The sequence below is a fragment of the Myotis yumanensis genome, unplaced genomic scaffold, assembly GCF_028538775.1.
Source record: "Myotis yumanensis isolate MYYU_CA2020_CCGP unplaced genomic scaffold, mMyoYum1.0.hap1 SCAF_11, whole genome shotgun sequence".
Lineage (NCBI taxonomy): Eukaryota > Metazoa > Chordata > Mammalia > Chiroptera > Vespertilionidae > Myotis > Myotis yumanensis.
This window is the reverse complement of record NW_027223762.1, coordinates 45,701,162-45,773,250: the sequence shown is the minus strand read 5'-3', so window position 1 is coordinate 45,773,250 and position 72,089 is coordinate 45,701,162. Positions and strand designations below refer to the sequence as shown.

Sequence of the window (72,089 nt, the reverse complement as noted above, 5' to 3'; positions counted from 1 at the left end):
GTGCATGTCATAGCAACCGGTTGTTCCACTGTTCAGTTGCTTTGCATATTAGCCTTTTATTATATAAGATGACATGCGTAAAAAGGCAGGAATGGAGCGCATGAGAATATGCATGGGAACACATTGCATTAGTGCTTTGTCCCCAGAAGAAAGTAAGCCCATTCTGTTGAAAACCATCTGTATACAATCGATTTGAAGCACTTCGAAATTATAGGAAGGCCTATGTTTTATCATAACAATACAATAAATACTAAAAAAATATGACCTCTAATAGAGTTGAGATTTCAGAGAGGCCTCTAAATTTTTCTCTCTAACAAGTACCAGGGTAAACTGTTGTTAACCCAAAGGAGAGAAATATTCTAAATTTGAAAAAAAAAAAAAAAAAGTTCCAGGGTCCTTGTATTCTGTGACTATTCTTTGGGCCCTAATTTTATACCTTGTGCTCAACTTTTTTAAATCCACATTTTAAAAATCCATGAATATTTTATGAGCTCAGCCTAAATGTCCCATCATCACCGATTTCTTAGACAATTCTGCTCCAGAACTGATCATTAGTGAATTCATTTTGTATTCTAGTGGTTGTCAAAGGCAGTTCTGAAGGTGTTACATTGAAGGGTTTTTAATGAATTTATTGGGGTGACATTGGTTAATAAAATTATGTAGGTTTCAGGTGTACAATTCCATAATACATCATCCGTAAATTGCATTGTGTTTTCACCACCCCAAGTCAGAGTTTTGACATTAATTGATGATCGCTTAAACTCATCATAACTCTGCTGGGATTCAGAACAGCAGGAATTAGAAAGATGAATTTCAGGAGATGAGTCCATTGAAAAGAAATGGAACTTCAGAATCATTACTGTTGAATGCTCAGTGTTCCGTGACATCCACAGAGAAGGTAATAAGGGCTCCTGGCTGCAGTCAAGCACGGGGCTCTGGTGGAAAAAGGGTTTATTCTGCATGTGTCAAGCAAAGCTGGACCGAATCAGCAGTCCAACTTCACAGTCCTATGTCCTGGGCACACATGAGAAATAGGTTTGCCTTATCCTGTTAACTCGTTAAAGATGAGCGTCTCCACAGGGTGGGGAGGAAACTATTTAGGTAGAAAAAAATGAAGAATTCTTATTTCAATTACTACCAAAGGATTTGTAGAAATGGAAAATGTCACTCTGAAGCTAGCAGACAGGAATCAGGGCCGTGGAATTCCATCAGCTTTGACAAGCAAGTATTAAATGAAATTATGGAGCTAAGAAGGAAATAGAGCAGTTTTCCTTGGAGACCATGGGCACTTGCCTGGCTGTGCCTTTTGAATAGCTCATTGGGAGCTGGATAAGTTTCTTGATATTACAGAGCTTTCTGAAAACAGGACAAGATAATGAAATGATGATGAGATGTGTTAAAATCAATAAGTACTCAAAATCCATAAATGCCATCTCAGTGTGTGTCCAAACTTCTCTGGGCTCGCATCCTCAGAATCAAAACCCAATGAACACATTGGCTTTCCTTTAGTTTGCTTCACTCTTCAAAACATAGGAGTTTGTTTTGTTTTGTTTTCATTTGTACTCTAACCTAACAGGCTTTTCTGATCATGAGAAAGACCATGTGCTAAAAGGTCATGGAAAAATATGGAGGAAAAATATGGAGGAGCGTTGAAGGTTTTATGAAGACCCTACGCTAAGCTTTTAGGAAATACTGAATTTATTAAAAGAGTTAAAAGCCACACCTCCTCTAGCCCTCTCTATACTTTTACTTCTCACAGCCTCTGCATGAGGAAAGGGATACATTTATGTCTAATTTACAAATGAGTAAGCTTCAGGACTAAAAAAAGACTATTGAATATTTTAAGTCACAAAATGGGTGAATTTTGTACCTGAGTGTCAATCCCAGACACCTTCATTCCAGAACCCAATATACCATTTTATCTCCCAACTCCTGGATCAGTTGACTTGTTCATGAAGGATATACAATCAGCTCTTCCAGCTGCAGGCAGAAAAGAACTGTTCTCGCTACGACTAGTGTCCCATGCCGCCAATCAACTGAGGGAGGTCATGTATCTGAGATGCAATAGTAAGTTTTGAAATAGATTGACATCCTCATAGATTCCAATGGTGTTACCAGTGACCCTAGTAATGTAAAACACAGAGTTGTCAAATAGCTTTCTTGTGAACATTGCATTTCACCTTGCCCCTCAAACCATTTATAAAATTGGAAGCTAATATATAAACCATCACAGTGATTATATTTTCATGAATCTAGCATGTACCTCACATTCCTGTGAGTTTCTTGCCTCTTTTAAACATTTTTTCTGGTAGTGAAAATAATATGAGCTAACACAAAGGATCATATTGTCAAGTTAGGTTCACAAGCACAGAGATCTGATCTGGTTTTGACTCTCAATAACTTTAAGAATTCAAATAATTATAAGGCAGAGATCATGTGAAAGAGTCCCAAATTGCCAACACCATGGCTGAGGTTCATTTTGCTACATTAGGACATGCTCTGGCCCAGATTAAATATTTAAGGTCTTTGTGAGATTGGTACAGGTAGCATTTATACAAAAGGGAGCTAATTTAGTCAGGAAGCATGTCTATGTATTTCGGTAAGTACATAATTTATGTGATATCTTCCCATGACTTATCCTCCAGAAACCCATAGATTACAGGTGTATTTTACTATAAGCAATTCTAAACAGACCAGACATCTATTGCTGGAAGTATCTCTCACTATTAAATATCATTAATCTGTTTGCCAGAAGGTTTGTCATTTACAAAGCACATTTACAAAGGAACTGGACCAGGTCATCTTTCTCTCTTTCCCCAGATACCCCTTTATAAAATACTAAGAGAATAAAAGCTATAATTACAAAGCATCCTCTGTCAGAAATATTTACTATTAAGAATAGTTTGCTTTGCTTCACTCTCATCATTTTGCTATGCAGATTATATTTCTATGCAAATTGTTATTGAGAATTATATACTGTCTATGTGATGCATTCAAAACAGCTTATTACTCTTGAAAATACATTGAAACTATATTCCTACTTTTCTAAATATTCTTTCAAAATACTATTTTTAGTGGTGTTATACTATTATGGCATTTGAATAGGTTATTCATATTTAATAAATAACCATCTGTATATATAAAAGGTTAATATGAAAAGTGTCCCCTCAGGAGTTCGACCTGAAGACTGGGAGTTCGATTGCTCACTATGATGTGCACTGACCACCAGGGGGCGGCACGGAACATGTCAGATGACCAGTGGTGGTGGCAGGGTGCTAAGGGAGTGAAGGAAGGAGGAGGTGGGAGGTGTGGAACCTGATCAGCCCTGATCACTGGCCAGGCCTAGAGACCCTACCCGTGCACAAATTTTGTGCACCAGGCCTCTAGTTATTGTATATTTAGATTATTTTATGCTGGTGGAGTTTTCCTCCCATAAAATTTTCAATGTATTCTAAACTCCCAGTGAGGTATTTCAATAGTAGGACTGAACTGTTTCCCAATGCTAGATGTTATCACTTTTTTATTTTATTACTCACATAGGAACCTATACCAGCCTAGATCTCTGAGTGGCTACCACAAGTGGGTCCCTTGTTTAGTTCCACACTGGCCATGTCACAGGAACAAGGGATAAACTATTGTGTTAAGTTTTTGATATTTAGGGGCTGTTTGTTACTTCAGCATAACCTAGTCTGTTCCTACTATTACATTTACAATTTTTTCCAGTGTTTTAAATTTAAATTTAATTAATAGTGCTTTTGCTATATAAAAATTATGATGGCAAATATCTTGAGCTTTTTCAAAAATTGTGGGTTCCCTCTTTGCTTTTACTAGTTAAAAGCTTTTTGCTAAGTAAAGATGAGATAACCATCACCTATGTTTCTTCCTAATTCTTTTATGGCTTTGGTTTTTACATTTAATTATTCTTTTCTACATAGCATTGTTTTTCCTAATCATTGGATTAACATATACTTGAAGCAAATAAACTGTGAAAAATGTAACAATGAACAAATGAAATAAAGACAAAAATCATGTTATTTGACATCCAAAGATAACCAGTGTTAAATATTAAATTAGTATGTTGTCAGTAAATCTTTTTCCTGTACAGAGACATACATTTAAGTGAATAAATGGAATAATACTTTATGTGAATTTTTGAAGCCCACTTTTCAACTACATAAAACACAAATATGTTTTCAGGTAAATACTTTTCAAAAAATTTCTGCTTAGTATTTTGTTAAGCGCATATACCTAACATATTTTTTATTTAAAAAGATTTTTTTCCAGATTGTCAGTCTTTTGCACTGCAGTCTCAGTTTAAAAAAAAAAAAAACACACACACATAAAAAACTGTAAAACCAAAACTAATAAACATTTAAAAATGTAATTTTTAATTCATTAATCAGGGGTCTTAAAATTGTTCCAATGTTTCACTATTATAAATAACAGTGTAAAGACTATCCTTATTACATATGCCAGGTAGCAATGAGGAGGACAATGGGGCACCCACTGGATCCTGGCATTAGCAATGGAGTGCTGCTCCTTTGAAGATTCACCACAATCTTCAGATCTTATGTTCTTCTGTCTTCATATCCCTGCCCTACTCCCCTTCCCTTGCCCGTGGTGTCATTGTCTAGCCCACATGTAGAAAACGTAGGATCTCTATCCACCTGATTGATTTCATTCTCTTTGGTCTAGTTTTTAACTTATTCCAGAAATATTATTATGACTTGTGTTCATCATTTCAGAAAGCCTCGTTTGTGTACATTTTTATTGTCCCAATCTTATTCTGGTAACATACCTCAGCCTAATTAGTTCCATATATTTCAATAGCAGATGATAGTCTGGCTCAGCTTAATTACAGCTATTGATTCAAGATAATGATATAGTGGTGATAAAAAGACCACATCTTTTTTTTCCCTTCATATTTTGGAATTTACTAAAAGCTTCTCTGTAACTCAAAGAGGATCCTGTTTTCGTTGCTCAGTTCTGATGTGTCAAAAATCACATTTCAGTATTATTTTTTTGCCCAGCTAGCTGTGTGGGTTTTTAGATTGCGATCTAATCTGTTTTATAAACTTTTTTTTTTTTACCTAATTCTTGGCTTTATTCCAAGATTAGATATTGAATACAGTTTTAGTTGCTAATTCCCTTGAACAGAACATGAGTACAACAAAATAGAGGCAGTGTTTCTCTTTGTAGTCTCTTCTCAAGTTCCCGAGATAACTGGTATGGTTTGCAATAAAGCCAGGAAAATACATTGATTAATATCTCACTGTTCATAGATTTCTTAAACATCATCCAGTAAAGTAAAAACTAAAGGGATGGACAACTGCCCTATAAGAAGAGCCAAAAATGATTGGGAATCCTATATAATAAAAGGCTAATATGCAAATTGTCCCTTTGACTGGGAGTTCGACCAGGGGGCAGGGCTGGCCAGCCAACCACCCATTGCCCCTCTCCCTGGCAGGACCCCACTCATGCACAAATTCGTGCACCAGGCCTCTAGTATATGCATAAAATATATGTACAAAATAATATACATATAATATTGAAATGTCTCCAAAAATAAAAAGATTCCATTTAAATTCAACTGGTGGATTCTGCCCAATATTCCTCTAGTTTTAAAAGAGTGTTTTTGGTTTTGTTTTTTGTCTTCTATCCCATGTGCTAAAGCAGTGGTTGGCAAACTCATTAGTCAACAGAGCCAAATATCAACAGTACGACGATTGAAATTTCTTTTGAGAGCCAAATTTTTAAAACTTAAACTATATAGGTAGGTACATTGTTATTAACTTAATTAGGGTACTCCTAAGGCTTAGGAAGAGCCACACTCAAGGGGCCAAAGAGCCGCATGTGGCTCGCGAGCCACAGTTTGCCGACCACAGTCAGCAGCTAAAGGACACCTATCTAGGTTATACTACACATAATTTGTGTCTAAATCACTGAAAGTGAGCAAGGCTTACTCTGGTCTCCCTGACTCATATTCAAAGGGTATCTATAGAATTGCATTTGTGAACTGATGAATACTGGCTACATTAGCTTTAGTTTGAACATAGTTTACCTGATAAAAAATATATAAACAAAGTTAAACAAAGGAAACCGTGCAGTTAAGGGCAGATCTGCACATATCTTTCTCTATGGCAATGGTTGGTGCAGTCCCTTCTTTTCCATCTCTCAGAGGAATAATTACACAAGTTCTGCTTTCTGCTCACCTGCCTCCTCATGTCAAATTTGGCATCTCTATTGCAAGATAATTGCTTCCTAGAATATTCAATTAGCTTTTAATTAAATATTGCTCATTATAACTGCAAGACAATAAAACATATGTCATTTGATTAGCCAAAAATTCAAATATAAATTACATTCATTTTTATGCCAACATGCACTTTACCTAATGAGACATTTGTCGTCCTGTTATTAAAAAAAAAAGAGTGTATGTCATCTTATTTTCTTTTAGGATTTTTCTAATGCCTGCAAGCAAAGTTTAAATACTATATGCAACAATTCATATTCTTTTCTTTATCTCTGTATTAACTATGTAGGACAGAAAGTTATATACAGTTACATACAATGAAACTTCTTCATAACAGCAGGTGTTTAGATATTAGCTTAATCCCTAATTTTTGACTGTCACTTTATATATCAAAATTTATTATCTGTTAGAAGAGAGATGTCTTTTAACTTAACAATGTATTTTTTTCTGATTGCAAGTCATATGTAATTATATAAAAAACTTTTGAAAATAGAAAAGAGAAACCTATTAATAAATGGATGTATTTTCTTTAGTTCGTTCTAAAAACTTTTTCTATGTTTTTTACTCTGCTTTTTAAAATTAAAGTTATAGCATATATTGTAGCATTTAATTCTCTTTTTAAAATTTAATATTATACTGTGACCATGTACCATGTCACTAACTACCCTGAAAAGAAAAGCTACATAATATTCCATCATACAAATCAAGTATGATTTTTGGACATTAGGGTTTTTCCATTGAATGTTCACTAATAGAGGTACAAATTAGACAAATATATTTATGCCTAGATCTTGACCAGATCTCTGCTGATTTCCTTAGAATTGACTTCCAGAAATGAAATTATTGGGTCAGAAGTATTAAAGGAATATTGTAGTCTCAACTCCTTGTGTCTTTACAGGATTTGGACAGACCAGGTACAAACACTTTCAGCCCCTGTGTAGACCTTGAATTTGATCTTCCCATGGGAAGGTTGATTGACAGGGTTGGAGAATTGGAGGGAGCTGATATCCTCTGACATAGGTATGGTTTCTGTGATGAGCACTCCACCACACTGCCACCACCACAACCCCAGCAAGGAGAGACTACTATTTAAAGCGTCAGAACCTGTAAGAGATATGGAAAGGATGTCAGCAGTAGGGAGTCAGAGCTAGTAGAGCCCAAGGTCTAGGACTGGAAAGAGGAAAAAAAGCCCCAAGTTCTCTGATACATTTTACTTGATGAGCCTCAACTTTAGAATACTTTGTGCTCCTTGATTCAGTTTGGGACTCTATCCACAAACCCAAGTGGACAACAGGGGCAATTAGCAGGATTCAGGCAACAAACTCTTCACTAAACCTCCAACAAAATGTTATAAAGCAGGAGCTCAGGGAATATAGGTCAATAAATTCACACTCTGAAACACTCTTTCTTATAATGCATAACAGTGATAGAGAAAATATGAAAGCAAACAACAAAACAAGTGAAAACTGTTCAAAAACAGCAGAGAAATGTACTCAGACAATACAAAGAAATGCAAAATGGGAGCTGGGCTCCGTCTAGATCAAGAAATAAACAGGAGTAATTAGAAATTCAGTTTCCTATGAATTAATGGGGAATAAAAATGATATATTAGTATGGGCAGAAAATCTGAGCAAAACCCACTGCCTAAGGCAGGGTTTGGTGAAAGATCTCCAATTCATGAAAGCAAGCTAACGCTATCTACTATCTGTCTAGGACTGCAGATTATGGAATCCATGGGAGGACAAAAGAATAGGTGAAACAAATTCCAAACAATGCTTAGAGAGACATTTAATAAACTTAGTATGAGCATGAATTTATCCCAAGTGGAACTAATTTAATAAAAGAGTCTGAATTACTTTTAAATAAATGGGTCCTTCAATGACAAAAGTAAAGGAAATATAGTCATAAAAGAGAAAATGAAATTATAAAATAAAAGTAAAAAGAAATTTTAAAAGGACCAGTGAACATAGAAAATAGAAATCTCAAAAATAAAAATATGAGCATAAAAACCTTTTAAAATCAATGAATAAGATAAATTCTAGAAAGGACAGATAGAGTTGAAGAGTGAATTAACTAATCAAAAAATAGTCTAAGGATTCACCAAAAGCACAGCAGTGAAGACTGAAAAAATTGTACACACATACACATATGTGCATGTTCATATATACCTGCACATGCACATGCATGCATATGCATAGAGCAGTAAGAGACATGGAGGAAAATTTTGAGAAATATCAACTTTTGTCTAATAGGACTCCCGCAGACTAGAGAAAGAATAGAGGAGCATTTTTTTGTAGGTTAATGCCTGGAATTTTTCCAGAATTGAAAGCATATGTCCTCAGATAAAACATGGACTTCAACTGCTTAGATAAATTAAAAATGAATTCATATTTAACTACAGAGTAGAATTATGAAACATCAAAAAAAATCTTAAAAGCTACTAGAGAGAAAAGATATATTATTTGAAAGAAACACTAAGATTGACAGCAGATTTATCATTTTGAAAAGAAGATTTCAGAAGATAATAAAATCTTACAAGCATTGAGGGATAATAACTGTCAGTCTTGTTCTTATTTTTATTTATTTATTGACTTATTTATTTATTTTGGTTTGTTCTTCTATAATCTCTGCAACATTTAAATGTTGAAACATTTCAGGGCCCAATTCTTGGATCTCTTCTTTCTTTATCTCTTCTTTATCATCTGTGTGTCCAAGAATTCTGTTTCAGTTACCTATTGTTGCATAACAACAACCTGGACAAAATGGATAAATTCCTAGAAACACAATCTTCCAAAACTCAATAAAAAAGAAGCAGATCTAAATAGGCCAATTACAACTAATGAAATTTAAGCAGTAATAAAAAAAAAAAAAAACCAACGAACAAAAGTCCTGGACCAGGTAACTTCACAGGTGAATTCTACTAAACATTCAAAGAACTAACGCCTATCCTTCTCAAACTATTCCAAAAAATTCAAGAGGAGGCGAGACTCCCAAGCTCATTTTACAAGGCCAGCATTATCCTAATTCCAAAACCAGATAGACACTACAGAGAAAGAAAATTATAGGCCAATATCCCTGATGAATATAGATGCTAAATCCTCAACAAATATTAGCAAATTGAATCTAGCAATACATTAAAAAGATTATACACCACAATCAAGTTGGATTTATTTTGATGATGCGAGGTAGATACAATATCTGCTAAACAATAACTGTGATACAGCACATAAACAAATTGAAGGATAGAAATCACATGATCATATCAATATATGTAGAGAAAGTATCTGATAAAATCCAGCACCCATTTGTGATAAAAACTCAGCAAAGTAGGACAAGAGGGAACATAGTAAAGGCCATATAAGACAAACCACAGCCAACATCATACTCAATGGGCAATAACTAAAAGCATTTCCCTTACAATCAGATGTCTGCTTTCATTACCCCTATTCAATGTAGTACTAGTTAGAGCAAGAGACAAGCAGAAGAAATAAAACACATCCAAACTGGCAAAGAAGCAAAACTGTCATTATTTGCAAATGACATGATACTGTATATAGAGAACCCTAAAGATACCACCAAAAAACTACTAGAACTGATAAATAAATTCAGTAAAGTAGCAGGATACAAAACAAATCCCCAGGAATCAGTTGCATTTTTATACACCAACTAGTGGCCCAGTGCATGAAATTCGTGCACAGGGGAGGGGGTGTTCCTCAGCCCAGCCTGCACCCTCTCCAATCTGGAACCCCTCGAAGGATGTCCTACTGCTGGTTTACAAGGATTGGGTCTAAACCGGCAGTCAGACATCCCTCTCGCAATCTGGGACTGCTGGCTCCTAACCAGTCACCTGCCTGCCTTCCTGCCTGATTGCCCCTAACCACTCTGCATGCCGGCCTGCTCACCCCCAACTGCCCCCTGCCACTGGCCTGCTTGCCCCCAAATGCCCCCCCACCAGCCTAATTACCCCCAACTGCCCCCCCTGCTGGCCTGCTCACCCCCAACTGCCCCCCTGCTGGCCTGCTCACTCCAAACTGTCCCCTCCTGCTGTTCTTATCACCTCCAACTGACCCCCACTGATGGCCTGCTTGCCCCCAACTGGCCCCCCTGCTGGTCTGCTTACCTCTAATGGTCCCACCCCCCACCAGCCTGGTCACCCACAACTGCCCTCCCCTCTTGGCCTCTAACCACCTCTACCTCGGCCCCGCCACCATGGCTTTGCCCAGAAGAACGTCCAGAAGGTCTCCAGGAAGATCTAATGAAATAATACCCTTTCATTAGTATGGATAGAGGACTGGTACATGGATGGGGGCTGGCTGGTTTGCCCTGAAGGGTGTCCTGGATCAGGGTGGGGGTTCCCTTGGGGCATGGGGTGGCCTGGTCGAAGGGCCTGTGGTGGTTTTCAGGCCAGCCACACCCCTATGGGTGAGGGTCCCCACTGGGGGGGGCATGGCCAGCCTGGATGAAGGGCTGATTGCTGTTTTCAGGCTGGCCAAGCCCCCCAGTGGGGACCCTCAACCCATGAGGGTGTGGCCAGCCTGGCCACACCCCCTTCAGGGTGGGGGTCCCCACTGGGGTGCCTGGCCAGCCTGGGTGAGGGGCTGAGGGCTGTTTGCCAGATGGCCACAGTCCCAGGAAACCCAGGCTCCCAGACCCTCCTTGAGTAGAGGCCACAGTGGCTGGAAGCAGGTATCTGGGATTTATTTGTCTTCTATAATTGAAACTTTGTAGCCTTGAGCAGAGCCCACTGCCGGCCAGAGCAGGCAGGAAGCTTGGCTTCCTCCAATGCCAGGGGCAACCTAAGCTTCCTATTTGCTCCAGCTCTGTGGCCGCCGCCATCTTGGTTGGGTTTATTTGCATACTCGCTCCTGATTGGCTGGTGAGCATGGCTGGTGGGCGTGGCTTGCGAGTGTAGTGGAGGTATGGTCAATTTGCATGTTTCTCTTTTATTAGATAAGATAATGAATTACCAGAAAGGGAAAGTAAGAAGACAATCCTGTTTACAATTGCATTTTTTTTAAAAAACAAACACAAAAACCTAGAAATAGCCCAGGCAATCAATGATTGGCAGCCAATCAATGATTCTCATCATTGATGTTTCTATCTCTCTCTTCCTTCCTCTCTGAAATCAATAAAAATATATTTTTTAAAATTCTAGAAGAAAACATAGGCAGTAAAATCTCAGACATTTCTCTTAGCAATATTTTTTTTCTGATATATCTCTTACGCAAGGGAAACAAACAAACAAAATAAACACATGGCCCTATATCAAACTAAAAAGGTTTTTCACAGGAATAAAAAGCACCAGCAAAATGAAAAGACAACCCACTGAATGGAATAACATGTACCAATGATACACCTGATAAGGAGTTAATATCTAAAATTTATTAAAAAATTATGCTCATCAGTAGATGAGTGGATTAAAAAACTGTGGTACATCTACACAATGGAATACTATGCTGCAGTAAAAAAGAAGGCGTTCTTACTATTTGCAACAGGATAGATGGAACTGGAGAGCATTATGCTAAGTGAAATAAGCCAGTCAGAGAAAGATAAATATCACATGATCTCACTCATTTATGGAATATAATGAACAACATAATCTGATGAACAAAAACAGATATTTCTCTGTTGATCAGACCATCAAACCTCAGAGGGAAGGTAGGGGAAGGTGGGGGCAAGGGGGAGAGATAAACCAAAGGACTTATATGCATGCATATAGGCCTAACCAATGGACATAGACAACAGGGGGTGAGGCTATGTGTGGGGGGGATAGGAGGGTAATGTGGGGAAAAGGACACATATGTAATAACTTAATCAATAAAGAAATTATAAAACTCAACACACACACACACACGCACACACACACAATCCCATTAAAAGTGGACAAAAGTCCTGAATAGACATATAGTTGGCCAATAGACATATGAAAAGATGCTCAACATCACTAATCATCAAAGAGATGCGAATTAAAACCACAATGAGATGTCAGAATGGCTATCATCAGTAAATTAACAAACAACAAGTGTTGTCCAGGATGTGGAGGAAAGGGAACCCTCACGCACTGTTGGTGGTAATCCAGATTGGTGCAGCTACTGTGGAAAGTATGGAGCTATGTCAAAAAATTAAAAATGGAACTGCCTTATGACCCAGAGATTCCACTTCTGGGAATATATTCAAAGAAACCTGATACACTAATTTAAAAAATATATATGCACCCCTATATACGCTGCAACATTATTTACACTAGCCAAGATTTGGAAGCCGTCCAAGTGCTCATCAGTAGTTGAATGGATAAAAAAGCTGTGGTACAACTGAATACTACTCAGATTTAAAAAAAAATAAATCTTACCTTTTTCAGAAACATGGATGGATCTGGAGAGCATTGTGCTAAGTGAAATAAGCCAGTCATAGAAAAACAAATATCATATGCTTTCACTTATATATGGAATCTAATGAACAAAATAAACTAAGAGACAAAATAGAAACAGTCTCATAGATACAGAAAACAGACTGACAGCTCAATCCCTACTGGGGATTGGGCCTGCAACCCAGGCATGTGCCCTGATGGGGAATGAAACCATGACCTCCTGGTTCATAGGTTGATGCTCAACCACTGAGCCACACCAGCCGGGTGCAAGTGGAATTTTGGTAATTGATGTAGCTGCTCGTGAAATAGACAATAAAGCAACCTGATTTACACTGCAGGCTTAAAATGCTTAGAATGGTGGCACCGGGGATCGCTGAAATGAGGAGAAATAATGAAAATTATATAATGTAAATAGGAAGACTGGTTGAAAGGGTTTAAAAAGCAGTTCCCCCAGATCCTCTCAAAGGGCTTTTTAGGATTGTGTGAATAATATATGTGAAGCACATAGAGAAGTGCCTGGCACAAAGCAAGTGTTCTAAATATGTTTGCTATTATTACTCCATAATAAGAAGCTAATAAAGAATTCTACCAAAAAAAAAGTGGAGAAGTACCAATATTAGCATACCATACACAGGGTGATAAATACTAAAGGACTCATCTAAAAGAATTTAAAGTTGTTCCATCTAGGTGGAGGGAAATACGGTGCTACTAGATTTTTTATTGGAAGCCTTATGGAAGATTTGCCTCCACAATTGTGTTATAAATAAAAACCTAAAGGAAATAAGTAATAAAAGGCAAGAAAACTGTCTGGTATAATGGCAAATACTCCCCAGAAGAAAGTTGGTGTAACAATATTTATACCAAATAAAATAGAATTCAATTATATAAGAGGGATAAAGAAAGGCATTACATAATTACAAAAGTATAATACTTTTGAACTTGTGTGTTCCTAGCAGCATAGCTTTACAAGAGATGAAGCAAAAACTGACAGGATTATAGGGAGAAATGTTTTTTAAAACATACAAAATCTTATTACCACAGTCAGAAGTTGATATATTAAGCAAAGGGAAAAAATAGGATATTGATTATTTAAGCAATAACATTTACAAACTAGTCTGTTAGATATTCACAGAGCCCTGAACCCCACAAGAATTTAATTACATATGGGATACTTACAAAAGTTGGCCAGACTCTGAGTCAACAAGAGAGTCTCAACAAATAAAATGAAAATTAAAACTCCAGATTATATAGACCTCATTCTATGACCACAATAAAACTGAATTACTTATCAATAGAAAAAAAGAACATTTTAAAAAGATATCCACATGTTTGACAACTTAGAAAAATGGCCTCTTAAATAACTCATAGGTTAAAAACTAACAATAGAAATTGCTAAACAGTGGTTAATAATGAAAGCTCTATATATCAAAAGTAGTGAATACAGTGAAGCAATGCTTAGTGTTAGATTTGTGCTTTTAAATGCATATATAAAAGGCCAAAAAGATATAAATTAAATAAGCTAACTGTTCATCTCAAAAGCCAAAGTAATAATAACAATAATAATAACAATAATAATAATGAAAGAAAATACCTAAAGTAAGTAAAGACTATATCAATGTCAACATCCTGGTTTTAATGTTGCACTATACTTTTGCAAGATGTTATGTTTGGGGGAACTGGGTAAAGGACACACAAAATCTCTCTGTGTTATTTTTACAAGTACGTGTGCATCTATAATTATCTCAAAAAAAAAAGTTTATTTTAAAGAAAAGACTCAAAAATTAATTAATTTAAAAAAGAAACAGACCCAATCAAAACAAAAGACACTTAAAAATATCTTCACAAATCTCTAGTAAAATTGATTTTCAAGGGGAGACCAAGATGGCGGCGTAGGTAAACACCGGAGACCACTGCCGCAAACAACCATTTCAAAAATACAACTAAAAGACTGAACGGACATCACCCAGAACCACAGGAAGGCTGGCTGAAGAGAGACTCTACAACTAGAAGGAAAGAGAACAGCAAATCGAGGCTCAGAGGCGGCGCAGTGTGGAAAATACAAAGGTACCGAGGTGCGCGCACAAAGCGGGCTGGTGGCTGAGGGCGCGGTTGTCGTTTTCGGTCGGGAGTGAGTCTCAGACTCTGGGCTCCAGATCCGGGCGAGTCTCTAGGGACCCAGACTCAAACGGGAGAAGCGGGATTATCCGGCATCAGTTGGAACCTGAGGGCAGCTTTCTCTCCGAGGTTTGCAGTGGCTGCCGGGGTTCTGAGAAGCAGAGCCTCTGGGAACGGGACTGAGCGTGGCCATAACTGCTCCCTCCGCCCGCCCTGTTGATCCCGCCCCGCCCAAACTCTGCGCACAGCCATTTGCCGATCGCCTCAGGCAAAGGCTGGATTAGCGCCTCCCCAGAAGGCAGACGTTTTCCACACAGCTGATTTCCACAGCCAGTCGACCTGGGGGTCAAATCCCTCTAGTGTTAACTACAACAATTAAGGCTTGGCTAGAACAAGACTGCGCACAGAGACCACAAGGGGGTGCACCAAGAAAGCATAAAAGATGCGGAGACAAAAAAACATGACAGAAATGGAGGATATGGAGCTAAGAATCGCAATTTTGAGGGCTTGCCATAAATTTGTGCAGAGCCTCACGAAAACTAATGAGACCCTCGATGCTACGATAAAGAAATTAGAAAGTAAGCATACACGGACTGAAATAAAGAATATTATACCCAATAGCAGACCAGAGGAGTACAATAATCAAACCAAAGATTCGACAAAAAACACCCAATTGGAAAAGCAAAATGAAAAAAGAATCCGAAAGTGTGAAGATAGTGTAAGGAGCCTCAGGGACAGTTTTAAGCGGTCTAATATCAGAGTCATTGGAGTCCCAGAAGATGAGAGACAGCAAGATATTGAAAACCTATTTCAAGAAATAATGGCAGAAAACTTCCCCCACCTGGTGAAAGAAATGGACTTACAGGTCCAAGAAGCGCAGAGAACCCCAAACAAAAGGAATCCAAAGAGGACCACACCAAGACACATCATCATTAAAATGCCAAGAGCAAAAGACAAAGAGAAAATCTTAAAAGCAGCAAGAGAAAGAGGCTCAATTACCTACAAGGGAATACCCATACGACTGTCAGCTGATTTCTCAACAGAAACTTTGCAGGCCAGAAGGGAATGGCAAGAAATATTCAAAGTGCTGAATACCAAGAACCTACAACCAAGATTACTTTATCCAGCAAAGCTATCATTCAGAATTGAAGGTCAGATAAAGAGCTTCACAGATAAGGAAAAGCTAAAGGAGTTCATCATCGCCAAACCAGTATTATATGAAATGCTGAAAGGTATCCTTTAAGAAGAGGAAGAAGAAGAAAAAGGTAAAGATACAAATTATGAACAACAAACATGCATCTATCAACAAATGAATCTAAGAATCAAGTGAATAAATAACCTGATGTACAGAATGAACTGGTGATTATAATAGAATCAGGGACATAGAAAGGGAATAGACTGACTATTCTTGGGGGAAAAAGGGGTGTGGGAGATGCGGGAAGTGACTGGACAAAAATCATGCACCTATGGATGAACACAGTGGGTGGGGAGTGAGGGTGGAGGGTGGGGTGGGAGCTGGAAGGAGGGGAGTTATGGGGGGAAAAAAGAGGAACAAATGTAATAATCTGAACAATAAAGATTTAATTTAAAAAAAAATTGATTTTCAAAAGAGTAAAAAAAAAAATTTGCAAAAACGTACACATAGAATTGAGATTTTTATATAAAAGATTTTTATAGAATATGAAAACTTTATCAGACTAGAAGTATAGACTTGAATAACATGGACGATTTTCTAGAGAAATATAAATTAGCAAAATTGACTCAATATAAAATAAAAACCAAAATGGACCAAAAACCACTAAATAAGTAAGTAATGAAGTTTTCCTCACTCTCCCAAGTGACAACAGCCTAGATAGTTTCATGGATGAGTTTCACCCACCCTTCAATGAGCATGTAATATGGTGCTTTTTCATAGAATATTATGAAACCACAGATGTAATTTTATATTCTCTAAGAGTCACACTAAAGAGGTGACATTAATTTTAATACTGTATTTTATTTACAATAGCCAAAATATTTCATTTTGATAAATAATAATAAATAGAAATTTTATTTTTAAAGTATTAATGAGATAGTTCACATACTTTTTTATACTAAGATTTGAAATCCAGTGGGTATTTTATATTTACAATACATTTCAATTCATGCTACCCACATCCAGTGCTCACTAACCACACGTAACCAGTGAGTACCATATTGTACAGCACAGCTCTAATCTCTATTTTAGACACGCTGTTTCATATAATAGAAGAGGGAAAGCCTGACACCAAAACAAGAAGGGTATGAGAAAAAAACTGTAGACCAATCTCACTTGAAGCATAAATGGAAAAATTCTAAAATGCATATTACATCAAATGCATGTGAAAAAGCTGAAGGTCAAGAATATCTAAGACAATTTGAAAACAAACAAGAAATGAGAACTTGGCCCACCAGATAGTAAAGCTTTTATGAAAGCTAGGGTAAGAGAATTGTGTGATATTGGTGTAGGACCAAATAGGCCAAAGGAACAATATTGGGAACATGGTATGCGACAGAAGGCAAGGATGTCCTGTTCAGTTTATAGTGCTAAGATAATTTTTTACCCATAATTTACATTTTAAAAAATTAGATCTCCACTTTATATTCTACATAAAAACATATGCTAAATGTTTTGAAGATGTAAATATGAGTGAGAAATGAAATTTTTAAACTCTAAAAGAAAATATGACTTTGTGGTAAGGTCTCTTAAACAAGATCTCTTAAACAAAATCTCAAAAGCACAACTTATTTAGATAAACAATTTATTTAGGTAAATTTTACTACATTAAATTTAAAACTTCTGTAAAACAGAAAACAACAAGGAAACAAAATTTAAAAATCATTCCCAGGCTGGGAAAATATATTTACAATGATAAGACTAACAAAATAATAGGTCTGGAATATATTTTTTAAATGCCCTAACATTAAGGAGGAAAAATTAACACACAGTTCTAATTCTATTTTAGACACACTATGAAAAATAGACAAAGAATATAAAATAAAAAAAAACACACAACAACAACAACAAAAGAAACAGCCCAGCTGGTATCTGTGGTTCAGAGGTTGAGCGCTGATCTATGAACCAAGAGGTCACGGTTGGATTCCCAGTCAGGGCACATTCCCCGGGTTGCAGGCTTCACCCCTGGTACCGGATGCACAGGAGGCAGCGAATCAATGATTCTCAGCATTGATGTTTCTATCTCTCCCTCTCCCTTCCTCTCTGAAATCAATAAAAAATATATATTTTTAAAAAGAAACACAAATGACCAATAAACATATGAAAAGTGTTCAACCTCACCAGTGATCAGATAAATGCAAATTAAAACAATAATGAGATGGCGTGCACACGCAGCAGATTGGTAAAATTTCAGAAATTGATGATTCTGGGTATCATTGAGAATGTGGAGCAATGGGAGCTCATACACTGCAGGTGGGAGTATGAATTTGAATAGGCACCATGCAATTAACAATAGCTCATAAAGTTGATAATGTGCAGGCTCCATCACCCAGCAATTAAGCTTCTAACTAAACACCCATAAGAAACTCTTCTTATTTATTACACAGACCAATTGAATCCTCACTTTGGGTCCTGTCTTTACCCCTCCAGACAAGGTCCAGAGGAGACTCCAAGTATATTACTGTGTTTTCTCGTAACAAATACAAAAAACCGCTTCCTTGAGATTATGCCACTGCGCAACAATACAAAAGTTGCTACAGTAAATTTTGTTTAAAATAGCAATTTTCCTTCCTATCACAGATATACATTTCATCATAGTTAGAAACTGTTGCCAGAAGAAGCAATAAAAATGCAAGTTATCTTTGAGTGTGGTTGCATTTAGAATGAAGTCCTACATCCTTAGCAGGCCATCCATGCCCTCCTACTGACCTGACTCTCCATCATAATGTTGGCCCACTCTCCCCTAGCTCTTCCCCACTCCCGCACAAGGAGCATCACCCAGCTCCTTGAACTCACCTTGTCTCTCCCACCAAAGAGATCTTGCTATTCCCTCAGCATGAAAGCTTTCTTCTCTACCTCTTCATCTTGCTAATTCATGCGCAATTCACAAGTAGCATTTCTTGGCAAACAATAAATACTTGATAAGTAATTTTGGTCTGACATAGACTGGCCAAATATTCAAGTGATTTGTTTAACTATTTGTCTTCAGAGTTGAGTCTGGCATAACACCCTCTAAAATCAGGTCACAAACTAGGAGCTGCGCCCCGTCCCAAGAAGAGACAGGTGAGTGTGGTATTAAAATGCCAGTGGGAACAGGTGCAGATCAAAAAGGTGTGCCATCTTTGAGAAAACATCCATCACTACTGAAGCATGACATGAGTGGGACTATTAAAAGGCATGTCTTGTAAGGCAAGACCATCTCAAGGGCACACAGCAGTTCTTTTAGGTACAGGGATCTTGTCATGGTCCCGCTGAAAATATCCAAATTGGTGTTTTTAAGACTTAATCTGAGCTAACAACCAACAAAAACTCCATTTGGATCATTTTGGGGGATTTACCTAGCCAAGTGATGCCATGGCATAATCAAAGTACCTGGGTGGCGTCCCCCAGAAGGGACAGCCTCCCACGTCTGAAACCAGCCCACCTACCTGTTTGGCCCTGACCAACCTGTCAGCTCTTAGGCACTGGTTCTCAGAACAGTGTTGTTCTGGGTGGTTGTCTGCCTATTTGCTCTTGCCAAAATTCCCAGGCTGGCAGGTTTCTTAGGGGGCCAGCTATCCGTGTGAACCTGTAGCACTCTAGATTCCGGGATTAAATAGGCTGACAGATAAAGGATGATATGACATTCAAATAGTACCACTCTAGAGCGCTGTGAATGTCCCAGTCTCTCTCAGCTGCCCCAAGCTTCGGTGGTCTACATGGTTTGTTCTGGCATGCCATGCCCTCCTAGGGCAGGCTGTCCAGCTTCCTGGAAAACTGGTATATACACATTGGGTCAAGAAGTTGACCAATGCCTCAGTCCATCATAATTTAAATGAAAAGAACCAACCACCCAGAATTCCATGAAACATCCTTTCCTGGTACCAGGACTGAGGGTACGGTAGAATGTTTCGCAGTGTTAAATCCTGCGGCAGGATGAATGTTCACCCATAACCCAGCACTCTAGGAGGAACTGGCTGGGCTCTCTCTCAACTTCTTGATGATCAATTACCAAAACCAACCATATCTATGTTATCTTATAGGTTGTTCTTTTATTTCAATTTAAAATTTTTTTCCTGCCCCCCTTTCCTCACTGTACCTTAGTTTCTGCATCTAATAAAATATAATAATACTGACCTCCTGGAGTATTTGTGGTATTAAGTTATCACTTAATAAATGGAATACACCCCATGGAAGGTTTTGTAAAAATATTTATTGCAATATAATCCACACACCATAAAGTTCACACCTTTAAAGTCTCTAAGGTCAATGATTTTTAGTTTATTCACAGAGTTGTACCACAATCTTAATTTAGAACATTTTTATATCCTAACAAGAAAACCTGTACCCAGTAGTAGTCACTCTCTATTCCCCTCTCACCGTAGCCTCTGAAAGCCACTAATCTACTTTCTGAACATTTCATCTAAATAGAATCATACACTATCTGTTTTTCTGTGGTTGGTACCTTTCACTTAGTACAATGTTCTTCAAAGTTTGATTTGCAAGACATTTAGAATCATCTTTGGCACGTGGTCAGTGTTCTGTGACTGCTACTGTTTGCAATTATTTCCTGGGCTTATTCTTTTTCAACAACTAAGTTCCAATTCTTTCTGAAATTCCAGTGATTTTCCTCTCTCTGCAGTATTTTCAACTCTTCTTTTCTATTTTCATCTTTGTCATGACATATAAACCCTCTCAAGCCTATCCAATATCTAGTTACTTCCTACCTCTCTGTCCGGAGAAAATGAATTTAAAAACTAGTCGACTGTTAATGCCACATTTTCCTATTAACTTCTCGCAGCTAGTCTAGCATCTAGTTTTACAAAGGGCTTCTTCTCCTAAAATTTCCGTTGACTCTTTGAGATAGAACCTCAAAACCACCATGTTTGATCTATTCACTTGAACTTCATGAAATGGCCAATTTGCAATCACTTTTGTCTTACAAAATGTGGAATTTTATGTCATTCAGTCTGTCGATGCCTTCCAGCCAAAGAGTGCCAGGATCACCCTAGCCTGTTTGTCTCAGTGGATAGAGAGTCAGCCTACAGACCAAAGGGTCCCGGGTTTGATTCTGGTCAAAAGCAGGTACCTTGCACGAGCCCGTGCACGAGGCAATCAATCAATGTGTCTCTCTCATATCAATGTTTCTCTCTGTCTTTCCCTCTCCCTTCCACTCTCCCTAAAAATCAATGTAAGAATAGCCTCGGGTGAGGATTAACAAAAAAACAAACAAACAAACAAACAAAGAGTACCTGGATTACACCTGCAGTTGAGTATGGTTGATTGCTCCTTGCAACGAGGGAGAATGAATATACACCACACGAGTTAGAAAACGTAAGATTTGAGCTTGTCTTAGATGCTAACCCTCCGCAGAGAGGAGGAAGCAGGGTTGTGCTCTGGGCTGGATGCTGTCAGAAAGCAGAAACAATTCTGTAACTGGGTATCTTAACAAATCTAAGGTAGGAGGGAAAGTTAGAGTGAAGCTATACCTGTAATTGACAAAGAAGCAGTAGTCACTCACATCAGCCAGGATAAGGGAATGCTAGTTTCTTCTGTGATTTGGACAATGTTCATAGACATGATTACAGAGTAGTCTTGTCTTTGTCTTGATCCCTTACGGCCACTGAATGACTTTGTCTGGTGTTGATGTCCAGTATTATTGTTCATGTTCAACAGAAGAGCCTAGTTGTGAGTGCTGGGTCAGTACGTAGCAACATTGTGGCTCAATGATAGCATCAGGCCAACTTCTGGATGTCAGGGACTGCATTTCTACTTCTCCATCTTCCTCCTTGAGCAAAGGCTGGTGATATCCATGATATTCAGGTTCTCACTGCTGCTGAGATTTTGCTGATCAAAATCAGGGATGTTCAGAGAACAGAGCCTATAGTTCAACTAGGGTTAATCCCTCCTCCTTCTGTCATAGAATGAGTTGTTGAAGCGTCTAACACAGTGGTTCTCAACCTTCCTAATGCCACGACCCTTTAATACAGTTCCTCATGTTGTGGTGACCCCCAACCATAAAATTATTTTCACTGCTACTTCATAACTGTAATTTTGCTACTGTTATGAATCGTAACGTAAATATCTGATATGCAGGATGTATTTTCATTGTTACAAATTGAACATAATTAAAGCATAGTGATTAATCACAAAAACAATATGTAATTATATACTTATGTGTTTTCCGATGGTCTTAGGTGACCCCTGTGAAAGGGTTGTTTGACCCCCAAAGGGGTCGAGACCCACAGGTTGAAAACCACTGGTCTAACATGACCTGTGCAGTAACATTGAGGACTCTGGATGAGACATATTGGTTAACTGCATAAAAACCAAGTACCTGAAACAAGATCATTGTTTATTCACCTTTGAATACAAACCTCAGGTAATTGTAACACCTGGGACTGTTTAGAAAGCCAGGTACCTTTTTTTTTCTTTTATCTTAGTTATGAACTATTCTACTTGTTCTCTAGTATTTAAAAAAATACAGAGTTATTGGTATAGCACAAATTTTCCTTACTAGTTAAGAATAATTCAAAGGCTATGGGACTGTCCATGATAATTCTAGCTAATGAATTTAAATTTAAATGAGTTTATTGGGCTTTCAGAGACAAAGTTGTGTAATTTTTGCTATTCTTTTCCAGTAGGGCTTTTTTTTTTTTTTTTTTTTTGAGAGGTATAGCCCATATGCATAAAGGGAGTTTTCCTTACAGGAAATTTTTCCAAATTGCCTGCACTTGCCTATTTTTACAGGTTTCTGAGCATTCTTTTTAGGAAAATATAATTCCTAGTACTTTTAAATTTCTAAAAATTTCTAACAATTTTTCTGAAAACACAAGTTAAATTAGCATGTGGCAAAAAGGTATATTTCACATACTTAGTACTATACTAGTAGGTACATTATATTAAGAACAAATTCAAGTGGAGCAGGCCAAATGTTTGTCGGTCAAGTTGGGAAAATGCCTTGAATGAAGTTAAATAGGTTGGTGTGTCTCTGAAGAGAATAAATTGATTGTTTCAGGAAGATCCTAATATTACTTCTCATTCCTGGGTTTTGCTGGTAATAACTTTAGCAAAAGTATTTTGCTAATATAAGATCATGGCTTAATTTTTATAAGACTAAATAGAAGTTAGAATTAATGATGTGAGTGAAATTTAAGTTATGGAAGGTCCTATAAACGATAATCTACCTTTTAAACTGCTTGAAGGAACAGTTACTAAATTAGTCTGATGACACCTATTACTTGAGAAAAACACTTCATAAAGTTTTGTTTTTTCTTAAGTGGTCAAAGGCCATACAGAGTTCACATAATAGAATGAAGATAAAGGATATCATATTGAGAAGTCTTTTTCTTAGTTTAACAAAGGCTATCAAAATAGAACAATAAGCCCTAACTGGTGGCTCAGTGGATAGAGCATTGCCTGCAGACTGAAGGGTCCCAGGTTTGATTCCGGTCAAGGGCATGTACCTTGGTTGCGGGCACATCCCCAGTAGGGGGTATGCAGGAGGTAGCTGATCGATGTTTCTCTCTCATCAATGTTTCCAACTCTCTATCCCTCTCCCTTCCTCTCTGCAAAAAAATCAATAAGATATATATATATTTTAAAATAGAACAATAAGATTACTAGTAAAGAAAAAGCAAATGGGTAATGAAGAATAAGAAAATTAATCTTCCATTGTCTTGGGCGGAAGCTGCTTTTTCTGTAGTCAACAATGTGTTCCATCATCTTGGGTGGAAAATTTCTATAGTCAGAAGCTTCTGGACAATTCCTAAGAATCCTAAATTTAAGGTCAGAAGAAAGTGTATGTCTTTTAAGTTGAGATCAACATCCTGGAGTTTTAGTAGGATGTGGATGGTTAACATCACCAGGTGAGATGTATTCCATTGAGGCTTGAAGGCAGTTTTTTCTCTAACTCCTCTTTTGGAAAACTCAATATCCAGGTTTCAGAATATGTAGAGTCTACTTAGGTAGGTGTTTTAGAAACGCAGCTTGCTGGTGAAAAAGCTGGAGGCATCACATGAATCTCCTGTAGCATTCTGTCATATCAGCTTGTAATAGTTTAAAATCTACTATTGGCAATAATGTCCAAATGCATGAGGCAACCTGATTTTAACTCACAAAGAGACAACTTGTAATTTTAAGAAGAGATTGATCTTACTGCATCAAGGCTAATGGCAATAATTTGGGCATTGGAAATTTGAGGTTTTATAGAGCTTTGATAGTCATAGCTTTAGAATTTTGTGTGTTCTTCTCATTTTTCTTGGAGTCATAGATAAAGATAGTGAAGACTTTGAGTAAAAGATAAAGCAAGAGCCGAAACTGGTTTGGCTCAGTGGATAGAGCATCGGCCTGCGGACTGAAAGGTCCCAGGTTCGATTCTGGTCAAGGGCATGTACCTGGGTTGCGGGCACATCCCCAGTAGGAGATATGCAGGAGGCAGCTGATCGATGTTTCTCTCTCATTGATGTTTCTAACTCTCTATCTCTCTCCCTTCCTCTCTGTAAAAAAATCAATAAAATATATTTTTAAAAAAGATAAAGCAAGAATGAGATAGATGTAAAAGATAAAGTGAGAGTGGGTAGATAAAATACCCTGTATTTTTATAATGCCTTTCTCTCTCTTCTCTCTCTCTTTCTCTCTCTCTCTCTCTCTCTCCCCTTTCTTAAGTAGCTTGAATTGATGTATGTTATTCAGGTATGTGAAAGATGCACAACACCACTAATCATCAGGGAAATGCAAGTGAAAACCGTAATGAAATATCACTTCACACCTGTTGAAATGAACACAATTTCAAAAAAAAAAGAATAGGTATTGGCAAGTTATAAAATTTCAGTTATATAACAGGTATAAAACTTCATTTAAACAAAATAAATTTTTTCTGGAGATCTGCTATACAACATTGTGCTTATAATGAACAATGCTGTACTGTACACTTAGAAATTTTTTAAGAGGGTGGATCTCATGTTAAGTGTTCTTACCACAATCAAAAAATTTTTCAATAAGTAAACCTACTGGCTAATTTGGTTAATAGCACAAGACCATTGGGAGCAGGACCCTGTATGTTGTGACCCTCTGGTTGCAGAACAAGGCTCCTATCATAGTAAGTGCTAAAAAAATAGATGCTGAAAAAAATGAAAGCACAATTCAATGCATACTTTATTTTTTTTTAAATATATTTTATTGATTTTTTACAGAGAGGAAGGGAGAGAGATAGAGTTAGAGACATCGATGAGAGAGAAACATCGATCAGCTGCCTCCTGCACATCTCCCACTGGGGATGTGGCCACAACCCAGGTACATGCCCTTGACCGGAATCGAACCCGGGACCTTTCAGTCCGCAGGCTGATGCTCTATCCACTGAGCCAAACCGGTTTCGGCTTCAGTGCATACTTTAATGGATACATTTTCACAATATATATTTTTTAATTCCCAAAGAGCATATAAACATGACTTCCCAAAATGTTGTCTTCTGAGAACGTTTGACATAGGCTGCTTTAAAAATTAAAATATATCCATTACTTATAACAAGAGAGAATAAAAAAATAGCTCTCTAATAAGAAAGGAAGAAATTTCCCAAAGATTATTTGACACAATCTTTCTGTAAGTAGCATCTTTCTCACTAGAGGGAGCACAGAACACACTGATCAGTGGCAAGAGAAGCTGAATAAAACGCCATTTCACTTTAGGGGGAAATGGTATATTTGAGTATATATGACATCTATTTCCAGAAATTGGGAATTTTTCATATGTCAATTTTCTTCAATTATTAACCGCTGAAATTTTAAATTGTACAAAAGGTGATTAATGCAAAGTTTCCTAATAGTCAATTAATATAATAAGTTAGCAATGTAAGTAAATATACTATGGGTCTAATAAGAGATGTGGCAGCCGAAACCGGTTTGGCTCAGTGGATAGAGCATCGGCCTGTGGACTGAAAGGTCCCAGGTTCGATTCCGGTCAAGGGCATATACCTGGGTTGCGGGCACATCCCCAGTAGGAGATGTGCAGGAGGCAGCTGGTCGATGTTTCTCTCTCATCGATGTTTCTAACTCTCTATCTCTCTCCCTTCCTCTCTGTAAAAAATCAATAAAATATATTTAAAAAAAAAAAGAGATGTGGCATTATCCTTGTTCTCTTATGAGAACATATTCCTAGCGTTCATGAGAAAGAGCAAATACTATAAGGTAGTGATGATTATGGGTACCCAGAAAGGCTGTTTGAGGAAATTCTTGTTCTCTGGCTGCTCTTTTCCTGTTTCCATGTATAACCCTGCGAGGCATTTTACCCTTTAAAGTTGCACCTTCTTGGGTACATTTGAGGAAGAGGTCTATCTCATAGCCAATCCTAAGCCAGTGTGCCCAGCAGCCTGTTTCTATCTCCTCTGGCACTCTCAGCTCCAAAACTGAGGAGACATCAAGAAGGTGCTGCCACCACCCTGAACTCAGGGGCCAAACCCTTCATTCCCGCTAAAGACAGTGGAAGGAAGTTTCACTAAAGGCTTGGGGGGTGAGAGGGGGAAGTGGGGCAGCACTATATCTTAAAGTCCCTGTCCCTTTACCCTCTGCAACTGGGAACTTCTCCCTGGCCATCATTATTCCTCAGGTTCCAGACCCACTACCATCCCCAGGAAGTAACACCTTACCTTACCCTTTGAAAATGTTCCCATTTCTCTTTATCTTGGACTAGAGTTCCAATATTTCCTATGCAAGTATGTGCCAAATATTAAATGGGACATACTTACCTTAAAAAATTCCTCACTTATCTGAAATTCAGATTTTACTAGACATCCCCGCCCCCCACGCCCACCCCCTGCCTGCCCCTAAATGTAACAACTCCAGAGCATTTACTCTTCTTTCCCTGGGATCAGGGGAGGACGCCCACGGTTTCCCCTTTTATTAAAAAACTTCTGTTTCTTTCCCACCCAGGCCATACCAGAGAAAACCACTTCTCATTTCTCTCCCTTAGGACAAATATTTGGCTTATGTTTTAAATAGCAGAGCTCTTTTCTGTCTGTCCCAGTAATCTGTCACGTTTGTTAACATATTTGCAGCCTCCAACAAGTTGCATGGATCAATTTGTTCTCGGGTTTCAGAATAGCGTCATCCACACATTTAGTCCACTGAATTCATGTTCTATGGATGCCCAGAAGCAATCGTAAGATTCTCACTTATTTGTACACCTATCGTTAGGTGTATACGTAGGTGTATACGTTTATGCGTAGATGTTACTGTTTAGCTTTCAGAAGCAATACACACACACCCCACACTTCTTTTTGTTTAATTCCTGGTTAGAGGGAGAACTTCACTCTCTCCAGAAAGTAGGAAACAGAGACTGGGTTCCAGGCCGGGACGCGGGCAGAGCTAGTCCCAGGCAGGGTGGCACCAGGACACCCGGGAGTGCTGCTCTCCAAGGCACTGAGTGCGGGCGCCTGGGGGAACCTGCTGGCACCACCCGCACGGGCCGGCCTCCCAGCGGGAACACTTAGCCTCCCGGGTCCCAGGTCCACCCACTCCCAGAAGGCGAGGCACGCATGCGCAGAGCGAAGAGGGCGTGGCCAGTGCGCGGAGCGGGCGCGCGCAGGCAGTGGCCGGCGGGAGGCGGGGGCGCGCGCGGCGTCGCCGGGCGGTGACCTAGGTTGGCTGCGCCGGAAGTGGGCGCGCGCTGGTCTCGGCCATGGCTCACAGGCCGAAAAGGACCTTCCGGCAGCGTCGAGCCGACTCCAGTGACAGCGACAGCGCGGAGGAGCGGTCGGTTGAACCCGGGGCGCCGGGGGAGCAGGCAGTCCCGGGCCCTGCGGAGGAAGGGTCGCCCCCTGAAGGAGGCCAAGCGGAGGCAGCAGCGGAAAGGCCCCTTCGCGTCCGGGGCCCTCGGGGCCGGGGCCGGGGCCGGGTCTGGGCCACTTCCCGGCGCGCGGCCCCCGGAGCTGCTCCCCGAGCGGACGGCGGCTCGGGCGCCCCAGGTGACTTGGGACGGCGGGGCGGGCGCCCCAGGTGACGGGGTATGGCGGGGCGGGGAGAAGCCACTAGAGGTTTCTGTAACCCGCTGCTGACCACGAGCGACGCGCAATCGTGGGATGGTGAGCGCGTCGACCGGCCCGCAGCCCGCATCTCCCCACTGGGCGCCTGGGGGGAGTAGAAGGGATCCTGCGCGGTTTGGAGGCTCATCTGCACCATCAGATGAACCATCACCAGTTATAGCTTTAGTGCAGGACTCGCTATTTATGTTAAATCACAAAAGAGTTAAATCAGTTATTTGCGAAAACCGAGATAAAAATAACTATACATGTATGTATGTATGTATGTATATATGTATACATATATATACACACATATATATCAGTAACAGTACATTGATGACACTGTAGACTGTCAATAAAGGCGTTAAATACAATGCAGTAATTTTTAAGTACCTATGTGTTCCTAAGTATAGGATTCAGGCAGCATAAATGTGTTTGCATAGAATGTGTGTTTTTCTACTCTATGTAAGTCTTGTCACCAGAAAGGGACTGGGACTGGAATGCGTCTGCCCCTGCCATGGTCTGGAACGTGTGGGTTCTTGATTTCGTGTAGGACAGGAGCCCAGGTGATTTTGAGAGTGTGTTTATTACAACGTGGAGCAGATAAACAAAAGAAAGGCTTAAGATAGACGAGGCAAGATCACAGCAGCAGGAGTGAGCCCAGCCTGGGCTGCGTGGACGCGGGGAATGCATTACCCAGGCAACAGGAGAGCCCTTGGAGACAGGTGCAGAGCTGCTGCAGCCTGCTGCTCCCCTGGTTGCAAGTACCCTGGGGGCGCTTGGAGCTTAGGAGAAAAGGAAAGGGGGTGCAGGTGTGCTCAAGAGAGAGCACACACTGGTCCTTCGTCTTAAGGGTTTTTATCTGTTTTCCAAAGGCCAGAGATTTAGGGAGGTCTAAGGAGAGGATCTCAATAGAAGATTCAACAGCTTTTCTGGTGTGTCCTTTGATATATGCTGATGAATCAAAATGAGCCAATAGGGGAATGTGGGACCATTTCTCTGGTCAGCTTCACTGCTTTACTTTTATCTTGGATTTGTTTGTCCCTAAGTGGGTTTTGGTATTTATCATCCCCCCCCCCACCCCCCCCTGGAAATTTAGTTGAAAGCCCTGCTTCTCCACTGGTTAACTTTGTGACTTTGGACGTGTTATTTAGCCTCTCCAGTACTGATGAGGACACGAGTTCTTCTCAGTAATAGAATTGTGAATAGTAAATGAAGTAAACTATATAAAACAAATTCCAGTGTGCCTAACACATTCTAAGTGCACATTCACTTTGTTGTTTTATACTTATTCACTACAACTATTTTTTTCATTTTGGTTTTTTGTTTGTTTTTCTCTGGTGTTCCCTTTCCTCTTCTCATTGCATCCTTTAAAGGAGTATTTTACTCCTTTAAAGGAATACAAGTAGGGTAAGTTTTTGTATATTTTTTAGACCATCCATTGGTTTCAGAGAGAATGGAAGTTGGAGAAAGATCTGTATGTCTACTTTAAGTTTGTGGAGTAAAGTTAGAACACCATATACATATGCCATGGTGTTGCTCAGAATTTTAATTATTGATTCTAATATCCTGTCTCTTTTTGTTACATTAAAAAATATTCCGTTAGAATGCAGAACAGTTGATCTTTCAACAGATGAAGAGGATGGAACATACGATGCCTCAGAAACTAAGGATGATCAGAGTTCATCTTCCGACAGCTCTAGCTCTCTGGAAGAAGAATTTTCATCAATAGGTTGGTAATTTTTGTGATTGTTGTTTAAGAACTTTATTTCTAATATCAGTATTTTCTGTACCATTGATCTTATTATTAACATAAACTGTAGTCAAGTATGGGGCAAGTAGGTCATTACTAATGATGGTCAAAGTTTCTGACCATTACATTTCTATTACATAACATGCCCAAGGTCAGACAGCTTATAAGAAGCACAGCTGAGATTCAAACCCAGTCACTGCCCCAGAGCCTATGTCCTTTTTTTAAAAACATGTTTTTTATTGATTTCAGGAAGAGAGAGACAGAAACATCAATGATGAGAGAATCCTTAATCCGCTGCCTCCTGCACGCCCCACACTGGGGATCGAGCCGCATCCTGGGCATGGTCCCCGACTGGGAAGCAAACCATGACCTCCTGGTTACATAGTGGCTTCCAGTTATTGCCACGTACCAGAAGTAGCACTTCAGTAGCTACTGCTTCATAGCACTTTTTGTTTTTCTTAAGCACTGGTTATCTGAAATCTCTCTCTCTCTTTACATTTCTGCATCTCCAGGAATTTCACCTTTTTGTAAATTTATTTTCAAAGGAATTTGGACCAGTTTGTGGGAAAGGTTAGAAAATAATTACTTGAGCCTCAATGACTTGACACCCCTCATTAATATTTTGAAGTGCTTGAAATGGTAAAAATTTCTCTTGCCATTTTGTTTACCTTAGTATTTTGCTGATGAAACCATTTCTTCCCACAGTGTAAAGATTAATTTCAGTTTAGATCATGCACGAAGAAACGTGTTTTGAATTTAAAGAGTCCAAATTAATAAGGTTTATACTGTATAAAATAAAGAAAAAATAAAACAAAGCTCTATTTAAAAATGTTACTTAAATATTTTTTCACCTGGTAAATGAACCTGATTATTTCCTGTGCACTTTTTAACATCTCACATTTATTCACATGGGAATCACCACTCTACCTTGAAGGCTAACTTGGCTCTGTGATGATTGTAGTATGTTTCTCATTTCCCTATATGCCTGGATGTCCAATGGAGAGGGGTGGATCATAGTATAGTGTCCCTGTTACTTTGTATGTCAAACTAGTCTATCACCAACTAACCTGTTTCTTCCTGGCTGAAGAAACAAGTACATGTTTAATTTATTTGCAATACATGAATATTAAGGCTTTGTATTAGGTCTATTACCAACTAACCTCTTCAGTTGTAACTGACTGAGCAATTCATGCTAGGCCCTCTCCCATCTCTACCCTGACAATTCAGAGCTTCTGGAAATGTGAAATGGCTAGCCCTCAACAAAAAGTCAGCAACAGCACCTGATGACTAAAAGAATTAAAAGATATATTGGAGTGGATTCAGTGTATTTTCTAATACTTCTTCATTTGGTTCATTTAAAGATAAATTTTTAAAATTAAATAAAAATTATTTAATCTCTGTCAAAATAGTTTTCTTCTATTACAAAAGTATACTGTCATTTACATTCATATCAAAATAGTGGAAAAAAAATTAGAAAACCAGTTCTTTTTTTACTGTGAAGAATATTTATTTCTGTTGGTGTTTGGTTTTTAATATCCTCCTCTTTGTTTCTTTTAGTAAATATCCCTGATGCAGCTTTTATTCAGGCAGCCCGCAGAAAACGTGAATTGGCCAGGGCCCAAGAGGACTATATTTCTTTGGATGTAAAACATATTTCTACCATCGTTGATACGAAGAAAGATAGTGATAAAGATCCTGAGAGTGAGCCTGATGACCATGAAAAAAGAATACCATTTACCCTAAAGCCTCAAACACTTAGACAAAGAATGGCTGAAGAAACAAGTACATATTTAATTTATTTACAATATATGAATATCAAGGCTTTTTATTAGGATATAATATTATGATTAAAATCTCCATAAAAGCATAATGTAGTGTCTCATAGTCTAAAGCCGTGGTCGGCAAACCGCGGCTCTTGAGCCACATGCGGCTCTCTGGCCCCTTCAGTGTGGCTCTTCCACAAAATACCATGTGCGGGCACGCACGTACAGTGCAATTGAAACTTCGTGGCCCATGCGCAGAAGTCGGTATTTTGTGGAAGAGCTACACACTCAAGGGGCCAAAGAGCCGCATGTGGCTCATGAGCCGCAGTTTGCTGAGCCGCAGTTTGCCGACCACTGCTCTAAAGGATATTAAAGTTTTTTTTATTTAATACCAATTTGGTCAATGACATCATGACCTCTAAAAGACATGTTTGTATCAAAATTTATCAAAGGGTATGTATAATATTATTTACTACTAGAGGCCCAGTGCACGGATTCGTGCACGTGGGGTGCGTGGCCTGCAGGGATTGGCCAGCTGTGGGAGCAGCCATTCATCCCAGTCAGCCAAACGATGCTCCCACTATGGGAGCTCACTGACAACCAAGGGGCAGCTCCTGTGTTGAGTGTCTGCCCCCTGGTGGTCAGTGCACATCATAGTGACTGGTCGACCAGTCATTCTGTTCTGGTCGTTCCGCCATTCGGTCACGGGGCTTTTATATATATAGACTAGAGCAGCAGTCGCCAACTGGTGGTCCGTGAGGTTCGAAAGTTGGGCGACCGCCGGACTAGAGGCCCAATGCACGAAATTTGTGCATGGGGGAGGGAGGTCCCCTCAGCCTGGCCTGTGCCATCTTGCAATCTGGGATCCCTTGCTCCTAATTGCCCGCCTGCTCGCTCCTTACCGCTTGGCTCACTGCTCCTTAGCACTGCCATCGAGGCCGGAGAGGCTCCCGCCACCGCCGCTGTGCTTGCCAGCCATGAGCCCGGCTTCTGCCTGAGCAGTGCTCCTGCTGTGGGAACACACTGACCACCAGGGGGCAGCGCCTGCGTCGAGCATCTGCCCCCTGGTGGTCAGTGCGTTTCATGGCGACTGGTTGTTCTGGTTGTTCCGCCCTAAAGGTCACTGGGCTTTTATATGTATAGTAGAGGCCCGGTGCACAAAATTCTTGCACAATTAGGGTCCCTAGGCCTGGCCGGCTATAAAAGCCGATCTGCGGGGCTACCAGTGGGGCAGTTGGAGGGGCCTTGGCTGGCCTGGGGCATGTGGGCTGGGGGCAGCTCCTGCATTGAGCATCTGCCTCCTGGCTGGTCAGTGCGCACCATAGCGACAGTCATTTGCTGTTCGGTTGATTTGCATATATTAGGCTTTTATTATATAGGATAGATCATTTGATCTCCACTTGATCTTTTTGACAGGTTAAAAAAATTTCAAAGCCTTATTTTTGGTATTGAAAACTTTCATTGTCACCTTTATAAAGATGGGTTTTTATTGATTTTGTGGTGTTTGGTTTTTTTAGAGTGAAAGGGAGAGGGGCGGGAGAGAGAGAAACATTGATGTGAGAGAGAAACATTGATTAGCTGCCTCCCCCACACAACCCAATCGGGAATTGAACCTGAAAACTGGGCATATGCCATGGCCAGGAATTGAACCAATGACCCTTCAATGCACAGGACAATGCTCAACCAACTGAGCCATGCTGGCCAGGGTGTATAAAGATTATTTTTTAAACGTGTAACATCTACAGGGATTTTAGGTGTCAGGTATTAAAATCTTTCCTGCTATAATAAACAATTTCCTCAACCAATAATCTTTAGATCTCAAAGGACCATTTTTACATTTATCATTTATAAACAATATTATGTTTGCCAACATTTTTGTTACTTCAAATACTATTATTTCAGAGTGAGAGTTGGTTCCTTATAACCCAAAAATTATTTTTAAATATTTAGATTCTCATGCAGAATTGAGAAACTGATAGGAAAAGTCAAATGTTTCTTTTTTTTTCAGGCTTTTTTTTATGAGTCTATGATGTTTTGAGTGGGACAGTTGGGTGATGAATACAGTTTCTAGAGTTAAATTGATAGATTCAAGGCCCAGCTTCAACACTGTCTTCAGACAAATTATTTAACCTTCTAATAATTGAGTTTTCTCATTTACAAAATGAGAGTAAATATTGTGAAGAATAAGTTAACACATCTAAAAGGCTGCTAAGCCAGCACATAATAAGCCCCCCAAAAACATTAGCTGCTGTATTAGAATTGGAAAAATATTGAATATTTATACATGAACTGTTATTGTTTTTCCTAGCAACCGGAAATGAAGAAACAAGTGAAGAAAGTCAGGAAGATGAAAATCAAGATATTTGGGAACAGCAGCAAATGAGGAAAGCAGTTAAAATCATAAAGGTAATATTTTTTTATGTCATGTATTAGTTTCCTGTGGCTCCTATAACAAATTGCCACAAATGTGACAGCTTAAAGCAAGAGACATTTATTCACCCACAGTTGTGGAGTCTGGAAGTCTGAAATCAAGGTGTTGCAGGGCTCTGCTCCCTTTGAGGGATCTCAAGGAAAATGTCTTTTTTGCCTTTTCTACAGGGATAAACTAGAACATACCTTAGAGGGCTTGCACCTCCAGGTGTTCCTTGCTTTGTGTCTACATTACTCCTTTGCCTTCTTCACATGGACTTCGCTGTGCTTCTACACCAGTGGTTCTCAACCTTGGCTGCACATTAGAATCACCTGGGAATCTTTTTAAAATCCTGATTTCTGGGCCTCATCCTCCGGAAATTCTGTTTCTTTGTTATGGGGTGGGGCCACAACATTAGTAACAAAGAAACAGAATTTCCGGAGGATGAGGCCCAGAAATCAGGATTTTAAAAAGATTCCCAGGTGATTCTAATGTGCAGCCAAGGTTGAGAACCACTGTTCTACACAGTGTCTCTTATAAGGACACTTGATGGATTTCAGGCCAACTTGATAATTTAGGATGATCTCATCTTGAGATGCTTCACTTAATTATACTCCACACAGACCCTTTTTCCAAGTAAGTTCATATTTGCAAGTTCCAGGGGTTAGAACATAGATATATCTTTTGGCAGGCCACCATTTAACCCACTATACTATGTACATACATGCTTTTCCCACTAGATTTTAAACACTTTCCACATATTTATTACAAGCTACTTGAAAGGAATGTGTCTTTATCTATTTATTTATATATATATATATACACACACACACACACGCATATATATTGATTTCAGAGAGGAAGGGAGAAAAAGAAAGAGATGGAAATATCAATGATGAGAAAGAATGATTAATCGGCTGCCTCCTGCATGCCCCACCCTGGGATCGAGCCCACAACCGAGGCATGTGCCCTGACCGGAAATCAAACTGTAACCTCCTGGTTCATGGGTTGATGCTCAACCACTGAGCTACGCTGGCTGGGCTATATCTTCATCTTTAATTGTATAGTAACTGACAGTATATAGTATATGGTAAGTTTCTTAAATGTGAAGTTTAAACAAATGGGTTTAAAACAAAATTCACAAACAAAAAGAATATTGTACTTGGGATCAGAAGTTCTGAATTTGGGTTCTAACACTACCACTAAAATATACGTTCCAGCCCAGTCGATGTGTCTCAGTGGTGGAGTGTCAACCTAGGAACCAGGAGGTCATGATTTGATTCCTGGTCAGGGGTTTCTGGCTCCATCCCCAGTATGAGGTGTACAGGAGGCAGCCAGTCAATGATTCTCTCTTATCACTAATGTTTCTCTCTCTCCCTCTCCCATTCTCTCTGAAATCAATAAAAAATTATATTTAAAAAATTAAATATACATCCCATGAAGTTAAGAATTATTAACTATCTTGTTCAGTGTTACATCCCCCAGTCCCTGGTATTGAGAGTGCTCTATAAATATTTATATGACTTTGAGCAAATTATTTAATTGTTATAAATCTCAGTTTTCTAAATCAATAACATGGGAATGATAATGTTACTTAACTGAGTAGTCTCTAATGCTCAAAATTACGATGATCTAAATCACAGTGCTTATAAATTGTATAATACTATAAAAATACAAGGTTTTATTTAATCTTTTAGTAAAAATGCTAAGAAAGTATTATAAAAATCTCCATGTTATTAAAACTAAAAAACTGCCGAAACCGGTTTGGCTCAGTGGATGGAGCGTCGGCCTGCGGACTGAAGGGTCCCGGGTTCGATTCCGGTCAAGGGCATGTACGTTGGTTGCGGGCACATCCCCAGTGGGAGTGTGCAGGAGGCAGCTGGTCGATGTTTCTCTCTCATCGATGTTTCTAACTCTCTATCCCTCTCACTTTCTCTCTGTAAAAAATCAATAAAATATATTTTTAAAAAAAAAAAAAAAAAAAAAAAACTAAAAAACTAAGTAAAGGTTGGTCTTTGGTTGCAATTTAGAAGTTTCTGACCAGGGAAATTATTTAGAAGACTATTTATGACTATAACAGGCTTAGTCCTGTTCCCCCCCCCCCCCCTTTTTTTTATTGAAATCAGTATAACAACATTAAAAAAATACTTTTGAGGAAAAACATGCCACAGTACTTATTCTTAACTACTCAAGTTTGCATAATTCCTTTTTACTTTAGATAATAAACCAAACTAGCTTTAAAAACACCGAGAACCATGCTTTTGTGAAATATAAAATTTGTGCCCTGTCCTGGTGGCTCAGTTGGTTGAAGTATCAGTCCATACACCAAAAAGTTTCAGGTTCGATTCTTGTTCAGGGCACATACCTAGGTTGTGGGTTTGATTCCCAGTCAAATGCATATGGAAGACAACCCATCAAAGTTTCTTTCTCTCCCTCTCTCCCTCTCTATCTCTCTCTTCCTCTTTCTTTAAAAATCAGTTTTTTAAAGCCATGTCCTCAGGTGAGGATTAAAGAAAAAGAAAAATAAGATTTTGTAATTTGCCTCTTACATGTTAACTTAAACTTCTTTATTTGAAAACTGAGAATTTAAAATATTTTATTGTAACTATGAAAAATGTCAATGGCATAGAATTTTAAATTGATATAGTGAAATCTTGAAGCATATAATCTTTTGTGTTATTAATAATTGTAAGATTAACGAATGTTGAAAACTAATTTTAATATTATTTTTAGGGAAGAAACATTGATCTTTCTCACAGTAGTGAATTTCAAACAGTGAAGAAGTTTGATACTTCCATTTCATTTCCACCAGTAAATTTAGAAATTATAAAGAAGCAATTAAATAGTAGGTAAGTAATATTCATATTAAAATTTACACTTGTCCTAGATATTTAATAGTGAAAAGTTAGCACTATATGTATATTATTTTAAACTATTAAATACAAGTATTAATCTTAAATAGATTGATAGGAAAAATAGCATCATCTATGTTACCATACTAGCACAACTGATTTCTTTTTTCATATATGTCTTTTTAATCTTTATAAGAGGTATGTATTACATGGCTAAATTCAATAAATATCAAATTCTGTGGGGTAGGATATTTTTCCATTGATTTTTAGAGAGAGTGGGAGAGAAATATCGATGTGAGAGAAACACATCGATTGGTGGCCTTCTTCACATGCCCTGACCAGGGACCAGGCTGGGGAAATTCTGTGTTTTTTTTTACTTAGTGTTGTATTAAACATTTATCTGCATTGTTAAATAGCCCTTAATTTTTTAAATATTATATTGGGAGTGATGACACCAAGGTGCCAGAATACAAAACTCTAGATGTCATTTCTTCATAGAGATACCAACTTAACAACAATATGTGTTTCAAAAGCCTTTTGAGAACACCAGAAACCAGTTAGGAAGTCACAGTACCCCAGGTAGGCTCAAAGCCAAGAATAGTCACATTGTAGTGGGTAAAAAAAGCCATTTCATTTCATCTGCATCAGCCCCTCCCATAAGCCATCACTGCTTGTGATTAAAGAGAAAAATCTCAACTCATGGCTTCTCCATTGGAAGGGAAAAAGAAGAGTGAAACATACATCCAACATTCTTTCTTTTAGGGAGACTGCCCAAAGGACTAATTTCTGCCTTATCTATCTTGGAACACTAATGGGGAACTGTCATACCTTGAATGCCTGGGGCCACAGAAGATAAAAGAGAGTTCAGTGGCTTACTGCAGAGCCAGCCAAAGGGAACAAGAGACTATGAACTCCTGACAAAGAAATCCACAAACCTCTGTATTTGGGAAATTTCATGTAGAAGCCCAGAGAAGATGCATCCCCCATAAAAAGTTTGAGAACACACCCTCTCCCTAAAGAATCTCTAGCCAGGCTGATTGGTGAAGTTCCTCTCCAGTACAAAGCATTTTCAAATACACAAAACAAAACAAAAATAACTAAACACATGGAAAAACAGGGAGACATTGCTCAATCAAAGAAACAAAGTAAATCTTCAGAACCAATCCTGAAGAAACAGATCGTGAATTACCTAAGAATTTATACTAATCCTCTTAAGCTCAGTGTGCTATAAGAGAACACAACTAAATGAACTCAAGATAATACATGAACAAAGTTAGAATATCAACAGAGAAACTATAAAAAAAAAACATTCTGGAGATGAATACAGTAATTGAATTGAGAAGCTTGCTAGAGGAGATCAATGGGCTTGATCAAGCAGAAGAAAGAAATAGTGACTAGTAAGACTGATCATTTGAAATTATCAAGTCAGAAACAAAAAGGAAAAAGAATGAAGAAAAGTGAAGAAAGTTTAAGGGATTCATAGAACACCATCAACCAGAACAATATACAGTGGGGCCTTGACTTAGGAATGTCCCGACTAACGAGTTTTTCAAAATACGAGCCGTCTCTCGGCCGATTTTTTGCTTTGAGTTTCGAACTAAAATTCAGGTTATGAGCCAGCTTCAGATACCCCATCGCTAGTTGGCGCAGCGAACGTCGCAGTGAACGCCACAACATCAGCCTAGCATCACGTGTCTCACTGGTTCCCTTTTTGATTTGACATACGAGTAATTTGAGTTATGAGCTCTGTCACGAAACGAATTAAACTCGTAAGTCAAGGCCCCACTGTATACATTATGGAAGTCCAAGAAGAAGTAGAGAGGCAGAATCGGGCAGAGAGTTTATCCTATATAATAAAAGGGTAATATGCAAATTGACCCTAATGGCAGAACAACCAGGAATGACTAGTAGTTATGACGTGCACTGACCACAGGGGGAGTGCCTCTCAGCCAGAAGCCAGCTCATGGTTGGCCAGCATAGTGGTGGTGGTGACAGGAGACTCTCCCGCCTCTGCAGCAGTGCTGAGGATGTCCTACCCACAAGGAGTAGGCCTAAGCTGTTAGTTGGACATCCCCCAAGGGGTCCCAGACTGCAAGAGGGTGCAGGCCAGGCTGAGGGATGCCCCTGAATGCACGAATTTTCATGCACCGGACCTCTAGTGAATATATAATGGCCAGAAACTTTTAACAATCTGTGGAAGAAAATGAATTTCAATAACTTCAAAGGACTCCAATGAGATGAAGCCAAAATGGCTTACACTGAGACACATTATAATAAAATTTTCTAAAGGCAAACAATTTTGAAAGCTTCTAAAGCACCTTATCATGAACAAGGGAGCCCCATAGATTTCTCAACAGAAACAGGCCAAAATGGAGTAGGATGATATATTGAAAAGTTCTGAAAGAAAGAAACTGCCAACTGAGAATACTACATCCAGCAAAACTGTTCTTCACATATGATGAAGAAATAAAGACCTCCTCGAATAAATAAAAACTGAGGAAGTTCATCACCACTAGATCTGCCTTAGAAAAATTGCTGTGAGAAGTCCTTCAAATTGCAATGAAAGGACCCTAGACAGCACAAAGCATACACAAATATAAAGTTCTTAGTAAAGTTAAATATATAGACAAACAGAATTCTGTAATACTGTAAGGGTGGTGTGAAAATTACTTTTAATTCAGATATAGAAATTAAAATATAAAAAAACAACTATATATTAATGAATATAAATTTAAAAATGTAATGTAGGACATTAATAATAAGTGGAGGGGAAGATGTAAAGGAGAAATTTTGTATGTGATTATTACCAAATTAGTAGATTATTACAACTTTAAAATGTTTTGTAGCCCTAGCCAGTTTGACTCAGTGGATAGAATGTCAGCTGCAGATTGAAGGGTCCCGGGTTTGATTCTGGTAAGGCCACATACCTCGATTGCAGGCTCCTCCCCTTCTTGGGCCCTGGTTGGGGCTCATCCAAGAGGTAACCAATGGGTGTGTTTTTCCTCACATCTAGTTTTCTGTCTTTCCCTCTTTCTTCTACTCTAAAAATCAATGGAAAAATATTCTCAGGGGAAGATTTAAAAAATAAATATATACATACATACATACATAAAGTGTTTTTGTAATCCCTGTGGTAAATACAAAGGAAATACCTATAAAAGAGGCACAAAAAATGAGAAAAGACTCCAGAGCATATCACTACCACCCTCTCCTCTCCCCCCCAAAGAAAGAAGGTAGAAAGACAGAAAAAAAGAGACAAAATGGATATAAAGTGGTTTACAAAATGGCAGTAGTAACTCCTTCCATTTCACTAATCACTTTATATATAAATGGATTAAACTCTACAATCAAAATACTTCCAGTGGCTGAATGAATTAAAAAATAAAAAAAAACAAGATCCAACTATTTGCTTACATTAAAGAAGGGATACCTCAAATCAACAATCCAACTTTACACTTCAATGAATTAGTTAAACCTAATTGCAGACCCTAGCCAACCATAATTTTTCTGGCTATGGTTTCTATATCATATAGTTTTAAACTACATTATCTACTAAAAATAGAATTACATGATCCAGCAGTCCCACTTTTGGGTACATAGCCAAAAGGATTGAAAATAATTGAAGAGCTATTTGCACATCCATGTTCATTACAGACCTTAATTGTAATAACTTAGAAGTGGAAGCAACCAAGTATTCATCAACAGTTGAATAGATAAAGAAAATGTGGAGTATTTATCAACCTAAAAAAAATGGAAATCCTGTCGTGCTACAAATTGATAAACCTTGAGAACTAAGTGAAATAAGCCAGTCACAGATAAATAAATACTATATGATTCTACTTACATGAGTTATCTCAAGTTGACAAACTTTAGAAACAAAAAGTAGAATGGTGGTTGCCAGGGGAATGGGGAAGAGGAGGAAAGGGCTAGAAATACAGCAGTTACAGTTACATTGTTGATCAGTAAACATAGAGTTTTAGTTCAGCAAGATGAGAAAGGTCTAGAAATCAGTTTCACAATGTACATGTAGTTAATACTATTATATTGAACTTAAAGTGGTTAAGATTATAAATTTTGCTAAAAATTTTTTGACTATAACCCTATATAATAAAAGCCTAATATGCTAAGTGTCTGGTCGTCCAGTCGGCCATTCAACCAATCAAAGTGTAATATGCTAATGATATGCTAAGGCTGCTCAACTGCTCACTATAATGTGCACTGACTATCAGAGGGCAGATACTCAACGCAGGAGCTGCCCCCTGGTGGTCAATGTGCTCCCACAGGGGGAGCACCACTCAGCCAGGAGCCGGGCTCATGGCTGGTGAGTGCAGTGGCAGTGGAGGGAGCCTCTCCCGCCTCCACAGCAGTGCTAAGGATATCTCCCAGACTGCGAGAAGGCACAGGCCGGGCCGAGGGACACCCCCCCCCCCCGAGTGCATGAATTTTATGCACCAGGCCTCTAGTAAAAAATAAAAAGCATAATAGTAATATTCATCCATATAGTTGATATATAATTTACTTAAGTATTTCTCTGTTGGACATTTTTCTAAATTTTCTTGATTATAGATAATGCTACAGATAATGAACATTTTGTTTCTGTAGATCATTTCATCTGTTATATTACTTCTTCAAATAAATATCCAGGGAAAGTTGACCTTGGCAAAAGTTATGCATATTTTTTTAAAACATTTTTTCCTTAATGTTTAGAGAGGGAGGAAGGGAGAGAGAGAAACATCGATGAAAGAGAAACATGGATCGGCTGCCTTCTGCATGCCCCACACTGGGGATCAAGCCCACAGCCCAGGCATGTGCCCTGCCTCGGAATCAAACCAGCAACTTCTTGGTGCATAGATCGATGCTCAACCACTGAGCCATACCAGCTGGGAATTTATGCATATTTTTATGGCTCTTGATAGAGATTACCTTTCAAAACACAGCTTTATTCTACTGCTCCTTTAAATAGTATTAATCTTAAAATAATGGCATTTTTGCTAAAATTAAGGCAAACCCCATAATAGTTTGTTTCATTTTAAATGTTTTCTGCTTTACTACTTAGGATGTAGTGTGCATCTTTAGATGTATAAAAGAATAAGTCTGATAGTAAAAGTCTAATTAGTTATTATAATATTTGATACAAGGAGAGATTTTATTTCTCCTGTCAAAGCAAGTACTGTATTTTTTTTTTTGCAAGTACTGTGTTTTTAAAGATTTTCTTCTTTTTTTTTTTTTACTACCTGGGAATTTTTTTGATATCCTAGGAAGAGGTTAAATTTTTCCTCCCTTGTATCTTTTGTATAAATCAGCTTTAAAGTAACTTCATACCTTTATCATATTGCAGCCATAATGTCTTGGTCATAGTTGTTCAGTTAAATAGTTTGACATAGGAAACATTTTATAGCATTTTATAGTGAAATAAATATATGGAAATCTTCAATTGTAGCAGTTTTTAAATATTATGTTATCTCTGTATTCTAGCCCACGGCTGTTTTTGTAAATAAAAGTTTTATTGGAACTTAGGCTTGTGCATTTATGTGTTGTCTGGCTGATTTCATGCTACAACACAGAATTGAGTACATAGTTGCAACACAACCATCTAGCCTCCAAAGCTCAAAATATTTACTATGCGGACTTCATAGAAAAAATTCTCCAACCTTAGTTCTACATCAATGCTTTTCAGTAGTGATGTTAAATAATGAAGTTGCCTTAATTCAACATTATTTTTGTAACAACCTAACTATCATTTACTGTTTTTTTTTCAATACTCCTTTAGTTGGAAGAACTAGAATTACAACTATTTCATGTAGTATTGCATATAACTCAGGATTTTATGCAAAAGGAAAGGACTGAAAATACCCTGTTATTAGCTTGAGCACCTAAAAACCTAAGTGTCCTTTCCCACCTTTCCCTTCGAGTCCGCTTCCTTTGTGATGCTCTCCTCTGCTCAGCAAATCTCATAAGCCCAGGTTTATGTGCTTGTCAGTTTCCTTGCTGGTCTCTGTAAGGTAGCTTTGAAAAACTTTCATCAGACTGCTACTTACTATAGTAGAAATGAAAGTATGAAAAATAAGTCAGTTTTTATTTGTCTTTATTATATTTCTATAGATTAACATTACTGCAGGATACTCACCGCTCACATCAGAGGGAATATGAAAAATATGTAGAAGATGTCAAGAGCTCAAAGAATGCCATCCAGAACCTAGAAAATTCATCAAATCAAGCTCTAAATTTTAAATTCTATAAAAGCATGAAAATTTATGTGGACAATTTAATTGACTGTCTTAATGAAAAGGTACATGGCTATAGATATTGATACCTATTTTTTATAGAGAAATTCTCTTACCATGTGATTTACAAAAAGCCTAAATTCCACAACTAAATACTTACCTCTAGTATTTTTCTTTATACATTTTTATATACTATGATATTAAGCATTCACTTAATGTTGGATAGCTAGGAGAGTATAAAGTTTTGTATATAAATGTTTGCGTTAAACTTTCATCTGTTTAAGAAAAATTCCTAAAAAGTGAATTATTAAGTCAAAGGGTCTAGATATTTCTAAGGCTTATGAAACATTGCTAAACTATCCTCAAGAAAGATTGTATGTTTTATTTTTAGTTTACTACATTAAAAAAGTTATTGTTTTATATATTTATTTTAGACAGACCCTTTGTTTTACTAACACATGTAGTTTTTCTTCTTTTGAATTATTTTTCCCCTTTGCCTGATTATCTTTTTGGTTCAATTGGGGATTTTTTTCCCTTTTTTTTCTTGTTTTTTTCCCCCCAGCTTTTTATTGCTTTAAATTTTTAATGCTTTATCCTACTTGATGTAGATAAACTTTCTAGTTTGTTTTGTCTTCTGGTTTTGTTTTTGCAATGGTTTTCCAGCATCCACTTTTTTGAAATACTGTGTTAATCAGATTCGTGAATCATTTTTTTCCTTTATAGTTTCTGTTTTTTTATATACATTCTAAGTCCATATATTAAGATCTTGAGTTCCTTTTTTATAACCATTTTAGAAATACAGTACACTCTACTTTCTGCATTTTTTTATTTACTATTATTTTAAGTTGACCACCTTTAAATATCACTTGGTAATTACTTCCTGAAGTATTTATTACAATGTAGTTTTCATCATTCATCCTTAAAAAATCACACTGTTAAAGTCTTACTGGTTTACACATTGATGTGTCCATAGCAGCATCTGTGAAACATCATTGGAGTAGAGGAAATTGCCTCAGAAATATAAGAATGCCAGTTTCAATTAATCACTCATTTCTGCCTTACAGCTTTTTTACCTGTCTAGTTAGTCTCTTCTATTCTCCACTTTTTATAATTTTACCAGTTTCCTCAAGTCCCCCCCATACCACACACACACAGACTATTCCCTCAGCCTGTAAAAATGGCTACACCCAACAACCCATCATTTTCTCCTCTTCTATCTCAAACAAATAAAATTCTTATCTATCCACTCTTATCTATGTTCCTGACTTCAGCCCATTTGGTTTCATTATTTATGATATTTATAGCTGTGCTAGTACAGTAAGGTGATTTTCTGGTTTTGTTAATATTGACAGTATTGGCAGCTAGGTCTGTTCCTCACAGCATTTATTTTTTAACTGAGAGGTGATAGTATGCAAATGTTTGTATGAAAATTGAGCATATATACATGCTAATACATAAATAATTACATTTTATTATTTATTATTGATGATCCACAAAATGTTACTTATATATGTATTGCAGATTATCAACATCCAAGAAATAGAATCATCCATGCATGCACTCCTTTTAAAACAAGCCATGACCTTTATGAAACGCAGGCAAGATGAATTAAAACATGAATCAACGTATTTACAACAGTTATCACGTTAGTGTTTTACATCTTCAATATAATTCATTATTCATTATGCTAAATTATTAGCTAGAGAATAAAAATATTCCTGTATTTAGAAATAATGTTTTTAAGTATTTTTCCATGAATCTTTAACCAACTCCATTCTAAAAATCCCAAAACATTTACAGCTAGGGTTTTAAAAGGTCTTAAATTAAGTCTTAAGACTAAAAAATAAAAAATATAACCTCCAATTACTTAATATTGAGACAAAATATGTATATGGCCATTTAATGACTATTTTGATATGAGTTGACATAAATTCATAGACTTTGTCAGAAATCTAACTTTATAAAATTTCCATGGCCTTTCCACAGATTGGTTATGGAAGTTAAAGAAATTCTGGTTGATTTCAGTATAGAATCATGTGTAAAATCTCATTAAGATTGGGGTGGTTTTAGTTCTCACACTGGTTTTGTATTTTCTAAGTTGTCTTCCTTTGATTAAGGTGTTCAAGGATAGTGAAACTAATGAGACTATCAAGTAGGTGACAATAGCAAAAGCAAAATGACTTTCAAACAGGACATTGAGTTGGTCATGCATTATGGTATATGCCAAAATAGGAAATAATATGAATAACATATTGGTAATGCAAATGTATCTAGCACTTAGCTACATGGACAAAAAAAAACTGGTGAAAACTATTAAAACAGGATCTGAGTGAGACAAAGAAATTAGAGGAATTTTTTTACTGTACTCAATATATATTTTCTTAAGCTCACAAACTCAATGCCTATTAATATGTGATAGGGAATTAACATTGCACTTTCATTGCATGATGTAATATAGAATTTAAGGCATACGTGTGTGTGTGTGTGTGTGTGTGTGTGTGTATGCAAGTATATATATATATATATATATATATATATACACACACACCCAAGATATAACTTTTGTTTTCAAAGTATTTCACTTTATTTCTTTTGAAAATAGGCAAAGCTGAAACATCAACAAATGGAAGCTTGGCTATAGATGAAAAAACTCAATGGATTTTAGAAGAAATTGAATCTCGAAGGTAGCTATATAAAGTGAAGACTTAAAAGCACCATTGAGCAAGTATTTTTCACTACTTAAATATAATGAACTACATGGTATAATTAATCAAAACCTAACAAATTAATTTTTGAGAATGATGTAAAACCAAAATATAGCTTAGCAGTCTTAATTAAATATAACTTAAACCCTCAATCCCAGGGTTTAAGTACACATTGGTGTATTTAGATCAGTCAAAAGGAATAAGTAAAATGGCATTTATCAGGCTGGAAATTGCTGCTAAGTAGAAGCCAGTCCTAATTATATTGTTACCCATTCTTCAAAGTCTGTAGCCTCTGGGAATATCCTAAATGGGAATATCATAAGGAAAAAGAGGGAGAACAACCAATTCAAAATAATGAAGCTTAAATGTCAGAAATATTAACATAAAATTGTGTGCCAATATAATGCTGTATTTCTGGGCATTTTAAATGAATTATGACTTCTACTTTCTGTTTTAAAGCATTTACTTTCAGCAGGAGCTATTTGTTTTTCATTGATTTTCGGTTTATTGAAAAATACAGGGCACAAAGAAGACAAGCAAGGGCACTTTCTGGGAATTGTGATCATCAGGAAGGGACATCTAGTGATGATGAACTATCTTCAGCAGACATGGCTGACTTCCAAAAAAGTCAAGGTCAGCCACCAAGTTTCTAATGTATTTTTATTCGAAGTGGGAATTGCTTTGTATTGATTGCCCTTAAATACATAAGCTGTATAAAATAGGAAATTTTAGGGGAAAAAAGTGTTCTTGGAGACTTTTCCTACCTTTGAAAAACTGGGATAAAATGGAGGAGCATTATGAGTATTACTGCATCTTTATAGTTTTTTTCCCTCAGCCTTCATTTCCTGTTATAAAGGAACCATGAACATTATGGGTTTCATTGCTCACCACGTACTTTCTGTAGTAGTATCACTTGTAATTTAAAATAATTGAATATAGTAAAGCCATTTTACCATTATGAGAAGGTAAAATATGTATAGTTGAAAGAGTTGTGGGCTTTGCAGTCGATGAGATGGCTTTGAAGAGGGGCTCCATTCAGTGTGATCTTGTACAGATTCCTTGACTTCCCTAAATCTGATGGTGTTTGCTTGCTTGTTTATTGTCTGTAATAGGTAGGCTAGTAACACCTAACTTTTAGGAAAGATAGTTATGTTGAAATGAGATCATGTATTTGTAATGTTTTGTCATATAGCAGGGGTTCAATAAATGGTAGATTTTGTTAGTATTGATATTACTATTACTAAAGTGATTTTTTAATAAAAACTAGTTTATATGTCAATATCAAAGGCAAGTTTTCAACTCAGTTGATTGAGTAGTTATATATGACTGCTTATAGGAAGCTCGGTTAAAATGCATAACAAAGACTCATTTTGTTCACAGGTGACATTTTACAGGATCATAAGAAGATCTTTGAAGATGTGCATGATGATTTTTGTAATATCCAGAATATTTTGTTAAAATTTCAACAATGGCGAGAAAAGTTTCCTGATTCTTACTATGAAGCTTTCATTGGTTTATGCATACCAAAGCTTTTAAATCCCCTAATACGAGTTCAGTTGATTGATTGGAATCCTCTTAAGGTATTTAAGCTTAACATGTGAAAAATCCTGATCACATTAGTTACTTAAATTCCCTTGTTATCAGGTTAGCTATAAAATACCTCACCTTTAGAGTTGGAGTTGATAGTTGGTGATTTGGAGTAATAGTCTACATCTACCTTTTCTTGGTTTACACTTTATTTTTGAGGCTGAGTGACACTAAACACCAGTAAAGGAAACATTATTTTTTAAAGCTGCTGCTTTGATAAGTTTAAGGTCACTCAAAAAATAAAGGTAGTTTTAGGCCTTAAGAATTTTACAGTCTTGGGAAATAGACATGTACCAGTTCTGAAGTTGGAGATGACATCTTGGGAATAGTTGGTTACTGAAGCTAGTGCATTGAGGAGAAGGGATATTAATGGGGATTTGAAAGGTATATAGGACTTAAACGGGAGGGGAAAGAGGAAAAGGTATTTCATAAAGGTGCATAGGGAGAAATAGAGTTCAGGAGGTAGGCACTGCACAGTGTTCAGGTCCTAAATTAAGATGTATGAACTTGCTTTGGTAAATAATGGGAGGAGTGACAAGATGAAAGTAATGGTTTGGGAAATCCTAGCAGTAGGCTAACTTAGAGGGAAGGAAGATAAAAGGTGGGAGTATATACTGGAAGGATTTGCTGTAGCTCAAGTCCAAGGTGATGAATTTCTTACGTAGGGTGGTAGTAATGAAAAGAGAAAAAAGAGTTGATTACAAGAGATGTTATAAAGCAAGAATCAGTAAAATGCTAAGCATAAACCTAACACCCCACATCCAAAGATACCCCAACATTTGGATTCTGGGTTAGAACAGTGATAGTTTCATTAATAGAAATGGGGACTTTTCAGAAAGGGAACAGTTTTTGAAGGAAGTTTCACTTTATAGAGAATGAAATAATAACAGGACATCTGTCTAGATATGCCTGATAAGGAAACAGAAATGAGATAATGAAATTCTAGGAAGAGAGGGGAGCTGAAGGTGAAGATTTAGCAAAGAGAAGGATGGCGTCATGTCCTTTTATCTTTCTCTGCCCTAGTCATGCATGGCTGTTGGCTCTGTGTTAGGTTCAAGGCCATACAGTCTTCATAGTATAGGAACCAAGCTTCCCTCTAAGAAAGTGGTAGGTAGTTGATGGGACAGCAGCCTAGCTGTTAACCACTCAAGCTGAATGGAGTACTCTGTTAGGCCCAGCAGAGATCCGTTCATTCATTCATTCAACAAATAACTGGCCATTTGCTATTTGCCTAGTAAGCTAAATCACGGGCAAAATACACATTTGTGCTTATGAGACTTGAGGGAGCCAGAAATGAATTTTGCACAAGGTAAATAAATTTGTATAAATAAATAAGAATAGCACTTTTGAGTTATCTTCTTAAAAATGTGTATTTTGCTCCTGACAGTGCTTGCAGTATAGTCAGCTTTTAACATACAGTGGGCATTTTGGGATTTGTCATAAAAATGTATGAAACGCATGCATATTGCATAGACATCCTGTCTTATTCTTGTCATCCTGCCTAGCCTTGGTGTTCTAGTACTGTATATATGGAGTTAAAATATGGAATTATTTGCTTTTGATCCTTAGAAAGCTCCAGTAGTTACTGAAAAAGTTAGCCATTTAAAAATAAGCTAATGCATAAGAATTTATTTATAACTGATAATTTTATTTATAAGTTTGATTCCATAGGTTTAAAACAGATGCCATGGTTCACATCTATAGAAAAATTTATAGATAATAGTATGGAAGATTCAAAGAAGGAAGATAGTTCTGATAAGAAAATCTTGTCTGCTGTCATCAACAAAACAATTATTCCACGACTTACAGGTACTGTTTTGTAATCTTGATTAAATTGTTTTGGGGCAAAGTATAAGATCATTATTTTCTGTTAGTTACAGTTTTTTTTCTCAGAAGTTTTTTAATACAAGAAAATGTAATAAGCAGTAAAAATCAACAGGTGTCATAATTTAAGCTGGTTAAAAAAATGCTTGTTGGTGCAGTTGATTTGCTATCAAACTGTTGATAATCTTTAGCCTTTAGCATTTGTGACATTCGTATTGCTTTTATAACTCCTAGGTCATTTATTACTGGCACACTTCTATCCCTGCTACATGTATTGTTTTCTCTTCCTTAACTTGTCCCCTTATGTTTCTCCTCAGTACTGCCCTGGCCAGTAGCTCAGGGTTCACTTGAGTTTCACGGTGATGAATTTAAAGTGTAGTTTTTTTCCAGCCACTTGTTAGTTGCATGATTGCAAGAATAGACTCAGTGACAAGGTGGATTTAACAAGGGGTGGTTTAGCCAGACAAATTCAGCAAAACCCAAAAGGACAAGGAAATTGAGGATGTATACAAATATGTAATGGTAATGATTGGTGTGGATTTTAAACCACAAAAGGCAGTAATCTTTGCTAAAAAGCTTCGGTTGTTTATATGTAACAAGCAAAGCAATTGAGTAAATAATTGTACACCATTGAAATTTTTGTTTCAGACTTTGTAGAATTCATATGGGATCCTTTGTCAACCTCACAGACAACAAGTTTAATAGCTCACTGCAGGATGATTCTTGAAGAACATTCCACTTGTGAGAATGAAGTTAGTAAAGGCAAACAGGTAATAATTTCTAGAGTTATAAATTTCTTAATTTATTTATAAATCAATATAATTTATTATAAATCTTTGTTTACAGAAGAAGCACAAAAGTAATTATCAGAAAACTATTTGGGGGAAAATATACTTAGTTCGGATTTATAGAAACTAGGGCTCTGGCCAGTGTGGTTCAATGGTTAAAGCATCAGCCCACCAAAGGGTTGTGGGTTTGATTCCTAGTCCAGGGCACATACCTCAGTTGCAGGTTCAATCCTCCGCCCAAGTTGGGGAGCATTTGGGAGGCAACAAATTTATGTATATGTGTCTCCCCATTCCTCCTTCCTTCCTTCCACTCTGTCTGAAAATCAAGGGTAAAAATATCCTCAGGTGAGGATTTAAAAAGACAACAACCGCATTTTGATGAGGGTGTAAGTAAACAGGTTTTCTCAGACAGAGCCAGTGGGACTATAAATGGGACGCCACTACTACTTCCTAAATACATGGACAGGAACTTTCATAGCAACGTTATTCATAATAGCCCCCAAACTGGAAACCATCTAAATGTCCTATCAGTAGCATTCATGCAACAGAACACTATACGGTAGTGAAAATGTACCAACTACAGTGACATGCAATAACATGGATGAACGAAGTTCTCTTGTACCTAATTGATATTTTAACACCTAATTCGGTGTGTGTACAAAATAAATTACTTCTTTTGGTAAATATATTTCAACCCATGACTATCACTGATGCGTTTAAATTTTCAAATAATAGGACTTACTTAAATCCATTGTTTCAAGAATGAAGAAAGCAATAGAAGATGATGTTTATATTCCTCTGTATCCAAAAAGGTAAGAGCTATTAATGTCTAGATTGTATAAAATAATCATGTAATACAGATTTAAGAATGTAATACAAAAGAAACTGTACTAAGTATTTTCAAAGTATACATATACCTGTTTAGATACAAATTAAGATTTCAGTATTTCTCGGTTACCTTCTATATACCATGTACAATGCTTGACACTTGGAGATAGGGTGGTTTGTTTGTTTTTAATGTTATTCTTAAGAACATGATAGGTGGCATAGCAGAGTAATTAAAAGCCCAGATTTACCATCTATAATAATAAAAGGGTAATATGCTAATTAGACCGGACGAAGCCAGAGCCGGAGGGAAGCCCAGGTGCCGGGTGCCTACGGGTGGCCGGAGGAAAGCCAGCCCGGGTCCCAGATGCTAGAGGGAAGCCGGTGCCGGCAGCCGGAGGAAGGAAGGCCTACTCTTTCACAAATTTTTTGCATTGGGCTTCTAGTTACTAGATAATGACCTTGGGCCTTTCTCTGTCCTCAAATGTAAAATGGGACATTAAATTAATGCCCACATTAAAGGACAGTGTGAAGGTGAAGAGTGTGCCAAACAATGCCTGGCACAGAGAAAGCACAGCAGAAGGCCTGGAATATCACTGAGGGGCCAGAAACTGCATCTGTGAATTCTGTATTTACTTAAATTATGAAAGTAGTGTTTGATGCATGTTCATACATTTGCTAAGAAGACATCAGTTATAGTTATGGATCATGATCTGAAGCTACCCAGCAAGTACTCACAGGATTGAAGAGTTAAATGTTATTTATATTTAAAATGAAAAGTCTTACTCCATCCCACTCCTGACCTCCATCCACCCAATGTTTGACCTTTCTCCACTGTGTACATGAATGCATGCAATAATAATAATCAGTAATTTTTTTACTTTTCCAGTTTCTTTATACAGTTAGAATTAAATACTTATATATTGTAATCTTATTTCCTCGCCCTTTCAGTGTAAATAGTTGTACACTGTTTTTTTGACTTAGTACATCTTTGAAATCTTCATTTAAGTAGTTTGTCATCATATAGATCATCATAAAAGTAGTTCCCTCATTTCTTTTTTAAGCTGCATTAAATATGCTATCATATAGATGTACTGTAACTGATGGGCATATAAGTAGCAAACTATTACCAACAGTGTTGTGAATAATGTTATAGATATTGTGTACATGTGTAAGTATATCTATAGAAGCCATTCTCAAAAGTAGGTTTGTTAGGTCAAAGTGTGCATGCATTTATAATTTTTATATTATATTCCATTAAAGTTTAGTGTGGTTGGTTAAAAAAAAACACTCAGTTTTTTAAACTATTTCTGAAAGTTTAACAGTTCTTTGTATTTTCTCCTTTGTCTTTCATTTCACATTAGTGCTGTAGAAAACAAAACATCACCACATTCAAAGTTCCAAGAAAGACAATTCTGGTCAGCTCTAAAGGTAAGCAGAGAATTGCAAAAATAAAAAAGAATTTTCTTTTATCTCCAGTTTACTATATATTCCCCCAGTGCACAAAATTCGTGCACATTGAAAGGGAATTAATTAGAGGAACATAATTTGGACTCACTAATATCAATAATATTTGAGCGTGAGGCAGTCCACATTTCTGAAATTCAATGACATGAATTTTAGCTATTACTTTGCCAAATAAATGGAATTTACAGATATCATTTAAAAGAGCATTCAGCTTAATATTAAAAACTAGCTACCAAGTCAGGTCTGTTTTCAACTTTTTGCCAGCATTGTAAATTGTTTGCAATATCTGCCCATTTGGGGTTGCATGTCATGGTTACGAATAAATCGGGCTTGCCATACTTTGTTGCAATTGCCATAGCATCCTGATATTGCTGCTGCATGTTTCTGGGACTACCCTCAGAAAATGATGGAAGTATTATCATTTTACCAATCGGCACATTGTCATTTTCAGATCTAGATTTGAGATAATCCATTAAACCACTATATTTTTCAACTCTCTCAACTTAGATTGGTTTGCTTTGATGAAATTTTTCTGATTGGCCTCTATTTTTTAATATGAATCCATGATAAACTATTGAGTTAAATTTTCCTGCATTTAAAATAGGATTGAATGTGTCCCGCACAGAGAGCTCAAATCCATAATACTGCATTTGTGTGACTCGTGTCCTTACATTTTGTCTAATATTATTATTGATTACACTGTTGTCTCTGAGTCTTAATGCAATATCTGTTCCCCAGCCTTTTTCACCATGTGGGAAAAGAACAGGATATGTCATTGCATCTAATGTAGGAAACAGGATATTGATTTGTTTCATTTTAGTGGCATTTGGATTACTGGGATCTGATTTACAATGAATGAGCAAGTCCCTTTCAAAAGGAGGTTCTCCATCTTCGTTTCTGAATATGACAGCAACCTCGGTTACACGGGGAGAATTATATCTACCTGGGTCACTGTTATGATCGTATTTAGTCGCCATTGTTACTTCTGTGGGAGCAATACCTTTTGCTGCTGCTTCAGATTGGGCTTCCTTTTCTACCTCATGTAGCATCTTGTATGATTTTGTTAATTCATTTATGTCATGCATAAGGTTGTTGATATTGATCAGGAGTCTTTCTGAGCAGCCCTGATTTTCTGGCATTGCTAATCTTTTACTTGTAGCTTCAGCTGTATCCAAAATAAAGAGTTGAGCAAACTTCCGAGAAACACCATCCAAAGGATGTAAAGTTCCAGTACGGTGATAAACTTGTCTGTGTATTCTAAAACAGTATGGCCCATATCCTGATGGTGATGCAATATTTGCACCCATGGAAGCAAAAGCAAAAGAACTATTTATGGAACAAATATTTTCCATGAAATTTTTACTGTCAGAATCTTCGTTTGTCATTAATCTTTTTAAATATGCCGGGTAATCTGGAAAATGTATATCATTTGGACAGACTTTCCCTTTGCTATAACATTGAGTAAATTTCCCATCGGATGGTTTTTCATCAGAGAAATTTAGTGATAGGCAAAATTCACATTGAACAGTCATTCCACCACAACTATGTTCGAGAATTGCATCCTCATGTACTCCATTTTCACTGAGAAGGCAGTTCCTACTGATATTGGTAGTACTTGTTAATGACTATTTTCTAGATATATTCTGTCATCACCACCGCTTTCTTTCAACTTCAAAGGCACGTTGGTCTTTAGACATTTTCTGTCAATAACACCGGTGTTTTTTGGCATCAGAGTGACGTTTTTCCAGTAGCTGATGTTCAGATACGTCCTGTTGCAGGCGCTGCCTTCTTTCAAGATCAGACGCACGCTGCTCTGCAGACATTTTCTGTCGATAACACTGGCATCTTTCGGCTGCAGAGCTACGTTGTATCAACAGTTGTTCTTTAGACATAGTCCCACCTCTCTACTGTCACAGTCTGAGATGCAGGTGAATGAGAGTCCTGGCTATCAGGCCACTGAGAGCTGTCTGACCAAAGGCTGATTCTGGCTAATTCTGTGGGGGTGGGACTTCCTCCTCCCTGCTGTCAGTTTCCACAGCTGTGATGAAGAAGGTGTGGTGACAGAGGGAGCCGTGCCCTCCAAGCTGCCCTCTCTCTCGCTCTGCTCTTTGTCCAGTGGTCTCCTGCTCTGCCAAGTCCTCCAAACCTTCCCACTCTCTGCCAGCAAGGTCCCAGGAGCCCACAGGTGTGGCTACGACCTCACCTCGGCCTCACCTCCTGGGCCTACGAAGGTCCTGGGAGCCCACGGCCACGGCCACCATAGCCTCCAGGGGCGCCTGACACCTGCATGTGCAAATTAACCGCCATCTTTGTCGGGTTAATTTGCATAGTCACTCTGGCTTGTGGGCGTGGCTTGAGCGTTGCAGAGGGACGGCTAATTTGCATGTTTCTCTTTTATTATATAGGATTACTATATCAATGAACTTCTGTAAAGGACCAGACTATTCTTGCCACATAGTCCCTGTTGAACTATTCAGCTTTGATGCTGTAGTGTAAAAACAGTTACAGACAATTCATAAACAAATGAGCATGCCTGTTTCAATAAAACTTCACTTATGGACACTGAAATTTAAATATCATATAATTTTCACATCACAAAATTTTCTACTTTTTTCAATCACTTAAAAATATAAAAACCATTCTTAGTTCACCAGCTCTGCAAAAACAGACAGTAAGTTGGATTTAACCCACAAACCATAGTTGGCTAACCGCTGGTTTAAAAGGTAAAAGAAGAATTCAATGCTAATCAGTGGCAATAGGGATGGTAAAGAGAAGATGGGTTCAAAAGATATGTAGGCTGAACCACTGAAAGGACTTGACTGATTAGTAACATGTGAAGGATGTAGAGTGCTAGCCAAGGTTCTGACGTTAGCAGCCTGGTAATTTATGACATTCTTTGGGGACATTGGAGGGGATACAGGAAGAACAGGTTTGGGAGGAAAGATAAGATCTGTTTTAGACATAGTAAACTGAAGATTCCTGATAGAAGGTCTGAGAGGCTATTGGATATGTGAGTCTGAATTATAAGGGACAAATCTGAGCTAGAGATTTGGGGGTCAACCACATGTGGTATTTGGAGCCATATTCATGAATACAACCTTTGAGGAGATGAAGTATGAAAAGAAGGCCAAGGACAGGCCTTGGGAAACACTGACATAACATGTGGGCAGAGAAATGGAGTCTTCAAAGAAGCCTTAGAATGAACTATGAAACTTAGAATGGTCACAAGAGAGTTCTGGCATCAGGGAAACTAAGCAAGGGGTTATCGAGAATTAAGACAGTGTTAAATGCCACTGAAAAGAATTAGGAGAAAGCCTGAAAATGTTTATCAGAGTTGACTATTAGGAGATCATAGGTGACCTCAGCAAAAATAGTTTCAGTAGGGTGAATTCATGTTTGTCATGTGGTTGAGGCGGGAAAAAGGCTTTCCAGGAAGAGGGAGCAGTATCACAAGGACAATGTATAAAAAAGCATTGCATATTAGTACAATTTCATGTAGATTAGCACTTAAGAGTAATAAATACAGTATTGGAAAGAAAGTGGAAAGCACTAAAATTCACAGATCTGGATTTAGAGGAGGGAAAGGCAACCCATATTTATTGTATTAGAATTTCTTTTGAGTATTTTATCCAAGTTATCTCCAAACTTGCAGGTTATTATTAATCTTATATATACACGCAATGAGGCTCTCGGGTTTGATTGATTTCTGAAGGTCCACATTGGTAGCAGTGGCACTGGCTTAAATGGCAGTCCTTTGAATCCTGGGGCCCTGCGGTCTTGCATATATGGCTCCAGACTCTGGAAGAGTATGGATTTATAAAGGCTCCCAGCAAATTTATTTGAGATGGATTTTGGATGGTTGTTCTAAAAAATGAAAATAGGATGAGCAATTATGTGGAGGTTGGAATGTATATGTATCAGGTATTTATTTAGACATACTTTTTATTGATTCTAAAATTGACAGTTCTAATTAACTATTTGTAGTGAAAGGTTAAAAGAGTTTGACCAACTTATTATGTTTGTTGGAGACTATTCTAGTTTTCCTTTGGAGAAAAGGTACATAGTCACTTGACATGTTATTTTATTTTAGCTCTTCCGTAATATTCTTTTTTGGAATGGACTCCTCCCAGATGACACCTTGAAAGAGCTAGGACTGGGGAAGCTACTAAATCGTTACCTTATCATAGCTCTTCTTAATGCCGTGCCTGGTCCAGATATCGTTAAAAAATGCAACCAGGTGAGTATGATTCTAACTTTATTATCTTTTTTTAATTCAATTTTTTAAAATCTATCTTTTTTTTTAATTCAATTTTTTAAAATCTATCTTGTTGTAAAATAATTAAAATTGTAATGTTCACATAATAATAAAAAAATCTAACAAACTAGAAACCCAGAGAAACTCCTCAGTATTTAAAAATTAGTATATTGGTTAATTGTTTACAAAAATAATGTTAGATCCTTACCTCTCACTAAATACCTACATAAATTTCAAGTGAAATAAAAAATTAAGTGTTAAAAATGAAATAAAATATTGTACTAAAAAGATAAATAACTGTGATAAGGGAGTCCTTTCTGAACATGAAAGCAAAAGAAATTATGGAAAAAAGTGATAGATTTGATAAAGATAAAACTTCAGTGGCTCAAAAAACATTAAAAAAGGTATCAAGATTATTCACTGTTAAAACTGGAAGATGGGTTTATTGAGCCCATTATACTTATTCTTTCTCCTATTGTTTATGTTTGAAATTTTCTACAATAAAAAGTTAAAACAAAAGTGAATTGAAATACAGAAATGAAAGTTGTCAGGAGTGGGCAAAGTAGCTTAATACTAATCTATAATAAAAGTGCAATATGCAACTCGACCAAATGGCCGAACAGTGGAACGACCGTCCGGACGACCACGCTATGACACCCACTGGCACCAGGCCAGCCAAGGCAGTTGTGATGTGATTGGTCAGGGGCCCAGCCATTGCCCCAGGATTGCCCCGCAGAGGGAGGCCCAGGCCACCAACTGGCGGGCTACGGCGGGTGTGCGGGGCCTCCCTCTGCAGGGTACAATTGATCGCCCCAAAGAGGGGGACCCAGGCCACCCTCTGTGGGGTGATTGATGGGGGGAGGGGGGCAATCAATCGTCCCGAAGAGGGAGGCCCAGGCCACCCTCTGTGGAGTGATCGATTGGAGGGCTCTGGGGAACTTGGGGGCGGGGGGGAGTGTGGTGTGGTGGCGGACATGGGCAGTGCCAGGCCAAGGCGGGGAGTGGAAAAGTCCTCAGGGGCGATCGGGGCCCACAGCTGCTGCTCACACCCGCTGACAGTGCTGAGTGATCAGGGCAGTGCTGGGCATGGGCAGTGGGTGCAGGTGGCAGCTCTGGCACTGGCTGCAGGTGCGAGTGGGGCCGGCGCTGGCAGCGGGTGTGAGAGGCGGCTGCTGACCCCAATCACCCTTCAGGAGGAGGGGGAGGTGGAGAAGCCCTGAGGGCAGAATGGGGCCGTGCCGGGCGCCGGCAGCAGGTGGGAGCAGGGCTGGCACAGGTAGCAGGTGCAAGCACTGGCAGGGCTGTGGTGTGTGGGAGCAAAGAATTTTCAGTAACCACCAGAGGCTAGCCCCTATGACAACAACCAACACCCCACCTTGGTCTGCTGACCCCGCTCACTTGCTCCACCATCCCACTGCTGCTAATGCCCACCATGTCCCGCACGCACCACCTGGTGGTCAGCCCACATCATAGCGACCAGTTGTCCTGCTGTTTGGTCTATTTGCATATTAGGGTTTTATATATATAGATAAGGAAGAAAGGCTGCATGCAAGGGGAAAAGGGGGAGGGATGGCTTCAGTGTCTGTGGTCCAGGATCCTGGAAGTGCGATAACAAGGTAGTTTATTTTCTGTGATGTTAAAAACAGATCCACCTGTTCCTGGGACCTTAGAATGGTCAGCCTTCCTGAGGCAAACTACCAGAGGGGGTCAGGGTCCAAGCATAGCAACCAAATGAAAGCATCTCCTGTCCTTTATCTGTTCTCAAAATGTATTCTTTTCTGAGTAATGGAACCATCAGGCCCAGGTGTCTCTCTTAATCCGTTTACAGCCCTGCTTTCTTCTTGTAGCACGGCCCAATTTCCCAGGGTCTGTAGGAAAACCTCTTCCCTATAGTTAGTAAGGTGAATAATCATTAAACAACTGTGGTCCTATTCTTATTGTGTGCCCTTCCCCCATCACTAGATCACCCAAAATCTTAGTGAAATAATACTAAATGTGTTTTAAACTAAAAGTGTTATGTGTGGGCATTTCTGGTGTTTAGTTGTAAATAGTGTTTTGTACAGATTTAATGGCTCAGGAATACAGAGTATAGAAAGTATTACAAGTACCACTAGAAGGTATTCAGAAAGAGTAGTCTATTTTAACCTCTTAGTATTAAAATACAATTGCTTAAAAAGTGTATAACCCCTTGACAAAGAAAGGAAAAATTCTCAAAATTTACCTGCATGATCATTATGAAGATTAACTGGCATCATGTTAGCAGAAGTTCTTAGATGATAACTGTCATTATTAAAACCAACCATGTGTTTTGATTAACAGATAGCAGCATATTTACCAGAAAAATGGTTTGAAAATTCTGCTATGAGAACATCTATTTCCCAGCTAGAAAACTTCATCCAGTTTTTATTGCAGTCTGCACATAAACTATCTAGAAATGAATTCAGGTAATGCATATTTAATTGTACCTCCATAAGCATAGCTCAAGGATTCTATTATATTCTCAGCAGTTTTTAGAAAGACTTATACTTTTACAAACCTGTTGAGACTATTGCTGTAGAATTACTAGATATTTTTATGTGCAACCTTTGGAATCACTATTTTATACTCACACCTCATGCATCTATATAGTTCATATTTTTAAATGTAAATCTCTTCCAAAATAAGCACTTCCAGAAAACTACAGAACAGGGGAATTTAGAGTTAAAAATGTAAATTAAAAAAAAATGTAAATCAAAAGTTTCTTACTAAGCATGTTTTTAATTTTCCTGGCGATTTTTAAAGTCTCAATACTTTTTAAGTACAGGTCTGCAGTTTGCAGCCTGGTGTTTACCCACAGTAGCCAGATCTCTGTTTTGCATATCTTACTCATAACATTGGATGTTTGGGGCTTAAGAACAGAAGTGATCTATTGAACCACGTCTCCAAAACTAGAAAGCCCAGACCTGTGTTGTGGCTTTAGATGATGCCTGTGGGGTAAATACTCCCACTGAGGCTCCCACCATAATAGCCCATACAAGCTGGTAGCAGCACACCACAATTCAGATTTCTGATGACAGATCTGCTCTGTGCTTTTCTGGATTTGACATTCACATTAAAATGTGCCAGAATACAGAAGTAGCATCTGAATATATAACGCTATTTTAGATACTGGCTGAAGGTAAAGTTTTTGTTTCAGATAAACAAATGATGATTCACTGTGCTCTCCTACATTGCATTTTTAAGGGGGAAATGCTTTTTTTGTTTTTGTTTTTCAGGGATGAAGTCAAAGAAATAATTCTTATTCTGGTGAAAATAAGAGCTTTAAATCAAGCAGAATCCTTCATAGAAGAGTATCACCTAGACCATCTTAAACCAGTAATTAACCAAGTTTGAGTAAACTTTATAGGGAAGTACTAAAGTAGATTTTAGTACAGTCACACTCTACTCCTTTGCTGGGGGCGAAAAAAATCTGGTGCTTCTTTATTCCTAGTAATGGAGGCGAGGATTTGAAAACAAAACAAAACACGGGTTTCATCCCTTCACTCCCTGTTTCAGGAAAGGCTGCCCTCCTGATTCTGTGGAAATTAAGCACATGGGCAGTTAAGAGTTGACCTTGCTTGTAGCTGCTTTGACTTTAGCGAGTCTTCTGTCCTGATCCACAAAAATGCCTTTTAGTTCTCTTCATTTTAATCATTTGAAAGTATAAATCAAAAGCTTTATTTACAAATCAGTTTAAATGGAAATCTTAATTGGAATGAATGAATTATTTGTTAAGTATTAACTGATTACGGCTTTTTAAGGCTTTGATAACTAATGATGATCAAATTGTCCTTCAGAAATATATACCAATGTATTGTACCAACACAAATGCAAGAGAGGCCAAGGAATCCCCCAGCAATCATTTTGTAACTCTGCAAATGTAATAGGTGAAAATATCTTATTTGAATTATGTGTTTGGGCTATTAGAGAGTGAATACTTGTTTTTTGGCCATTTGTAATTCTTTTTGACATGTTCATTCATTGTTTTCCTATGGATTTATGAGAGCTTCATATATTTAAAGATAATGTTTTGCATGTCCTGTGTCAGTTGCCATTTTTCATTTAATTTTGTGTGTATTTTGGTATAATAAGGCATTACTTGTTGGGTAGTTTTTGTCAGAAAAAGCCAATTTAGATAAAAAATAGGTATTTTAAGTATCAGACCATGTAATTCATTTCCTGGATAAAATATTTGTATAATTAAGAAAATCTGAGGCAAGGGTTAGAGTTGAATCTTTTTCAAAGTAGAAATTACTAATAATATTTCTTAAATCTATTTGTAAAATAACTCAATGGCAACCCTAAAGATTATCAGGGAAAAAATGGATTTTTTTGTAGGATTTCAGCATTTGACCTCTGACACTGTCACCCCTAACTTCGAAGCTGCATATATTTTAATGGATTAATGTGTTTTTTAAGTTTATTTTATTACACAAATTATACAGGAATAGAATCTCATCTAAAAGATTCAAACCATTGCTGAAAAGCATTTAGCATTCCCACACAATTATTGTTCCCAGAGGCAATTGCTGTTTTCATTTCAGTGTTACTCTTTCAGACCTTTTCTCTTTTTACAAGAGAAAGAGAGAGAGAGAGTGTGTGTGTGTGTAGCTTTGTTGTTTACATAAATGACAGTATTTTATTGCTCTATTGCATATGAAATTTGTAAAATTTTTTACTCTTTAAGTAATACACATTTGGAAACTTCCCTCTGACTTTGCATTTTTATTGATGTGTTGGATGTGTTGACATTTTTAGCTTGGGCAGAGAAAGTTCGCTTGCTTTTCATAAATTGGAAATAAATTTTTATAAAAATAAAATTTAAAAAGACATACATTGCCCTGGCTGGGTGGCTCAGTTGGTTGGAGCATTGTCCTATACACCAAAAGGTTGTGGGTACAGTTCCTGGTACAGGCACATACCTAGGTTGCAGGTTTAATCCCCAGTCGGGGCATGTACAGAAGGCAACCGATTGATATTTCTCTCTCACAATCTCCCTCTCTCTCTCTCTCTCTCTCTTTCTCTCTCTCTCAAAATCAATAAAAACATATCCTCAGGTGAGGATTAAAAAAAAAAAAAGACATATACTGAGTCTAATGGGGCAGAAAAAGATATTTCAAGCAAATGGTCACACAAAGTCCTAACTGGTTTGGCTCAGTGGATAGAGCGTCGGCCTGCGGACTGAAGGGGTATGTACCTTGGTTTCAGGCACATCCCCAGTAGGGGGTGTGCAGGAGGCAGCTGATCGATGTTTCTCTCTCATTGATGTTTTTAACTCTATCCCTCTCCCTTCCTCTCAGTAAAAAATAAAATATACATTTTTTTTAAATGGACACACAAAAAAGCAGGAGTAGCTATACTTATATCAGACTAAATGAACTTTGAAAATGATAAGAGACAAAAAAGGACATTCTGTAATGATAAAGGGGTCCATCCATCAAGAAGATATAATTGTAAATATTTATGCACTCAAAGCAACTAAACACTTAAAACTAACAGCTAAAAGGAGAAATAAACAGCAATATAATAAAAGTTGAGAATTTAGTACCCAACTCTCAACAACAGATGGATCATTCAGACAAAGAATGAGAGTGGATTTGAACAACATTAGAGACCATATGGAGCTAATAAACATATACAAAACATTCCACCCAACAACAGCAGAATACGCAGGACCATTCTCTAATATAGACCATATTTTAGGCCACAAAATATAGAAAGAACTCTTATAACTCAATAGCAAAATAACAATTCAATTTAAAAATGGGCAAAGGGCATGAATAGATTCCAAATAAGATATAGGAATGGACAACCGGTACATGAAAATGTGCTGAACATCACTAATCCTCAGGAAAATGCAAATCAAAATCACAATATCACCTTATGCATGTGAGAATGGCTATCCTCCAAAGGACATAACAAATGCAAGCAAAGATGTAGAGAAAAGGGAACCCTCTTGCACTGCTGGTGGGACTGCAAATTGTTATAGCCACTATGGAAAACAGTATGGAGATGCCTCAGGAAATTGAAAATAGAACTAACACATGATCTAGCATTTCCACTTCAGGGTATATATCTGAGGAAACAAAACACTGTCTCAAACGATCATAGCAGCTTTATTTACAGCCCCCAAGACATGGGAACAACCTAAGTGTCCAGCAACAGATAAAGAAGTCATGACGCACAACACACACATGGTAGACTATTAAAAAGTAAATCCTATGTTTTTAAATTTTTCATCTTTTAAAATAAATGCAAGGCTCCTATTTTAAAACATGATTCTCACTTCCTTCAATTCTTTACTGGTATAAATGCTCTAAAAGTGTCATTTTTCATGTGCACTGAGATAAGCAAAAAAGCTAGAAAGTTACTCTCGACTGTACTCATACTCTAGTATCATCTGAAGACAATTATGCTTCATAATGACAAGCAGAAAACTACATTTACTGTATCCTTTCCAAGATTTTCCTTATGATTGAATTCCAAAGTGCAGTTTCCTCCAAGTGAAACAATTTGTAAAATACGTGCTATGGTTGCCTAGTTTCAATAAAGGGGAAGTAAACTGGGATTCTTTCCTCATCACAAGTCCAGTCCTGAGCCTAAGCAAAAAGCCCAAGAAAAAAAAGAAAATGACACCTACCTTCAGTGGGGCCTCACTCACCTGTGCCTCTTCCCCCATGTCAGGGTCACTCTTCCTCCTGACATCCCTGGCGTTCGCACCCATGTTCTCCGTATTCATGGTGGCTACTTTCGAGTAGGGAGGGGCCGGATATGTTCTGATTTTTATCTACATCGCTAAAATGAATTCCCCTCAAGTATATGACAGGTCAACAGAGAGTATGGTAGGAAAAGTAAAATTTGTTTCTTGCTCTGTAGAACATCACCAGCTTTTTAAAGCTTTTTGTCACCCCTCACCTCTTTGGCTTTAATGGCATTTCTAAGGGAAGGAGAAGCTGCTCAGTGCTGAAGGCCCTTAGGTGTCCACTGGGCAGATCTAGGCTAGCACTTCTCTCAAATTTTCCTTGATTCAAGTTCCACTTTTTTAGCCAGGATCTTGGTTCAGTGGTTCTCTCTCTAAATTTTCCTTCTCTTAGCTCAACTGGTGAGTCTAACTCATTCCAATTCCTCCGCTGCCTGCTCATTCAGGGCTCTGGAGTCTGCTTTTAGTAGACTTCACCCCACAGGGGGATGGGAAGCTCTGGGAACACTGTAAGCAGGGAAGAGACAAGGACCGATTTAGGTTGTAGAAACTGATTTAGGTCTCCTCCAAGGGTAACAGACAATGGAGACCTGGCAATGACTGTGAGGCCGGAGCCCCTACAGCTGTGGTCTCCTGGCCTGGCTGTGGGCACTGGTTCAGGGGGACTTGTGAGAGGGGAGGACAGAGGTTGGGAGACCCAGGGAGTTGGAGTCGGATACCTTCTCTCCCACCCTCTTCTCTATCCCAGTACCTCCCGAGGTGACTATGTCCTGCCACCTGTCTTGCCCAGCCACTGGCCTTTGCTCCTGCTCCCTCTCAGGAAGGCTGAGTACTAGGTGAGTGGGAATGGGGACTCTGATGACTCCGAACAAGGAGACACGTTCTACCTGTGTGCTGCCCTGGCACTCCTGACTGGAGGTGTAGGGTGGGCTGTGCCTGCCTGATGGGGCAGATCCCACTGTCAGGGCTGTGCACCTACTTCCTCGTTCAGATTTCAGGCTTACATTGGGGATTGTATAATACTTTGACTCTATTGTAGCTCTGCCTCAAGTAACAGAATAGACACCAGACCACTTGGCGTGTACATTTCTCTTTTTAAAGTAATAAACTGATGTGCTAATTTTATTTTTTTTATAACAGTACTCATATAATGAATACTTAGTTGATTTAATGATTATGTCCTTATGTATGAAATTAAACTGGTCTCTAAAAAAATACTCTGAGAGTCAGTACATCTTCTGCAAGGAGCTAAATACATGTTTAGATCACGACTTTTTTGATGCTTCAATTTCATCCCATATTGCAGCTTCAATTTTTGAAGTATCATATTCCCTCATCATATCAAACTCTAGCCACGGCTGACTCCACTTCTGAGCTTCTTTCATTTGCTCTTCAGTTAAGTGAAGATCAAATCTGATTCCTTTAATATTAAACTTTGGGCGCTCCCAGCGTTTGGACCAAGGCTTAGGCTTCATCCTTACTTTCAGCTAAGGAGGATATATTTAAAAAAAAAAAAAAGAAAAAAAAAAAAGGAATAAATTAGGCTGATAGTCATAAGCAAAATTCTTCGAAAAGTTTTCATTAAGATGGCTCATATTATACTTGAACTTCCAGTTCCAAATGTACAACTCATACCTGATTAACAGGAACTTCTTGGCCAGAATCATGCAGTACTGGCTTCATATTAACATCAAAAGTGCAGTACTCGGGAAGGGCATCTCGTAAGTACAGCAAGCTGTCATCCAGCCGCTTCTCTAATTTGACCACTTGGATCTCCTGGATTCTAGGATTGTAAAGTTCAAAGCAAATCTCAACACCTACGGAGAGAAGAAAACATTCTTACAACCTACAGCCAGATCCCTGCAGGAGCCTCCCACTATAGTGAAAGCTTTGTCGTAAAGGAACTCACGCAGGGTTTTTGCACGTAGGAAATGTGGCATAAATTTGAATCTTTAAAATGAAGATGGTTGAAAGAAATAGAAATAAAGTAAAATCTATATAGATTAAAAATAAGAAAATATGAATTAGAATGATAAAGTCAAAAGAATGTCTTCTATAAATATACTGAGTCAACATCTCCAATTCTGATAGCATTAACTTAGTTGGAGAAAATTTGAGTAAATTCTTCACCATCATGTGGTTTATTTCCCAATTACTTAAATAAAGTTCTATCTTCTACATTAAAAACAACAGGATTAATGATGAGGGGGAAAAAGTACATTTTTAAGTTGTAACTGGTTTAGAAGCCCTCTTGAGGGTGGCCTAGGTGTTTCACACTCTGGAGCCTCCCACAGGAAGCAAGCTAAGAACAGCCTTGAGGGTTTCCAAGAGGCTCCAAGTGATAGCTTAAAATACAGCATCTGTATCATCAAATGCTTAAGGGCAAAAATATATTCTGAGCTCTCCTGAATAATCCCAAAATAAATATAAACAGTAAAATATATACATTAATACCTAGTGTTTAAGACCAGGATTTACTCCAATATTTACTGTACAACTATCCTTGTTCAGGCACTGATTTGGGAGCTGTGCCTACAGCAAAACCCAAATAGCAAGATCCTTCTCATAAAGCTTACATTTTAGTGGATGACAAACAATAAATAAACCAACAAGGTAATTTCATGTAGTGAAAACAACACAGGCTGACGACAATGTTGGGAGGGGCAACTTCAAACAGTGCAACCAGGCAAAGCCTCTCTGACGGATGGCGTTTAAACTGATACAATGAAGGGCCAAGAAGGCTCCAGGCAGAACGAATGGGAAAGGCAAAGGCCCCAGGTTTTAACAAATTTGCCATGTTTGAAAAGCCAGAAAAAGGCCCATTTGTCTGGATCACAGTAACTTGGTGAGGCAGGGATTAAACAAGCAACACTACACAGTTGCAAGCAGGAGAAAGTGTTGGCAAGGATGAGAGTGGTAGCAAAGGAGATGGAAAAGTAGACAAAATTGAGATATACTTTTTGGGAGACTGAGCCATAAAAACCTGCTGATCGACTGGGTGTATGAAAGAGAATTAAAAACAGCTATTAAATTTTTGGTTTAAGTAAATGGATTTAAGTAAAGCCACTGGACTAGAAAGAACCACCAAAAAAGGGGGAGGATCACTGGGGAAGGTCTAGGTGGCCGACAGTCACAATGTAAAGAATGACGAGAAGGAGTTAACACTTTTGAGTACGGTGTCCAGAACTTCACGTACAACATCACAATCAACTGACTACAACTGAGAAGTGGAAACTATTATCTCAATTTTAAAACAGAAAAACCTAGTTCTGTCTGACTCACACCTGTGCTCATGTCTTTCTGTGACACGGATTCCCCAAGCACAGGATCTGAATGGAGGCACCAGTTTCTGTAATCAATCAATTCCAGCTGAGTTCTTACATGCACAGCACCCCAGGTCATTAGAGGATAAAAGACAGCAGCTCTCCTTGTTCAATTTCTTTGGAATTCAATACTTCGCTGCTGGAGATCATGAGGGGCACAACATTAAGGATGGAAACTTTACTGTTCTGCTATTGTGATTCATCATCTTTCTAAAATATCACCACTTGTTCCTCTGCCTTATTAAGCATAGCAAATGTAATATTGCCTTTTAAAAAAAGTTCTCTGGTTCTTATAAAACTGATCTTGTGGTGACTGTTGTAGTATAAAGCAAATTGGGACCATTCACTTTAGGAGAAAGTAACTCATAGGATGTCATTATGTTTATAGTGTTCTCAAGGGTTATTTGCTCCTAAAATAACTGCTTTAGTCCCTTGTCTCCTCCTGTGATACTGCCATAGTTGGGGAAGTCTACTTCTAACAGTTGTCCCTGTGACACAAGAAGCCTTCCAGAGAAAGCAAAGCACCACCTGCATTTAATCAGCAACCTCAATTTTCAGACCATTCTTAGGCCACAGGGTCCTTGTCATCCCTCGGAGCCCCCTTGCAATTTCAACTTACAGATGTCTTATCCCAGGATGCAGAAAACAAAAAGGAATCCTGAGGTAACATTTTCCAGAAAATCAAAAGAATGGGAAGCAGCCTACCTTGTCCTTCAATAGTATTCCTAAGGATAAACGTCGCTCCAAGTCCTCTTCCTGATCTCTGGATGCAAATCCCCAGAAACTGGCTGGTTTTTCCACTGGCATATGGGTCGGCCGTAGTAACACGAAGAATGCTTCCTACGGATTAAAAAATGTAAGATTCAGAAAGAAGCAACAGAATTTCTAGGTAACTTCAGATCTTCCTAAAGATTTCAGTATACTATTAGAAATAAGTACCTCATCTGGCCAAACCCAGGCATATGAAAAACAACCCTCTCTATGCCAAGAAAACTGACCCTCCAGCCACTAATAATAACAGCACCCAGCTCTTACTGACCAACATAGAACTCTGGGATGTGGAGCACTTTCCTCCTTTCTAACATATCTTGTCTTTCTACTTGAAATTTCAGAGGATTTGTTCTTCCTCTTGGAGGAATGAATTCAGGACTCAAGAACCTGTAGGGGGGAAAATAAAATAAAAGCAAACTTTAAAGGCCATTAAAAAAGAATCTGCTGCTTCCTTTAAAAAAATAAAGATTATGATTTTGAAGTGTTTTATTCTTCCTTCTCTAAATAAGAATAATCAATCTTATTTATAAAATTGTTGTCAGTGCTTATGAAAATAGCTAATAATCCTGAGTACTCACCTGGCATTGTGTTAAAAGTTTTATTAAACATCTATAGCATAAATTAAACCTTACAACAACCAGGTGGGGTTGGTGTCCTTATCTCCTTTTCACAGATGAAGAAAATGAAGCTTGGAGAAGATGAATAACCTTCTAATTATATTAGTTATAAACTTATCAAGTCAAGATTTAAATGTCTTGTCGGACTCCAAAGCCTGTGACCATAACCACAGGCCTCATGTTGAGTTGTATATCTACACTAATAAAAAAGAAACATGCAAATTGGTATCACTCTGCTATGCCCACCAGTCAATCAGAGCAACTATGCAAATTAACCCAACAAAGATGACGGTTAATTTGCATACACAGACGTAGCGCGAAGACTGAAGGCTTGGGGCGGAGTGAAGACTAAAGACTGAAGAGGCTTGGCTTCTCCGCTGCGGCCGGACCAAAGGCCTCGGGAAGGAAGGCCTATTTTTCGAATCTTCGTGCAACGGGCTTCTAGTGTTATAATAAATTATGTTGGAAAGGAAATAAACACAGAAATCATCAATGACGAACTGACTTTAAAAATAATCTCCCTAGTCTCTTTAACTGATTTCAAACTCATTATAAGATATTTAACCTATAGAGAGGTATAAATGACATTACAATGCAAATTCATATCTCTATCACCCACCTCAAGAATTAAATAAACAATATGGTTGAAGCCCTTGTGCACCCCTCTCTCCCCCTAAATTACTATAGCGTAATTAACTAAATTTAGTGATGATTATTCCTATGAATTTCTTCCCTTTTCTCAATTTCCTACTTTGAACATTTTCTAATCTACTGAAAGTTGAAACAGTAATATAATGGATACCCAAATATACTTCACCTGGTTTCACCTATGGCCAACATTTTGTCGTATTTGCTTTATAGAGGTATAATTCTTTTCTTGAACCATTTGAAAATGACAAGCAGCAAGGCATTTCATCCCTCAATACTTTAGAAGGTGTCTGCTAAGAATAAGGATATTCTCCTACATTTATCACAATTACTTTAGGATACCTAAGAATTTCAGCATTAACTCAATAATCTAATATAATATATAGGTCATATTTAAATGTACCTAAATTGTCCTGGAAAAGGTCTCTTATAGCTGTTTGTTGCCCACTTTAAGCTACAATCAAGCTGCACACATTGTATCTGGCTGTTAGTCTCTTCTGTCTCTTAAACTAGAACTACTCCCCATCTTTGGGTGTTTATAAACACTGACTTTTTAGAAGAGTCAAAGCCCATTGTCTTATAGACCGTCCCTGGAATCTGGATTTGTTTCCTGTTCCCACATGACCAGACCAAGGTTAAATATCGTTGGTAAAATATTAGAGGTGATGATGTGATCTTATTTTGCCATATCACTGGGCACATCATGTCAGCTTGTACAGCTATTGAGAAAGCTAGGTTTGACAGCTCTGTGAAAGTGAAGAATTCCTCCTATACATTTCTTATACTTTGCATATGCAGGTATGTCTGGGAATATAAAAAAGCTATCGTACTCTCAGTTCTTCTGCCAGTTGCTTTTTTTTCACACATTCTGTGAGTTCATTCATGTTAGCTCTAGCTCGTTCATTTTTCACTGCTGTATAATAGTCCACTACGGTTGGATATCTAGGCTGCTTCTTAATTTTTGTTTGTTACAAACAATACTTTTGTGTGCATTCTTGTTCATTTCTTGTACTTATTACTCTCTAAGTTTTATACACTTGTGAGTCTAAAAGTATACACAACCCAGCCCTAGCTGGTTTGGTTCAGTGGATAGAGCATCAGTCTGCGGAATGAAGGGTCCCAGGATCGGACAAGGGCACATGCCCAGGTTGTGGGCTCAATCCCCAGTAGAGGGGCGTGCAGGAAGCAGCCAATCAATGATTCTCTTTCATCACTGATGTTTCTCTCTCTCTCTCTCCTTTGCTCTCTAAAATCAATAAAAATATGTTTTTAAAAAATAAAAGTATACACAACCTTAAACATACTAAATTGTGTTAAATATTTTTCCAAGGTAGTTATGCAATTTACTTTTCATTTAACTGAATTACATTAAATACTGCAATTTAGGGAAAGTATTCCTTTTCCACCTTAAAAAAAAAAAAAAAGTTGGCCCAGCCTCTGTGGCTCAGTGGTTGAGCGCCAACCTGTGAACCAGGAGGTCACAGGTCAGGACATATGCCTTGGTTGTGGGCTTGATCCCCAGTGTGGGGCTTGCAGGAGACAGCCGATCAATGATTCTCTCTCATCACTGATGTTTCCCTCTCCTTCCCTCTATGAAATCAATAAAAACATATTTTTTTAAAAAGTTGTATAAGAAAATCTTTCCTTAATTTCTAGATTCCATAAATTCAACTTTATTTCAACTCAGAACCGCCAAGTATTTGAAATGTCAAACACACATACACGCACGCAGAGATAATAAATCGGCAACCTAGACCCCTTTCAGAAAGCCTCCAATCACACCAAGCTCCCGCCCGACCCCAAAACTGGCTTTTTCACTAGGTCGACAGAAACATTTTCTGCAAATCCTAAGTCACCTAAATGTACATGTACCTCTAAAACTACCACCATTCTTTTAAGTAAACCAGGTTTTTAAACACCCTGTTTCAAAGAACAAATTTCAAACGCAAACAGGCAGGAACTTTGACACTGTTTCCACTTGCCAGGAAACTGAAACACGGTGAGAGGAGAAGCTACAACACTGAGACCTGGCTAAGCCCTTTCTGCCCAGGCGAGGAGAGAGCGGCTCCTGGCCGTAAACGGGGGAAATCAGACACGCTTCGGAGGAAATGCCAATGCCGGCGGGAGCGCTTCAAACCTGGGGAATGCCCAGTTGAAGCTCCGATTTAAGGCTGCAGAGCAAATCAGTCCCGGCTTGGAAGAAGCCAGGGAGACAAGCCTGAGCCGGGTGGACACAGGAGCTCGCGCACGTGCACCGGGAGCTCCAGCCCCGCTCGAGCCGAGCCCCGAAGCGAACGCAGGTGCAAGAGCGCAGACCCCACCAGCGGGAACCGCGCCCCGGTCCGGGCCTCACCGGGTTTCCGGGCGCGGGGGGCGGCGCTTGTCCACGATCACTGGTTTGGGGGGCGGCTTGAACGCGTCGGGCTGCGAAGGTCCAGTGCTCTGCTGCCGGCCCGGCCCCGCGCGGGCGCCTGCGGGAACACACACAGGGGTCACGACTGCGCCGGCCGGTCCTGAGCTCCCGGGACCCTGTCAGCACCCCCAGCTCCCATTCCCACGAGGGCCCTCCGCCAAGGTCGCCCCAGACCTCACGTCTCGCCCACCCCCGCCTGGCCCTGCACCCCTTGTGCGCCCCAGCTCTCAAGCCTCACTCCACTTACAGCAGGCGACGGAGCTCGGAGCTGGGCGCAGCGCCCTGGCGGCTCTAACGCTCCGGGCTAGACCCATGGCTACTCCACAGCCCCCCGCCATGGAGGCCGCCATGCCTGCTGGCACAGGTAGAGACTACAACTCCCAGCAACCAGTGCGAGATCGCGGCCTTCTACGGCCCTACGGCAACCGCTAAGGGACAAAATAGGCGTGCTTTTTTTTTTTTGTAAAGTTTCTAAAAATTACATCTGGTACCATCAAATATCTTGAGAATCCTTATCTTTTCTTATTCTGCCATCTACAACTTTAATCTAGGTCACCATCATTTCCCCTCGGAATCACTGATAACCACTGCAACTGCCTTCTGGCTCTTCCTGCCTCCACTTCCCTCCAAGTCCTGCCAGTCCTTCACATGGAGAGCTAAAGGACAGTATAGAATGCATCCCGAGCCCTTGTCTCTTCCCAGTTTAACGCTCTCCATAGTTTTTTGTTGACCATGGATGAAAATCAAGTTCTCAAAAAGCAACCAACCTCCGCAGCCTCCCCCACACTCGCCGTTGCCATCCTGCAGATGCAGGAACTCTGACATCAGCCTGAGAAGAAGGCCATGTTTTGAGGACAGAATTCAAGGTACTCTGAGGAGATAAAAACAGTCATTACATACACATGTACTGATGTGGACATTCAGTGAGAAGATATTGATTCAAAAATAAAACGGTATTACACACACACAGAGAGACACACACACACACACACACTAACAGTATTACATACAGTTATTTAAAAATAAGCACAATGGCCCTGGCCCAATGGCTTGGTTGGTTGGAGCATCATCCCATACACCAAAAGGGTGCGGGTTCAATTCCCATTCAGGGCGTGTACAGGAGGCAACCAATCAATGTTTCAATGTTTCTCACGTCAATGTTTCTCTCTCTCTCTCTCTTAAAAAAAATCAACTAAAAACAAAAAACATACCCGTGGGTGA

At 38.4% G+C, this 72,089-nt stretch overlaps 2 protein-coding genes across 7 annotated transcripts; one reads left to right on the top strand and one right to left on the bottom strand.

The window, feature by feature from the left end:
• The first annotated feature begins 27,563 nt into the window (after positions 1-27,563).
• Positions 27,564-61,104, top strand: GCFC2 (GC-rich sequence DNA-binding factor 2). 6 transcript variants are annotated; one of them, XM_070429572.1, is made up of 17 exons: positions 27,564-27,868; positions 29,559-29,657; positions 31,236-31,460; positions 33,750-33,847; positions 36,585-36,700; positions 42,806-42,992; positions 44,449-44,572; positions 45,530-45,611; positions 46,153-46,265; positions 47,013-47,212; positions 48,878-49,028; positions 49,692-49,813; positions 50,567-50,643; positions 52,021-52,087; positions 56,214-56,360; positions 58,698-58,822; positions 59,633-61,104. In XM_070429572.1, the coding sequence occupies exons 1-17, from the start codon at positions 27,583-27,585 to the stop codon at positions 59,748-59,750; spliced, it is 2,337 nt and encodes a 778-aa protein (XP_070285673.1). In that variant the 5' UTR covers positions 27,564-27,582; the 3' UTR covers positions 59,751-61,104. The 6 variants fall into 6 exon arrangements, with proteins under 6 accessions (XP_070285673.1, XP_070285670.1, XP_070285674.1 ...); XM_070429569.1 differs by having other exon boundaries at positions 29,532-29,657; XM_070429573.1 differs by lacking the exon at positions 58,698-58,822 and having other exon boundaries at positions 29,532-29,657; positions 59,633-59,718.
• Positions 61,105-61,846: 742 nt separating this feature from the next.
• MRPL19 (mitochondrial ribosomal protein L19) lies at positions 61,847-71,220 on the bottom strand. Its single transcript, XM_070429577.1, has 6 exons — positions 71,116-71,220; positions 70,809-70,926; positions 67,459-67,577; positions 67,125-67,259; positions 64,732-64,913; positions 61,847-64,583 (listed from the first exon to the last, which is right to left on the bottom strand). The coding sequence occupies exons 1-6, from the start codon at positions 71,216-71,218 to the stop codon at positions 64,362-64,364; spliced, it is 879 nt and encodes a 292-aa protein (XP_070285678.1). The 5' UTR covers positions 71,219-71,220; the 3' UTR covers positions 61,847-64,361.
• Between the last annotated feature and the right edge of the window lie 869 nt (positions 71,221-72,089).

Bases quoted from the DNA above. Each gene is read 5' to 3' on its own strand.
- GCFC2 (XM_070429569.1), top strand. From the start codon at position 27,583: ATGGCTCACAGGCCGAAAAGGACCTTCCGGCAGCGTCGAGCCGACTCC. The intron at 50,644-52,020 runs GTAAGAGCTATT...ATTTCACATTAG, and splicing joins ATTCCTCTGTATCCAAAAAG to TGCTGTAGAAAACAAAACAT. The intron at 52,088-56,213 runs GTAAGCAGAGAA...ATTTTATTTTAG, and splicing joins AATTCTGGTCAGCTCTAAAG to CTCTTCCGTAATATTCTTTT.
- MRPL19 (XM_070429577.1), bottom strand. From the start codon at position 71,218: ATGGCGGCCTCCATGGCGGGGGGCTGTGGAGTAGCCATGGGTCTAGCC. The intron at 70,927-71,115 runs GTAAGTGGAGTG...GTGTTCCCGCAG, and splicing joins TCCGAGCTCCGTCGCCTGCT to GCGCCCGCGCGGGGCCGGGC. The intron at 67,260-67,458 runs GTCAGTAAGAGC...TTTAATCCGTAG, and splicing joins CATCCCAGAGTTCTATGTTG to GAAGCATTCTTCGTGTTACT.